The sequence below is a fragment of the Apodemus sylvaticus genome, chromosome 11 (assembly GCF_947179515.1).
Source record: "Apodemus sylvaticus chromosome 11, mApoSyl1.1, whole genome shotgun sequence".
NCBI classification, from domain to species: Eukaryota; Metazoa; Chordata; class Mammalia; order Rodentia; family Muridae; genus Apodemus; species Apodemus sylvaticus.
In genome coordinates, this window is record NC_067482.1 from 18,720,890 (window position 1) to 18,792,978 (window position 72,089).

Consider the following 72,089-nt stretch of genomic DNA (forward strand, 5'->3'; position numbering starts at 1 on the left):
AACACTACCCAATTCCTTCTACGAAGCCACAATTACGCTGATACCAAAGCCACACAAAGATCCAACAAAGAAAGAGAACTTCAGACCAATTTCCCTTATGAACATCGATGCAAAAATACTCAATAAAATTCTTGCCAACCGAATCCAAGAACACATCAAAACAATCATCCACCATGATCAAGTAGGCTTTATCCCGGGAATGCAGGGTTGGTTCAATATACGGAAATCCATCAATACAATCCACTACATAAACAAACTCAAAGAACAAAACCACATGGTCATTTCATTGGATGCTGAAAAAGCATTTGACAAAATTCAGCATCCTTTCATGCTTAAAGTCTTGGAGAGAACAGGAATTCAAGGCCCATACCTAAACATAGTAAAAGCAATATACAGCAAACCAGTAGCCAGCATCAAACTAAATGGAGAGAAACTTGAAGCAATCCCACTGAAATCAGGGACCAGACAAGGCTGCCCCCTTTCTCCTTATCTTTTCAATATTGTACTTGAGGTACTAGCTCGGGCAATTCGACAAGATAAAGAGGTCAAAGGGATACAAATTGGAAAGGAAGAAGTCAAACTATCATTATTTGCAGACGACATGATCGTCTACCTAAGTGACCCAAAAAACTCCACTAGTGAGCTCCTACAGCTGATAAACAACTTCAGCAAAGTGGCAGGTTATAAAATCAACTCAAGCAAATCAGTGGCCTTCCTATACTCAAAGGATAAGCAGGCTGAGAAAGAAATTAGGGAAATGACCCCCTTCACAATAGCCACAAACAGTATAAAGTATCTTGGGGTGACTCTTACCAAACATGTGAAAGATCTGTATGACAAGAACTTCAAGACGCTGAAGAAGGAAATGGAAGAAGACCTCAAAAAATGGGAAAACCTCCCATGCTCATGGATTGGTAGAATCAATATAGTTAAAATGGCCATTTTGCCAAAAGCAATATACAGATTCAATGCAATACCCATCAAAATCACAACTCAATTCTTCACAGAGTTAGAAAGAGCAATTTTTAAATTCATCTGGAACAACAAAAAACCCAGGATAGCTAAAACTATTCTCAGCAACAAAAGAAAATCTGGGGGAATCAGTATCCCTGACCTCAAGCAATACTACAGAGCAATAGTGTTAAAAAATGCATGGTATTGGTACAGTGACAGGCAGGAGGATCAATGGAACAGGATTGAAGATCCAGAAATGAACCCACACACCTATGGCCACTTGATCCTCGACAAAGAGGCTGAAAACATCTAACCTTTTGATAACACTACCACTACCACGTTGGATTCCATTTTTGGTTCCTTCCTTCTCCTCCTACGATCTATGAGACTCCCCAACTGCTAGCTCCACCTCCCCTTTCCTGACCAATCACAGGCCTTCCACTGCCCTAATGTGATTGGACCTGAAAAATCTTGCAACACTCCTCCAAAAATAAGCTGGCTGTCTACTAAGCAATGGCTTCCAAAGTTGACCTGCAACCGCCACAACTATCCACACATATGTGCATGCACACACACACACACACACACACAATGTATCTCTCATCTTAAGCATCTTAGTAAGTGTGCTGGTATAGTCATGGAACCAGCGACAACCACCACCACCCTCTGTCTCCAGCACTGTTCGCGATAGCTTCAGAATAAATTATTATTTTCTTCCCCTGACAAAGGAGACAATGCCTGAGGCTTCAGTTTCTCCCATCTTCAAACAGAGACCTCTTTACAAGCAGATATGATTACTTCAAGGGGCTATGCAATCCTTGTCAGGTTCTTAGCACGGTGACGAATTACTCTGCTCATTTTTGTTATCATTATAATTTCCTGAAATTCTGGCCACCGCTCCCTCCCGGGATCCTCTGTCATTACTCGCCACTATACGGAGTCCCCTCTCTCACTCTCAGATGCCTGACAAGTATGTCTTATGACCCCCACAGACTTCTTACAGTGTTGCTGTTCATTAAGTTTGGAGAGCATGTATTGACGCGTTAGATGGCAGAGAAATGGTTTGTAATAAAAGGGAGACCAAGAGCTAGTGTGGCGATCATGGAAAGGGATTTTTATCACCACTTCTTTCCAATGCATCTTTATAACCATATCGTCAAAGTCTGAGCCAGTGCCGAGGAGCCTAGCTTCTGATGGAGACCAGCAGTCAGACGCGAGCACAGTTTTGCCAGGAGAGTGTCTATCTAACATGGCAGACCTTACATATGACCTGTTGTTGATGGTTTTTAAGAAGATTCCAATTTTTATATTTGGTTGTGTAGAAGTATGTGTGCATGCATGTGTGTGTATGTGCATGCACGTGTTCACATGTGTACATGTAAGGATGTCTGTGGAGGGCAGAAGCAGTCGTCCAGTCTTCTGAAGCTATAGTTATAGGCAGTTGCAAGCTTTCCAATGTCGTTTCTAGAAACTGAACTCGGGTGCTGTGTGAGCGCAGTGTCAGCTCTTAACTGCCGAGTCATCTCCCAACCCACATGTCCAGTTCCTGTCAATGCAGTGGCCAAACCAGTGGTCAGGCAGCGGGCTCACAGCCCTCCTCCTCTGTCCAGCCTGCCCTGGAACCATACTGATTATATATATATTATTCCAATTTGTTTTCAGCTGTGACTCTCCATCCATGTCCCCCTCTCGTTTTTCCTTTACTTTTTTGCCCTTTTCATCCCTAACTTTGAATGTCTAATTAAAACATGAAGCGCTTTCGGTATAGGACATCAAGGAAATAACAAAACTGTAAGAAGGAAGTATTATCTGTGACCTCACCACCTAGAGAAACAGGTTGACATATTCTTTCCAGAAGAGTGTATTTAGTTTCCATATGGAGGCTAGGATATCAGACATTCAATGAGGTCTTTGGCCTACTGAATTTCTATTCTCAGCAGCATTTGCTATTATCCAATATTTCTATTTATAGTTTTTTAATTTCTGTGAGAATTAGTCATTTTTCATTATATCTCCTTAGCTGGGGGTCTTCACCTGCATAGCACCACTGTGCTAAAGCTGACCCTGTGTTCTCAAGGCTGACTGATCCAGACTCCAGCGCTTTCGCCCTCCTAGTCACTGCTCCTGTCAAAAGACCTTCTGGTGCTGCAGATCCAACTTTGTCTTCCCACAACTTTAGTCTTCAGTCTAATCATGGTCATGGTCTTTAGAACAATATTTCCGTTCCTTGCCCCATCAAGCGTCCTTCTCCACATAGAACGTTTTCATCTCCGCAGGCTCCTCCCTGCCCTCTTCCTCCCTACACCTTTTCAATGTGCGTGCACTCTTTCTGAGAGACACTCTTCCCATCTCTACTACTCAACACTGATTCGTTAAAAATGTCCAAGGCACTTGCCTTTCTCAACACTGCTTAACTTTCTCCACCTGGCTTGGGTATACTCAGGTCTGCAAACCATCCCTCGAGCCCAGTACTATCTAAGGCTCTGATGTGTCCATCAGAAGCAGCTGGCAGACGCATGGGACAAAGGTCAGTCACTGGGCTCTGCTCTTACAATCTGTTACAGAGGTCTAGAACCATCAGACCTTCTAGCAAGACTTTAAGTGACCTGACGTACAATGTTCTGGAACAGAGAGTCTTCTTTACCCCCATGTGCTCTTTCATAAACAATCTTTGGTGTCTCTCCCTGCCTTCTGGATAGCAATGTCTGTGTAGCAGTGTCTCTGTTCATTCCCAGTGTTCTCACACAAGGTAAGTGCACACAAGGCTCTTCCAGTGTCTGGGAGAGTAGTTTAGCTGGAGGGTGCTTGCATAAGATATCTGAGAGCTTGGGTTCTATGCCTGTTGTTGCAAAACATAAATAAATAAATACATGCATAAATAATAACTTTAAGTATCCTGAAGAGAAGGGCTCCCTCCTGAGTTCTCTCACCCAGAGACTATTGATGGTTAGCTTTCTTCCAAAGGCTCCAACCCGGCCTCAGATTCCTGCAGCATGAATCAGTATGAAGTCCTGTGAAATATCGTTTGCTGTCATGCCCCAAGAGTCACGGGGATGAACTCCTTGACCACAAGTGGAATTTCCCAAGGATTTGAGAAATCTCCCTTTAAGTCCCCTTTCCTTCAACTAATTTTCCATTGAAGATGTCTCAAGGAGAGCAATTAGAAGGCCTTGCTTGCCTAAAGGTAATTTCCACCTCCCTAAAGGTCTCTCATAAGCTGTCAGGAGTCACCAAGAAGAGTGGTGAACAAGAGAGAGGATAAAAGGAGAATTCTATGAGCTTTATCTCAACATTCTGATAAAGTATCTTTTAATGAAAATTATTTGTTTGGTAGAGCTGTAGAACACAAGACGGGCCCTATTTCCTTCATGTGGCCTGACTTCATCTTTACATGTTGACCTATTATGTATTAAAACAGACTTATAAATGTGCTAGTAATTGTATACTAAAGACCAGACAATGGGTTTTGTGGTTACACAGATGTCCTGCTCTTCCTGAGAATCCAAATTCGGTTCCCAGCACGCATGTCAGGTGGCTCACAACCACCTGAGACTCCAGCTCCAAGGAATCTGATACTGTCTTCTCAGTTCTGTGACCTATAATCACATGTGCATGTTCCCAGACAAACACACATGCATACAGAATTAAAAATAAAATATATCTTTTGAAACTACATAGTAGTTACGTCAATATGAATTTTTAGTAATTTTCACAGTATATGCAAATAAAAGGATTCATGCTGGCCCCGTCGTTTTAAAGACCCCTATTGAAGAAATTTCTAATGATTTAAGTGATCGTTCACATTACAAGCTAAATTTTCTTCCCAGTACCAAAAAAGAACTACACAACTACCGTTGCATACCTACCCATGGGTTTTAATGAGTATTACCTAATTTTATTGCAGCTGCCCGATTTTAATGTTTTTTACCCCTTGACTATTCAAGGCACAAATGACTTATAACTTGCAGATTACTTCAGAAGACGATCTAAAACGTGATGCTAGAGGGACTTGCCTTTGGATGACCAACAACTCAAAGATAATTTAAAAATACTCATGCCACAGAAGAACACAGTTAAGATGACAGACACATTAAGTTTAGTTTTTATCTATAAGCCATACCACCTACAAAGATAAGATGGTAAAGTTTTTCTTTTCCAGTTGAAATAGCAGGAGACGACTTACCTAGAATCACTCTGGTGGCTCTTTCTTAAATTCTAGCCCCTTACTAAACATGTGCCAGTCATCAAAAACAGCAAAGAGAATCTCAGGAGCAGTAGCCTATCTCTGTGGCAGAAAGTGGGCCAGCCTGGGCATCAGCCCCAAAGCACTCTCAATAGCATTGGCACTCTCGCACCCTGGGTGGAGCCAGAGACCAAGAAGAAGCTACATATAAACATACAAATATTTTATGTTGACAATTGGCCAAAATTATATAATATCAAAAAAATGAAGTTTGTCATTTCTCTGAAAAATGACAAAACTCTCTTTGAAGTTTTGATGATCTGATCATACAAGATTAGCTTCCCAAAATACAGAAACATAAAAGAAAGCCACAAATGTTTCTAGAATACAATCATATCAGGGGTTTTGTTCTTTGTATCCATAGAGGGCATTCTGACATTAGCTTGCCATTTGGCATTCATTCACTGAGCTAATATTTATTAAATATCAATTAATGCTGATATCAGCCTTACTTCAAATATACAGTTTCTATTTGTAATTTATAAATATCATTTCACCCAAAGCTCACAAAAAATTATACTTTCCTGTAGCAAAAGGGAAAATAACCTCAGTATGACTATAATACAAAACTCTAACATCTGATCATCCAGTGTACACTGTCGCCGCATGCCTTGTAGAATGAGAAAAAGACAGAGTAGACACAGTTTCATTTTTCAAGCATGACTAGTCTCTCACCCACAGCTTCACCTGATTCCCACCCCCATCTTCCCCTTCAAGCTTATTTTCCCCTCTTCTGTTTGGATGCAGAATGAGTTTGCCAACAAAGCAGACATCGCAGGGTAGACACTGAGTGTCTCATCTCGCCATCTCAGGTTTGACGTCACAGGCTGGCAATGATGTTCATGTGATAGTAACATCTTGGATTTTTCCCCTTTCTGTCATTCTCTCTTCTTTCCTTTATTCTTTTGTGGTTATTTGGTGTCTCTTATGTACCTAAGAGAGAAGACAAAGGTGGAGGGAAAGGAGGGTTTTTTTCTTACTGAAGTTTGGCATACTTGTTTCCAGAGTGTTGTAAACATGTTATATTTGCTATGCTGCAAATATCAGAAAAAAATAAACCTATGAATATTGGGTCTCAAATCCGGAAGACATGTCTTTTGAGGACACGTGAAAGAACTGGGGGTCCCTTACAAGGTTTTGTCACCAAGGAACTCCTACTTGGACTTAAAGTTTCCTAACCTACTCCCTTTTCTGTCAGCCATTGATCTCCGAGGTATTGGCTGCCAACAGGCTGCAGCTAGTATGTGGAGGAAGAACAGACCTTCCCTGCTTCCTCTCAGCTGTAAATCATGTCTTGTAATGGAATCCAAGGCGGTGGTGGATAAAGACACCCAGTATAACAACTGTATGTGTGTGCTTGCATTCTCCCATGTACCTCAGCTCCCGAGAGTGGCATTCTGACTTTTGTGGGTATAGAGCATTATATCAATGTATATAAGAATCTTTCCTGGTGCCTAAAAATAAATCGGGAAAACTTATCAAGTACAAAAAAAGTGTTTCTTGAACTTTTCAGTGACGACAAATGGTCTGGGAAGAATTTCACTCTGCTATGGGCCTGCAAGCGTGTAACCAGCAGCTCTCTGCCCGGCCTATTGGAGGAGCTCTGCCCAGAGGCAGAGAAGAAATAGCTAGCCATGATGGGCTCCCAGAGAACCCTCACTCCCCTCCGCTTGTTGCAATTAAACGGTGTTAATTCTCTGTCTTCCTATGAAGACAGAGCTGGGCTATTTCAGTATTCTGTCTTTCTCATTGGCTGCAGTGTATGGTTTTGTACCCTGTAGAAACAGCAAGATTTGTATATTCCATCACAGATCAAGAAGAACCTTGGTGGGAAGACCTAATGTGGATTTCTGCACACTGTCTCCCATGCTGTCCCTAGAGTGTCTGCCTAGGACCCAGAGCTTCTCTTCTTCCTCTTGTCTTTTAGAATGTGAATGGCCTTTTAAAGATAAAGAAAATATCCACTTTTCTCTTTAATACACAAACAAAACATGTTTTTCAACAGAAAATAAGAATTGCAGACATCAGTCCGGGGGTGGATAATTTAGTCATGGGGCCTTCCCAGTTCCGCTAACTGCACACCACACAGACATTACATATACATCTGGCTTCTAAAACTAGCCCTAAATTAACCCCAGATCATACGTCAGACTAAAAATCACATTTTTACGAAAAAATGCTCACTTTTTTTCCCCAAAGTCTAAAATAAGCTGTTGTTACCAGACAATATTACACACACTGAGGAATTCATTAACATTTACATGGACTTAAACCCATGCTAGAGAAAGTTCTGCTCTTCAAGCTGTAAAAAAAAAAAAAAAAAAAAAAAAAAAAAAAAAAAAAAAAAAAAAAATTCACTGAATCCTGAGAGGTGGTTTTATTTTTGTAGGCGATTAAATGAGAAGAATTTGGGTGGATTCTGGCAAAGCATATTTCTACCTTGCCCAAAATTATCCCTAGTGCTTTCCATGGTTTAAATCATTAAACTGTCACCTAGGGAGCCAGCACTGTTACCATCCCCACTTGCAAGCAGAGAGGTTACACCATTTCTCAACAGGTGCACAAGGAGTCAGAGGCAGAGCCTGAACTCAGAGATCTGTTTCCAGAAGCTGCCACCTGAGCTGCAGGCCATGCCCTGCAAGGCTCTCCTGAGACAAGAACCAGGTCTCTTATTCATCCACGCTGCCTGCCTAAGGTGACAGCAGCGTGGGTGCACAGAGCAGCTTCAGAAAGACACTGCACTGTGGGCCAAGCCCCACAGTGAGAAGAAAGTGCTAAAAAAGGTATGTGTGCATTGTTTGTCTTGAGGTCCCATAGTATGAACACTGAGAAATGTTTGTGAACCCTCTTTCTTTTAGATTATTTTTAAGTTCTATCACACTTAGATTCTGGAACACTAAGATAACTAATAAATACTCATCAATGTTGACCGTTTCTCTCTCTCATGAGCCCTAACAAAAGGTTCATCCTATTGAGTACAATTTAATTACACGTAAGCAGCAATTGCCTCTAAACCTCTCAGGGTCACGGCAAGGCTGAGAAATGTATCTTACATTATTGTGCTCTTTGGTTTTCCCTCGGGATGGGCTTTTGTGGTGTGCTCCAAGCATCTTTCAAGGACTCGGAAATATGTGTGGGATAAGGGGTTTCCACCTACAAAGTCACACAGTCTCTACATATGAAATGGGCATTGCTAGCACAAGAACTGAGCTTCGTGTCAGAGCTGTACATCAGGACCTCTGGAGGAATCCTTAGCCTGTAACGTGTTACAAGCTAGGCATGTTGTCTATGCACTACCTTCTATTTATAATCTGCCACTTGTCCATGACTGAGGTGTTAGGCACTGGTAAACTACTTAACTGTTAAAATACCTGTGCATGCCCAGAAGACCAAATAAATCCCAAATAATGAAGTCTGTTGGATAGTAAAAGTTGATAATGAAAATGATTTCATTCAACTGTTCTCCTCTAACGTAAACTAGCCACACCAGAGAGCACTGTCATGCTCAGCTGGCCCATGACTTTGCAAAAGCCACCCAATTCCCGCCTACTAAAGTAGATGATCTGTTCGTTATTAATTCTTACATGTTCCCAGTGATGAATTACAGGAGGAACCTCCAAACTACAATCTTATATGGAGAAATGGTGATGGTCAATGACTTCATCTGTAAAGTTCCTCAATCAAATCCTATGTGGAAAGTTGAGGTTTCTCAAAGTATTAGCCATAGTCTCATAATCTTCGAGTTATGTCTTCCCTTATAGATTAAAAAAAAGTTACATTTTGTATATTTACAGTCAAACTTTGTGTGTGTCCTTTAAAAATCACAGCCTTCGGTGAGCCAAGCTGAACATGTTGCTCTTGAGGACGGTGTCACATCACCAGTGAAGGCTGTAGTGATCTCTAACTGCCTTCAATGTGAGTGAACTTGGTGTTCACTTCAGCTGACATCTGCCTGCGGGACATCTGTCTGCTCATGTGTTATTCTCACATTTTGATTTTGCTTCGTGGGACCAAATAATTTGGCCAGTCCTAAGACAGATCAATAAATGTAAAAGTGCTGGGGGCGGGAGGCACGATAGGAACTAGGACCGTGTGCTCGCTGCTCTCTCACACCACCCAGCCCGCTACTGCTACAGCCTCCTCTGCAGCTGCTGCTGCTGCTGCTGCTGCTGCTACCGCGGGGGGGGGGGGGGGGGGGGGGGAAACGAAAAAAAACAAAACGCATGTAGAGCTCAGCTGTGGGCGTTGCCCCTCACCCTCCCCAGCCCCACCTACAAAGTTCTGCCAAGTTCCGCTTATCTTTTAAGGTATATGACAGAAAGCAACACATCCTGTCTTCTTGCAATACCAGCCGAGAAAAACAAGCAGGGGAGGGTCAGGGCGGGGCCAGAGACCTGCCAGTTAGAACTAAAAGCCACAGCCTCAGTATCCCAGGGCAGGCCCCTCCCCCACTCCACCCAGGCAAAAAGAGCCCCCACCCCCACCCCCAGGCAAGGAGGATAGATAAGATCTTGCTGCTTAGATTTTAGAAAAAAAACACACCTAAAACCTTAACCCCAAGGTTTTCAGACTTCTTCCTTCAACTGCTTATTCTTCTCCCTAAGGGGAATAGCTAGAACAGTGCCCATGCCTTTTAACCCCAGACCCGCATGCTTCTTTATGTAAATGTTGATTTTTTTTTCTCCCTAACAGAAATACTTGAAATGAAGTTCTTGCCTTCTAACCTAAAATTGTCCTAAAATATTTCAATTTGCTTAAAATTTCTTTTAAACGTCAAAAATCATATTTAATCTACCCCCACAGGTCAAACCAACTGTGTTAATGACCATTATTTAATCCTTAATTAACAACCAGTTTCCTTTTACAGACAAGCTGTTACTGCCTATCCGAGATACACAGTTAACATGGTATTTTCTTCCTCAGTCATCCAAAGCAGATACATCCTAAGGTCTTGCTCTGCTTTTCTTAATACAACACAGATAACTCCTGACTTAAAGGATTCCTTCCAGGACTAAACACCCTTGCCTTTTTTCCAGGACCATAACAACAGACCACCAATGTGCTCCCAAGGAAACTGTTACATGCATAACATTACCTACCCAGCACAGACAGGCCCTGATGGGGTTCTGCTCCCCTATTGTGATTTCCACAGGTTTATCTCCACAAAAGGAGAAAGGACAGCACAGGCCAGACAGAGACAGACCCACCATCTTCTTGAATCTGCCTGGGGCAGTAAGGCTGCCTTTGTCCAGATGCATCATCTGCTGAGACTTTCCAGACAAACAGAGCTGAAACTCTCAGATGACAGACCTGGGACCTTCCAATGACTGATGAATTCTCTTGCCTGAACCTAATGGCTACTGAAGTTGGGGAAACCTGCATGATTTCTATGTAGAACAGATGTTAACACCCTCACAAACAGTGCAATCCACTGAACAATGAATCGGGTCAATAACACCTTGTCTTCCTAGACTCCTCTCCACATTACCCCTCTGGCTTGTGTTGTATTTTATTTTGATGCTTACACTCCGCCCCACCCAAAATTTTTACTACAAATAACATAAGAGACAGTCACGCCAATGACACCTCTCCTTTAAAAAAAAAAAAGAAGAAGAAAGAAAGGAAGAAGGAAGGAAAGAGAGAAAGAAAGAAAGGAAGGAAGGAAGGAAGAAACAAAGAAACAAAGAAAACAAGTTGCGGGGCAGTGAATTGTGCCAGGTAAGGTTGTATGGGTCCAAGGCCCTGGCACCCAGGGGGCTCCTGAGAAGGCAGAGGACTCCCTGCTCCCGACTAGACTCCTGGTCCAGAACATGTGACCACACTCCCTTTGTCAGTAGCCCAGAAGAGAGTTCTCTGTGCTAATGAGGTATCTAGAGGCCCTGAGAGTTTGGCCAATAAGCTTCCCTTCCTGGATATTCCTTCCTGCAAAAGGTATTTAATCTCTGGTCCAGCCTAAGAGGGTAGTATGTGCTCACTTTCCACCATGAACAATCAATAGACAGTTCTGAACCAAGGGCTGCAGCCTCTTTCATTGAGAACTGTCTAGGTGAGCATGGAAAGGGCCTCCGACCACTGTCTAAGCCTCCCTCAGAACACCCCTCTGCTCTCCCAGACAGCTGCCACTAGGCTAAGGACTATCATGTCAGTGAGCTAATCCAGAGTTCCCAACCTCCTGACCCTGAGCTTGTCTTAGTCCTCAACCTGTGAGCCCCGCCCCCAACTCCATTCCCAGATCCCTGTGACCCAGTGGCACCTCTATAGCCAGGAGTTTGGGAGGCCCCGGTCCTGGGTTCCTCATCACAGGCCCGTGGACCCCCAACACTTCGTTACTAACTCCTCTGTGCCGATTTGCCAGTGGAGACCGGGTACCCAAGAGTCAGAGAAGCCCAGCTTTGACTTCCCACATCCTAGGTTGTGTTTTCCCACCCCCTGTGCAGTGTGGGACATTTCTCTGGAGCCCAGCACCCAACAGCTGCAACACAGGGTAGCCCACAGCCTAGCATCTCCACATTTCATCTCCCTAGTACCCTAACAGCCGGGGCAGAACGAGGACCCACATGATACTTTATCCAGCAGTGAGAGACTAGACACACTTAGAAAAATAAAACTGTGGTCCAATGTGTCTTTGGACATGCAACTAGAGTGTGCACTGGATGATTAGATCATTCTGGCTTTCAACTCTGAATGTGATACATTTATCAGCAGAGCAACCTTCGGTATTTATTCTTTTAATTACGGAGAGTCTGGATTCTTGTGTGGAAAGGTTCGGTGATGAAGGATGGACTTTTACAGTAAGTGTGTGTGGATATGTATGTGGTGTGAGCAGTATACGGTAAGCATTTGATAAATTATAATTATTTAGTTAGTATCATTTATTTAGCTATTTTTAAATGTTTTATATTATTATTGTTGTTGTTATTATTATTAATGCCCCAATCACAATTTCTCTCCTTCCTCTCCTCCCAGTCGCTCTCCCCTCTGCACTGACCTAACCATTCATCCTCCATTTCTATTCATAAAAGGCGGGCCTTCCAGGAAAAGCAACCAAACATGGTAAATTAAGTTGCAACAAAACTTAGGCGTGTCCCCTGGTTTTAAGGCTGGACAAGACAACCGAGTATGAGGAAAAGGGTCCCAAAAGCCTGCAAAAGAGTCAGAGACAGCCCCTGCTTCCACTGTTAGGAGTCCCACAAGAAGACCAAGCATTATAACTGTTATGCAGAGGGCCTAGGCCAGTCCCATGCAGGCTCCCTGGTTGTCAGTTCCACCTCCAAGAGCCCAGGTTAGCTGATGCTATGGGTTTTCTTGTGGTGTCCTTGACCCCTATGTCTCCTACAATCCTTCCTCCCCTTCTTCAGCAGAATTCCCCAAGTTCTGCCTAGTGTTGGGCTGTGGTTCTCTGCATCTGTTTCTGTCAGTTGCTGGGTGTCTCCTCTCTGAGGGCAACCAGGCTAGGCACCGCTCTATGAGCACAGCAGAATATCACTAGGAATCATTTTCTTCATTTTCTTAATTTTGCCAGTCATGTTTGGTTCTATTCTAGGTCTCTGGGCTATCTAGTTTCTGGGTACTGGCCCTCCAGGTGGCCTCCCTCTCATGGATGGGTCTCAAGCTGGACCAGTCATCGGTTGGCCATTCTCACAATTTCTGTTCACCTTTACCCCAACACATCTTGTAGAAAGGACAAATTGTAGGTCAAAGGTTTCACGGCTGGGTTGGTTTCCCAGTCCCTCAGCTGCAAGTGTTGCCTAGTTACAGAAGATGGCCTGTTCAGGCTCTGCATCCTCTATTGCTAGGACTAGTCTTAGTCTTAATACGAGTCACTCTCATCTACTACTGGGATTTTCCATTGCACTAGGCTTCTAACTTGTCCCCAAGATGACCCCAGAGAATTACTCCTAAGTCAGCTTAGCACAGGTTCAGAGTAGCAATGAGCCCTGTCATTTTAGCTATTTGTAAGTATGAATATTGGTAATTCTTCAGGAAGTTGCTACAGAGGAGAGAGCCAGGCAGGAAAACAGCATCCTCTTCTCTGGCACGCTCCGGGCACCATCGTGAGGCTGCATTTGTCGCGATGACTTAGAAGTTGGTTCTGCTTATGAAGACGTGAGCATTTTGAATTCTATGTGTCAACTGCTCTGCCAGGATTCTGTCCTAGAAAGTGCAAAAAGTGACAACTTCTCCTTTTGACATCATGCCTCTAACTGTAAAAGTTGACAAACAGCTAGGGTTTAGTTCCTTTTTAAAGTTTTCCTCCCTCTCAGAAGTCTGTGTGCTTTGTGATTGTTTAGGAGGATATGTATTTTCAAAGATAGAGTCATGGGTACTCAAACTTTATGCGGCCCTCGAATTCATAAGCCTGGTTCCAAAGGCCTACACCATCATACCTGTTTTTGCTTTTGTTTGTTTTTGTTTTGTTTTTTAATGAAGGGTCTAACAGTTGTAGAACATAACCAGGGTCAAACCCAGGACTTTGGGCCTGTCTGCCAAAGTCAACATTTTCTTTAGAACCATATATCTTATTTTATCTCCAAACTCTGTATGATAATTCAGCGGAAAAGACTCCTGCTTCCAAGCCTGATGACCTAAGCACAATCCCCAGGAATCAGATATTAGGATAGGAATGACTCCTGTAAGTTGCCCGCTGACCTCCACAAGGTCACTGTGGCTTGCAGGAATCTCCACCCCCACACACTCACAATAAACAAACAATAAATAAATAAATAAATAGAAAAAATAATAAAACGGAAGTGACCTCACAACCATGAAACGGGCTCCAGTAGGAGGGCATTAGTGACCTTGCAAGCTCAGCTCTTAGACAGGAGCCCATCCCCCTTGAGAAGCCACTGCAGTGTACCTTATCCTAATAAGCAATGTTTGGCACAGAGAGGATTCCCTCTGAGCAGGAGCAGCTCACTCTGCATTTTAAGTGTTTTGTAGTCTGGGCTGATCCTGATTGTGGATAAAGCAGGAATGATGGAAACCAGATCATCTGTCCCTATTTTCATGACCCAAGCTCCTGCTCTCCAGACCTTCTGCTGCACACCCAGCTCTTTCTTATTGCTGTCCAACCATTTCGTTTGCATCTTTGACTCCCTGCTTGGAAGTTGGAGCACAACAAACACTTATGTCAGGTATCCCTGGGCTGACAACTATCTTGCTTTTACAAACCTTGCCTTCAGTGCAGACCTGGGCAATGGCTTCCCCTTCCCACATCTTTGCCAGTCTGTGGAGTAGCTGTTCATACCTACCTCATAATATACTTAAGAAAAAAAAACCAGCTCTACAAACAATTAAGTTGCCAAGCATGGTGGCTCCTTCCTTTAATCCCAGCACTCAGGAGACAGAGGTAGGTGGATCTCTGTGAGTTCAAAACCACCCTAATCTACAAGGTGAGATCTAGAACAGCCAGGGTTGGCTGTTACACAGGAAAACCATGTCTTTAAAAAAGTTAAAGAAAGAAACAGAATTAAGTTGATATAAGTTAAGGTGTGCAATTTATGATAATCAGGAACTTTCATTGTGACCATGGATAAAGAAAACTAAGTGAAGAAGTGAAAGTTTTTATAATTCAGTTGTGTGTGTGTTTGTGTGTGTGTGTGTATGTGTGTGTGTGTGTGAGCCCCCCTTACATGCTACCCCCAGATCAAAACACAACAAAATAAGAAAGTTCTTTAAAAGTTTTCCAAATCTTAGGGTTGTTTTGATTTGCATTTCCCTAATGACTAATGAAGTGGAGCATTTTTTAAGATGCTTCTCCGCCATCCGAAGTTCTTCAGGTGAGAATTCTTTGTTTAACTCTGTACCCCATTTTTTAATAGGGTTGTTCGGTTTTCTGGAGTCTAACTTCTTGAGTTCTTTATATATATTGGATATTAGCCCTCTATCTGATGTAGGATTGGTGAAGATCTTTTCCCAATTTGTTGGTTGCCGATCTGTCCTCTTGATGGTGTCCTTTGCCTTACAGAAACTCTGTAACCTTATGAGGTCCCATTTGTCAATTCTTGCTCTTAGAGCATACGCTATTGGTGTTCTGTTCAGAAACTTTCTCCCTGTACCGATGTCCTCAAGGGTCTTCCCCAGTTTCTTTTCTATTAGCTTCAGAGTGTCTGGCTTTATGTGGAGGTCCTTGATCCATTTGGATTTGAGCTTAGTACAAGGAGACAAGGATGGATCAATTCGCATTCTTCTGCATGCTGACCTCCAGTTGAACCAGCACCATTTGTTGAAAAGGCTATCTTTTTTCCATTGGATGTTTTCAGCCTCTTTGTCGAGGATCAAGTGGCCATAGGTGTGTGGGTTCATTTCTGGATCTTCAATCCTGTTCCATTGATCCTCCTGCCTGTCACTGTACCAATACCATGCAGTTTTTAACACTATTGCTCTGTAGTATTGCTTGAGGTCAGGGATACTGATTCCCCCAGATTTTCTTTTGTTGCTGAGAATAGTTTTAGCTATCCTGGGTTTTTTGTTGTTCCAGATGAATTTGATAATTGCTCTTTCTAACTCTGTGAAGAATTGAGTTGGGATTTTGATGGGTATTGCATTGAATCTTGGCTAAGATTAAAAATTCAGGAGACAGCAGGTGTTGGAGAGGGTGCGGAGAAAGAGGAACACTCCTCCACTGCTGGTGGGGTTGCAAATTGGTACAACCACTCTGGAAAGCAGTCTGGCGGTTCCTCTGAAAACTGGGCACCTCACTTCCAGAAGATCCTGCTATACCACTCCTGGGCATATACCCAGAGGATTCCCCACCATGTAATAAGGATACATGCTCTACTATGTTCATAGCAGCCCTATTTATAATTGCCAGATGCTGGAAAGAACCCAGGTATCCCTCAACAGAAGAGTGGATACAAAAAATGTGGTATATCTACACAATGGAGTACTATTCAGCCATTAGAAACAATGAATTCATGAAATTCTTAGGCAAATGGATGGAGCTAGAGAACATCATACTAAGTGAGGTAACCCAGACTCAAAAGGTGAATCATGGTATGCACTCACTAATAAGTGGTTATTAACCTAGAAAACTGGAATACCCAAAACATAATCCACACATCAAATGAGATACAAGAAGAAAGCAGGAGTGGTCCCTGGTTCTGGAAAGACTCAGTGAAACAGTATTTGGCAAAACCAGAACGGGGAACTGGGAAGGGGTGGGAGGGAGGACAGGGGAAGAGAAGGGGGCTTACGGGACTTTCGGGGAGTGGGGGGGGGCTAGAAAAGGGGAAATCATTTGAAATGTAAATAAATTATATCAAATAAAAAAAAAAGACAAAAAAAAAAAAAAAAAAAAAGTTTTCCAAAGCTTCAAAGTGTTCAACCCACTTGGGAGCGCATCCCGCCCAGGGTGGTGCAACGAGTCAGCACACAGATCACGACTAGAAGTCAAGGATTCTTGGTAGTCTGGCAGGCTTGTTCCTCAAATGTAGTCAGAGACCTGTTTCCCTTTTCATTGTGACGCCAACAGCATTCAGTGTCCTGGCAAGAAGACAAAATGTTCTTCCCTCTGCCGCTAGACTCAGGATTATTCACCTAAGGTGAAGATGCAAATGTCGGAACAACTGAGTCAGATCTTATCAGGAAGGACATGATCTGGTGAAATCTTGCCTCGACTCTCCAAGGTTTTCATCAGATATTTGGTGAATACATTGCCATCCATCTGTGGACACAGCCTTCTCAGGTCTGAAACTGTCCCTCTGTGATCTTTTCAGTTTCTTTTTCTTCTTCTCTAAGATTCAGATTACTTCTGAGATTACATCTTTTTCTTTTTCTCTAAGATTCAGATTACTTCTAAGATTTCTTCTTTTCCAGATTCAGCGCAGAGCAGGAGAGACTGAGACCATTGGAAAACCCTGGCCCAATATCAATATGGATAGTTAACATCATGAGAGTTGGAGACGTTAGTCTCCTTCGTGAATAGATGGTCCTGCAGCTGGGCATAGTAGCACATACAACTCAGGAGGCTGAAGCAGGAGGATTGTCTCAACTTCAAGATTAGGCTGGGATGTATAGGAAGACAACAACAAAAAGAAAGGTTGCCAGTCAGGCTGAGGAGTTAATTCAGGAGTAGTGTGTGGAAGCTCTGAGTTTAATCAACCAATATTACAATCAACCAATCAATAAGTAAATAAATAAATATTTTTTTTGCTAAACAGTATTTTACATAAACACACTGTTTTAGCACAAACCCTTACATCTCCACTGCAGCTTTCTATTAGTTTCCTCTTTTTGAAGAGCACCAATTATTCTTGAAAATACGTTAGTTTTCTGTTTTCAAAAAGATTTGAAGTTAAAAGAACCTTGCTGAAGAAGAAGAAGAAGAAGAAGAAGAAGAAGAAGAAGAAGAAGAAGAAGAGGAGGAGGAGGAGGAGGAGGAGGAGGAGGAGGAGGAGGAGGAGGAGGAAGACGAGGGGGAGGAGGAGGAAGAGGAAAAGAAAGAAAGAAGAGAAAGGGGGAGAAATATGATGTTTATTTTCTGTGTATTTTTGTAGTTTTAAAATCTCTCCTGGTGGCCCAGTCTCTGGTAACTTATGATATACGGGCAGCCCCCGGTCCAGCTGATAGGCTGCAGTTATGACGTCAAGGAGTTCTGAATTGGACTCCAAATCCCTATAGATCTCTGTGGCAATACCTCTGGGGTCCAATCTATTTTCTATAAAGTATGTCTAAGACTCTCTCCTCTCAGCATCAGTGTGAAGTTACACTAATAATGATTCACCAAAAGGCAGCGTGTTGCCCCTCCCCAAGCAAGTCTTCCATGTATACTCACCCCTTTGCAATCTTTGCAAAATTCAACAATCCGGATGCTGTGCGAATCATTCGCACATCAGTGTGATGCTTTTCATCATTCGCACTTATTTTGCTGGAAACTAGAGTTCTGAGAATTTGTCATTTGCAGTGTGGCTAAGGAACAGAGATGACATAGGGAGCACACTTCAGGTCATGCATAGTTGCACCACATTATATACTCTTTGGGAAAGTTTGACTAAAATTGATGATGAAAGTAACTATTTGAGGTTTGCATCATTGTTTCTGAGTGTTGCTGGATGGAAAGGATACATAGTTCACTGTGTAACAATCACTGATAAGTTATAGGACCCACACACAGAGGAGAATATCCTCAAAGGATGGATAAAAACCACAGTAAAGTGTGATTGGCCTAAAGGAAGTCTGCCTGACTGACTCCCTTGTAAATGCCCGAATGGAACACCCAAGGCGAAGCAAGTAGCCTTCTTCCTACACAGCTCTTCTAGGACCAGCTTCCTAAATGTGATTCTTTACTATCACATAGAGAAGGAAACGAGCATTTCAAGAGAAAGTATTGAAGTGTTAATTTGCAAAAGAAAGTCTCTTGTGCTCTCCTGCCCCGGTCCTCTCTTTTCTCAGTGAGTCTCCTTCTAGTTCTGGCACCAAGTCCTTTGCTGTGGGCATCTTGCTTATCTAGAGTGTTGTTCAGCATCGCAGGAGGCAAGCCCTCTGAAGACTGTCAACACAGGTCTGTGCCATTGTTAAAATATAGCTTTTTTAAAGGAGGAATGCTGTCTGTTTTATTTACCGGTGAGTCCCAGGTGTTGACAAGAAAAGTTGTCACTGCTGGGTCTGTCCATCTGTCTAAACTAAGAATAGTGGACCAAGGGTTATCTGTCTCCCATTATCTTTTATCTGCACTGTGAAGAATCTACTACTGAGTCTGAGTCCTGGAAAACATAGCCAGCAGGGCACATGTGAAACGTGTGAATAACTTCTCTTTAAGAAATCGCTCTTCTCTAGGTCACTATTTCTCTAAGACACATCAAGCCATTATTAAGGGTAAAATGTGCTATCAGAAAGAATTTACACATCTTGCTACCCATAGAGGCATAAGTAATACCTTCCTTAAAAAACCCAGAATGCCACCAGTATCCTGACCTAAAATCTAGATAACAAAATGGTTTTTTAAAAAAATTACTAAACATAAAAGCAACCAAAGTGGAGGTTTTGCGGGCTGTTTATCAGAGGCAGGGAGTTATCTCTACAATAAAATCACCTTCAGGCTCCACAGCCATTGGGATATCTTCCCTGATTCTCCAAACTCCTTCCTTGTTTTCTATATAATGACTTTAATAAACATTCCTATACAAAACTCTAATTTCATGTAACTCCTAAGGGGGAAAAATATAAGGTCAAAAGTTTGTGAAGTTTTTAGTACTGACTTTAAGTAAATTTCCACTTTGGCTTTAGAGTACTGTTTTCCCAATGACTGCTTTTTTATCATGTCTCATCCAGCCCAGCCCAGTAACTATCATGATAGTTGTGACCACACCGGAAAACTGGAGTGCTTGGCTCCAAGTGCACATAATCCTTGAGGGTTTTAAGTAAGGAATGCTACAGATGACAAAGGAAATCATACTCACCGCATTTTTGAACAGCAAGTGGCGCATCACCCCTGAGAAATTTATCTGATTATTTCATGAGACAACTAAAAGTCTTCACCATAAGGCAAGTCATTTTTCTTGCAATCTATTCTGCAACAAAAAATTTAATTCTAGGAAAGCACAGATTCTGTGGAAACCCCAGGATTTAAGTTCATGTCTAACATATATAGTAAGCTACAAAAGAATCATCAACTATTTTTAGAACTGAATACATGTTAATAATGTTACTCTAACAATAATAAATCAGGTACAGTTAGGAGTGGCCCAAAGTGGAAATTAAGTACTAAACCAGTCCTGACAATATTTTGTGAATGAATAAACTCGAAGCTTCTTATTTCCCATTGGAAAATGAAAAGAGAGTTGAATGACGAGAGAGTTGATTGGTTTTAGGTGTTGTCTGCTTGGAAAGGGGTTTCCTTTCTCACTCAGGATCATTTAATAGCTCCAGTGTCACAGCATGCAGACTTTGACCATGGATTAGGGCTTAGTGCATCCAGCAAAAATGACATGGGAGCCGTAAAAGCCGTCTCCAAGCCAGTCACTGAGAACTGCTTTTTGGAAAGTGAATGCTACCCAATCCAGGACATCCAGAAAGGAATAGCCAGTTTCATGGAGAGTAAATTCTAGATCTGTCAAGCCTCATTTCTCACACCATGGCTTGTATTCAAAGAGTCCAGTCAAAACAATCTTTGGACAATGACTATCTACCAAGAAGCATCCCGGGTGGGGAAAAAAATGGTCTGACTGAACATTGACTGGGAAAATGGAGCTGCCCAGCCAGGAATGGTACAAATGGTAGGGTAGCTACCATTCCACTCCACGGATTTATACAGTGCACCTATGGGACTCAAGGTACCTGGTGGCCAGATATGGGATCCTGTATGACATCCTCTTGCAAAATACTTTTCTATGGATGTTTTATTTTAGTGAAACTTACTTCTAAAGTATGAATGGCTACCACCTTCTCACTTTAGTGATTTTATTGGTTGAAAAGCAAAGGTTTTTTGGTTTTGTTTTTTGGTTTGTTTGTTTGTTCATTCCTAATGGAAGCTTGGCTAAAGAAAATTGCCTCAAACAACAGATACTTTATTCTCAGGATTAGATGATCCTTGGATGAAACCTGGTCACTAGAGTCAGAGGATGCACAAGACTAACAGAGCATCACTGACAGTGTCTGGCATCCTCACCCTGGCTGTAAGCCCCAACTTCCTGCCTCATGTCTCAGACCTTGGCCTTCCCATGAAATGAATTCCCATTGGTACTGGTTCATATAACTTTTAGAAGCTAGACTACAACACAAATTAACACTATCCATGTGTTCGTCACAAAGGAAACCAGGAAACGTTTGGCACTAAGAAGCAGTTTCAAGGGTCATTTCCCGGGTTGCATTTGCACTAACTGAACATGACCTTGACTTTCCAGAGAAGAGAAAGAGCATGACTGGTCTCTGGTGGCATCCTGTTGACCTCTGCAGTCAGGGTCAGGCTGTTTGTCCTCTTACCCCACCTCTGCTTCTCTTAGCTGCCTGACTGCAGCAGAGCTGACCCACCCGTGATTGTGGTCAGCATTGTGTGTGCCACGTGTGAGCAGCCTGCATTGTGCAACCAAAACTCACTTAGCAAATATTTCAGTTTGTTGAGTCATGAGCCTGACAAGTAGCTACAACCCATGAAGGAGCATTTCCTGCGTCCGTGCATGCGAGAGGGAAGTGCAGCTAAGCCTTTGTTCAGCATGGTGCCCTCTGCATGAGACCTGAGACCACAGCTTCATACTGCAATGGTTGTCCTCTCTACTCCATTAACGCAATGCAAAGCTCGGACCTTCGGAACCACATCCCAAGAAACACAATGAACAGTAACCAGTGCCTTCTCCTGTTCTGTGAAAGTGGCCCACCAGGAAGTGACAAGAGCTCTTAGCCTGTTAGTTAATTCATGAGCAATTCGATGCCTCTTACATGGTAGTGCAAGCTGAGAAAAGAATTTCCTGCTATTGAAAGAACCAATACCTTGGGAATTTTTTCAGTGAAGAAATACAAGTTCACTCTTTGCCTTAGTAAGGCAAAAAATATTTCATAAAACTAATCAGCTGAAATGTGTTAAGGGGCAGGGCGGGGTGGGTTTCTGGACTATGACATCATGACTCAGCCCTGTGGTTAAGCTTTTTATCCATCAAAGAACCAAGACAAACATGATAATGTTCTTCATTTTCCCTGGCCATGCCTCATTTTCTATATTGTCACCATTTAGCCTTCTACACCGTATGATGAACCCCCGATAGAAGGAACGGATTCAAATGACCCCTCCCCCCCCCCGGAAACCCAGTGTGAGAACTGGGGACCGAACTTGGGTCTCCTGCAAGAGAAAAATGTGTTCTTCACCATTTCTCAGCCTCTAATTTTAATTAGCATTTTGGTTCACATACGAGGAACTGAGTTTCACTAGGACATTCTCATACACATATCTCTATTTTTTCTTACTTGCCCCTGTCCCTCTATTACCCTCTTCCTCCCATCTTTCTGTCTCTTTCCTCCCCCCACAAACAGTTCCTCCTTCTGCTTTCTGCAGACACAGAAATTCTTATCTGTTCTTTATTTCTAACTCTCTTCTGGCCAAGTCACATGTAGATGAAGAAATCCAGGGAGCCGAGCTGCTGGGAACTGGCTGCCTGCACTGTAAACAACTGTCTACCTAGACCAACAGTGTTACTGTGTTAAAACATGCCTGCCCCCTCCCGCCCCCCCTCAAGTTTTATGAAGTTAATCCTAAAAGGAAAAAGAAAGATCTTTAGCAGCGAATGCTCGGATGGATGAAGTTTGCTTCTGAATGTTGGTGCCAAGCTGCCTCGCTGCAGGAGGAAAGAAAGTAGCACTGGTCCCTTGAGATGGGCCAGGAAGCTCCTCAGAGGAGTTGTCCTTCAGAGCCTGGTCTTCATCCTCCACAATGAGAAAGAGCAGACTCAACTTTAGCCTCTTGTGGACAATAGAGCTACCTTTTCAAAGCTAGGCAATTTGGGAAGATTTCCAAAACAAACTATCATGGAGAATGGTTGCAGAGGAGAGAAAGACCTAATGTTGTTGGTCTGGCAACATCCTGTTGGTCCTGAGGCTCTCCTGCCTCGCATTCATTTTTTTCTGCTTTTGTTTTAAATTATGAGCTTCCATTCACATAAAAAGCAAAAGATATGTTTGCAAACTTTATTATAAGCACAAGCTGATGTGCAAACATGGCCAGACTAAGTAAGAAGTAACACATTACTGGAGTCTCTACAACCCTACCTCCCCCCCATGCCACTCATCTGGTAGACATGACTCTTTTTTTAGTAATCATTTCCTGTCTTTCTTTACATCTTTGCCTTTTATGTATGCATTCCTAAACAACAGAACTCATTTTGTCTGGCTTGGTGCTTCATGTAAGTGGAAAAGCAATGTTTTTGCATTGCTGGGCCCTTGGTTTGTTCACTCTGCTGTATATTTGTGTGATTCACCGGGACATTCATGCAGCCATGATTGATTTGTTTTCTTTTCCATTAGTGGCTAAGGGTGGGCACTGTAAAGCTGACCTGAATGCAAAAGAGATAGCATTGGATACCAATAGAGGAAAGTGCTGGGACAATCACGTACAACTCTGTGTACAGAAACCAAATTAAACTGCTCTAAATTTGTTTTAAGCTCTGGGTTTAAGTCACAGCTCTGTCACCACTCAGCTGTGAAGCCTTGTATGGATTATTCCATCTCTCTGTGCTTTAGTGGTTTCCATCTGGAGGTATTGTTGAGGCACGGTATGATTTAACATAGTTTTGCGTGGACCTCCTAGAGGCATGGTCTCTGAGCTTGTAGTCTCCACGCTTAGTGCTTAGAGAAAGTGGGTGCGGTAACAACAGCTACAAAGCACTGGGACCAAGAGGTGGGAGCAGAGGAAGACTGAAACTGGAGAAAACACACCCAGAGGAGGCCAAGGCAGACACCAAGAGGAGCGCTGGCTCTGAGAGAGCTGCCCCAGGTTGTCTCAAATTCCTGGAACTTAGACCCTTACAGCAGCTATTTGGGGGGTATGCACTGTCTCAGGAAGAGTGTGGAACGTCAAGAAAAGAAGCTTTTGTAGGCCAAGGGCAATTCCTGAAGACACGTGAAGATGTCAGCTGTAGACTGCTGACACCAATGCTTCAGCAAGATGAATTAGCGTCACTATTCTGAATGGGAAATATGGACCAGCTACCACAAATGTAGAGCAGTTTAATTTGTTTTTCTGTATATGGACTTGTACCTGATTGCCCCAGTGATTTTATCTACTGGTGTGTTATGCTATCTCTTTTGTTTTAACTATTAGTACACAATTCCTTCGGTAAGGCCCTTTTAAAATCCTGCTTTTCAGGTCAATTATTTAATTAAAGCAGATTTCTATTATGTTATGTTTAGATAATATTACGTTATGTTTAGAAGTCTTGACAGATTGTCAACAGTGTCTGTGACACTCCTTAGTCTTTCCCACTGGCTTTCCAGTGTCTGAAATGATCCCATGTGTCATACCCGTGGGAGACATTGTCAGCCGTGCAGCCCTCAAAACAAAATCAGTCTGTGATTGCCCCCAGAAGTCCTCACCAGCCTTGCAATATCTCAGAACTTCAAAACCTGCTTCATAACATGCTGTATGTTCACATCCTGAGCCAACTCGTACCTATGTGGTTCTTAGTTAACGATGTATTTATCCACATGCTTTAATATCCTTGTGACAATTTATCAAAGTTTAATTTAAAGTGCTTATTATATGTCAGGCCGTTCTGATGCGGCCAGTACACCTGTGGAGAGAGACCCAGCTGGGAGGGTCCTTTGTCCTTTCTGTCAGCTGAGAACACTGAGAGACCTGTTCCATTGCTTTAACATGGAGGGTTTAAAGCAGTGACAGCCCATGATTTTAAAGCTTTGTTGTAGAGAAATAAAGTGAAAGAGTGTGACCTCCCCCTGACCACTGCTCTCAAAAATAGCAGCCAGCAAGCTGACCACCGGCCTCCTGGAGAACAAGAAGAACCGGTTTCCAGCCTTCAGGGGAGGGGCTTGGTCTGCCTTTGGATCTTGGGAGAGGGGGATAAAAAATGGAGACTTGATCCATCCGGAAGCCATGTGTTTTTGTGTCTCTCCATGTGTTTTCTCTTGCCCCCATTCCTATACCCATCTCTCCTTCCAGAGAACCTACTGTTAGAATATATGAGCTGGACTCTACAAAAGAGGGAAAGAATATATATAAAGGGAAAGTAGAGAGGTAAAAGCCTGCCGTAACCACGTGGAAAGAGGGGGAAGAGAATAGAGAGAGAAAGACAAAAGAAAGGAAGAGAGAGGAGAAAGGAGAGGAGAGGACAGGGGAGGAAGAGGAGAGGAGAGAGGAGGGGAGGGGAGAGGAGAGAACAGGGGAGGGGAGAGGAGAGGAAAGGACAGGGGAGGGGAGAGGAGAGGGGAGGGGAGAGGACAGGAAAGGACAGGGGAGAGGAGAGGAGAGGGGAGGGGAGAGGAGAGGACAAAAAAGGACAGGGGAGGGGAGAGGAGAGGGGAGGGGAGAGGACAGGGGAGAGGAGGGGAGAAGACAGGGGAGGGGAGGGGAGAGGACAGGGGAGGGGAGGGGAGAGGACGGGAGGGGAGGGAAGAGGACAGGGGAGGGGAGGGGAGAAGACAGGGGAGGGGAGGGGAGAGGATGGGAGAGGAGAGGAGAGGAGAGGAGAGGAGAGGAGAGAGGAGAGGGGAGGGGAGGGGAGGGGAGGGGAGGGGAGGGGAGAGGATGGGAGGGGAGGGGAGGGGAGGGGAGAAGAGAAGAGAAGAGAAGAGAAGAGAAGAGAAGAGAAGAGAAGAGAAGAGAAGAGAAGAGAAGAGAAGAGAAGAGGGCAAGAGAGAAGGACAGGAGAGAGGGCAAGAGAGCGAGGAGGGGCCAAGCATGATTTTTTATAGTGGGCCAGGCTACTTGGCTGTTGCCTGGTAACCATGGGGGTGGAGTCCAGCCAGAAAACTAGGGGCCTGGGGCATGGCACTACGTGACTGATGGCCACGGGGTTATGTCCAACAATTATATTTTTATTTTATTTTCTATTCTAAAAAATAATTTCTCCAGTAGGGGTCCCCGGCTCACTTTTGCATTCCTACAGTCTAGGTCTATCTAGAATGTGGTTTCATCCTCTGAGTTCAAGGTAAATTCACAAGAGTAAGTTTCAAAGTTTAGAATGCAAACAGAATGTTGCCTTGTTGGTAAGAAGAGTCAAAACTGCTCACTGATGACTAAATCCAGTACTGAAAAATTCAACTCGCAAGCATTATGGTTTCCTAAATTCAACACCATCACTGCCCTACATAGAATCTTAGTTTTTCCTGTAAGATATAGGAAATAGATAAACTGTAAGAGGACGAAGAGGAGGAGGAGGGTAAGAAAGATCAAAGGAAGGAAGGAGGGAAGGAAAAAAGAAAGAGAGGGAGAGAGGAAAATAGGAAGGGGGAGGAGGAAGGGGAAATGAAAAAAGAGAAGGGGAAGGAAAAGGGAGAAAGAAAACAAAGATGGGAGATAAAAGGAGGATGGAGAGAAGGAAATGCCCTGTCTGAACACAGCACTGTACGCGCTCAAATCCTTAGAGTATTTCTCCTCCAAGGGCAAATAGCCATCAGCAATAAAGTCGACTGTCTAACATGAGCATTCTCCAGAATGACAAATGTGTATAATAAAGACAGAAATATGCTTTTTTATCCCAAGTCCAAAAAAGGGAGGGAGGGTTGATAATTTTAAAGTAATCGCTTGGTCCATTTCCAGGCACAATACATCCAGAAATACTGAGGTCTGCTTTTTGTTAAAATAAACATAACTGGATTTGTTTTGCTTTTGATTTTTTACATGCTAACCAACAAGAAATTCAAACCCTGGCTGTTGCAACAATGGGCATGTGTGACTATTGGCCTGTTGTGGCCCCAGAATGAGTTTTTGGTGAATAGCTGCATAGGAAGGCTTTAATCATCAAAGGAGACCGAATGACAGGGTCATTTCAGATCTAACTCAGTAAGAGAGCTTGTAGAGGAACAGGGCCCTTCCTGGTGCTGCCTTCCCTGTCTCAGGTGCTGTGTGGAGGGTGAGGCCACCACTGGACCCTTCCCTTCCCTAAGTTCTGAAGACGATGCTTTTATCATTTAATATATGACTTTATCGTGTCAAGCAACAGTCAAAAAAGTAGGCTCAACAAAAAGTAATTTATCATATAAAAGTGACACACATAAATCCCTTTCCTTTCAGTAAGATTCCTTTGGTATAAGAAAGATGGAAAATTGAGGGCAAAGTTGGATTCTAGAGCTTGCAGGCTGTGTGAAGAATGCAGAGAGACAGAACTGACTGGTGTGTCCTGGAGGTTGAGTCGAGTCAACTCGCCTGGACCCAAGCAGCTATCCAAGGTTATTTACAAGATCATAGAGAATGTCTGTTCCTGTTTCAAGGTTTATGGCTAGAGGATGCTGCGAATTAGCAGATTTTTCTTTCCCAGAACCTCCTTTGTTTGCCCTGAAAGCACCCTTGCATTGCGGTTCAGGGTTCAGCTCAGTGAAGTGGAAGTGCTTTCCTGTTGTGCAACTTAATCTCCCTCCTGAGTGACTGTTATTGAAGGTGATCATATGACAGCACTCAAGACCTGTGGGATTTTAGGTCAGTGGGGAATGGGGGAAGTAGGTCAACTTGGCTGCAGTCCTTAAAGAATAGGTCTGTAGACTTTTTCCTTCCACCAAGGCCAAGTGTGAGTGTGGCTATGTGTGACTAGTGTCAAAGTAAGTTTGGGTGGCAAAGCTCTGCCTCGCTGAGTATCACCCACTGAGGTGAACAGCCTAAAGGGCTGGGCATGGGAAACTCAGATGTACTCACTGCACCTTCTGCTCTCTGTCAGCACAGGTCTCTCCGAACCACAGAACACTCAAGGGAAAGACTCAAGTTCTCCTGTGGTTGTCTGCTGCAGGATATTTGATCACACTGTGAATCCCGAGATTGTATTATTTAATGGAAAAAAGTTGTTTCTAGTTGTATAGCTCAGCCTTAGCACACAATGAGAGTAAAGTTAGTTGTAAAAGAAATCAGCCATGTTTGAAATTGATGTCTACTTGGGTGCTAAAGTGACAGATCAGAGAACGATTTGGCAGAATAGGATATGCCCAACTCTCAGGAGAAGAGAGAGAAAAGGGAAGCTACTTATGAGCGCTGTGCAGAGAAGGAGAAACAGAGGCAGTTTTACTGGAAGAGTTGTACAGATACAGGATGAAGAGAGAACAAGGTAGACAAAGGTGAACACAGAATGAACCAGAGAATGGGAAGGAGCCAGAAGATTAGAACACAGTGCAAAACTTAGTATGAGGCCAAGCAGAGCAGTTCAGTCAAAAGTTGAGAGGAGTCAATTTGAATCAATCAGCTTGAAGAGGAGTTTGAGGAAGAACAGTTGAGTTGAATGAGCCTTCCAGAGTTTGGAAAGAAATAGAAAGGATGAAAGAACTAGAAAGAAAGTAAGTCTCAGAGGCTGAAAACATTCTAGTCTGGATTGGATTGCACAAGGCTAGAAGCTTATAGTCCTAGGTTAGCAGACAGAGGCAATAAGCCTCAGAGATGACAATTCAAAAGAGTAAAAAATACTTTTACAATTGTCGCATGTTTTTGCAAATATAATAACAGAAGCAAAAGAAAATGACCTGTAAGATTCTGAGACAGAAAATTCTTGGACCAAAAGACAAAGAAACAGACAGAATACAAATGTAGCAAAGTTCAGAGAAACCATTAAGTTTGCCATTTTCTAATATTTTAATCACTTGACAGAAATTTTCTGGGTTGGTTTTCATAATTGACTACATGCAATCCTGAGTTGGCAGTAAGGAAGGGAGTAGAAGAATCCCATGGGAATGTTACAGTAAGAAACCAGAACGTAGGAAGAAAAGTTATTGGATCATTGGGTGGTTGCTGTTAGCATGAAACCTCTAGAATTTCATCTTCGTAAACACCACTTGAGTCATCTGCGCTGTGAGATCTAAATATGCTGCAGTTCTCTGTCCGTTGTAGTTTAATTACCATTTCTTTCTCCATGTTCTTGCTTCGCTCCAGCCTCTCTTGGTCTCCATGGTCTATCAACTGAGTCTTTCCCTTAGCCCTTTCTCTGAATTAAACTTTCTGTCAGAGCCCAGCTCCAGGAAACTGAGCTGCACCTTAGCTCCCTAGATTCAGGAGATGTCTCCTGGCCATACTACACCCCCCTCACACTTAGACTCTCATGTCTCATATCTCCCCCATATCACACCTCATGCCAGTGTACTCACTCTGCCAACATTTCATTTCTTCCCAAATGAAGTAATAAAGCCAAAAAGATTAAGATAAATGTTTTACAACAACACCATAAATAAAGCTGTCAAAGAAATACATACATACTTACTGGGTTTGCTTCCAGCTTTTTGTCATGTGTAAACCAGCCTGACCTGTTATCACTCACCACAACTCTTTATTTGGAGTATCCAGACTCAGACTTCTTGTCATTTTGAACTTCCTCACTTGTGCACTCAGTTAAAAGTATCTAGCTGCTTCATTATATTTTCTAGTGTAGCTGTGCTGAAGTTCATGCCACAAGATGTATATTATTTAGCTGTAAGTTGTTTTCTTCCTCTTCAAAGTTGCATGGAACAAGGTATGCACAGTTCCTGTACAACAGGTAAGATATTATATTGACTTTCACAAATAAGCATACATACAGATTATACTGCTTCTGTATTTCATTCCTGAATATTAAAGAGTAATAAAAAATATTTGTAATATTAAGGAGGAACTTAGATCGAGTAATTGCAGAGGATAAATATAACCCAACTTCTCCATCAAATATAAAGGGGCAAATACTCTCTAAGATGACAATGCTGATGACAAGAACAGAATGGGACAAGGATGTCAAAAGACTTCCATTCATACCTCTTTATCCACAGTTGCTTACTGTAAAAGCATTCACATTCTTGAAGTATTAATAAAATTTGTTTAAAAAAAGAAAAAATCTTCATTGACCATGAGTTTTTGTTCTAAAGAAAAATGTCAATCATGGTTGGATTCTCTGAAATCACTCCCATTCTTTATATGTTCATGATGTCTACCACTTAAGTCTTAACCATTGTGAACATAGTATGTCAGCTCACAGTACAGTTGTATAACCGCATTGTTGAGGTGACAATATTAAGTTTTTGTTGGTTGTTCAATTAAGTCTCCCAGCAAGCTGTCGTGTAGTTCTGTATCAAATGGCTACAAAACACTCTGGCGGTGGGCATGTCTTCACTCTCTGTAGAAGAACCAAGTACCATGGATTTCGTACCAACAAGCATTATATAGGGAGAGCTGCAAAACAGTAGCATTTTAAATTTTAACATGTGAATGTGACAGTGTCCACTAAAAGGAAGTCACAAAGGAAGCCAGACTTTGAATGGAGATGTGTTTTCTTTATTAGAAACAAAATGTGTTGGTTGAGAGCCTGACACACAGATAAACATGGTAGCCACGTTAAAACAGCTTCAAACAGTGATTTATGTAAGGTGACCTCAGAGTGCCTTTGCATTCACCTCCCATGAACCTGTAATTGTGTTTGCTTACCCTCAAGTGGATTGTGTTGTGTCTATATTCAGATATGTGAGTGTTTCCCACAGATGCTGTCAGCAAAATTTGTGCCAGCATCGTAGCTTGAATCATGATGCTCTGTATTAAGTTACTTGGCTATCTGCCTGATGTGTTGCAACACATATCTCCACTAAGCAAGACAATTTAGTACCTTCTGAATATTAGGTGCTTGAAGTAAGGAGTAGATACAAGGCCCTTTGTCAATGTGCTGAAGAAATTCTCTGGGCTGCAGAGATGGCTCAGCTATTAAAGGCTAGGCTCATAACCATAAACTATAAGAAATTGTCTGATTTAAAAGAAAACTATATCCTTTTATCTATGGTCCACTAGATCCATGGTTCTCAGCCTTCCTAATGCTGTGACCTTTTAATACAGTTTCTCATGTTGTGGTGACCCCCAACCATAAAATTATTTTATTGCTACTTTATAAATATAAGTTTGACACTGCTATGGACCATAATGTAAACATCAGATATGCAGGATATCTGATATATATTCCCTATGAAAGGACAGTTCAACACCCCCAAAGGGGTAGCGACCCACAGGTTGAGAGCCACTGCTCTATTAGTGGCATGACTCTGAACAACACAGGATTGTGTTGTCTTTTGCATCTTAAAATTGCCTTCAGATAACAATCTAAGATTAATCTAGGAGTCTAAATGTTCCCCATAATAGTCTACGACATGGTCTACTACATGATGAGATCTAGCCACATGGAACTTCTAAAAGTATCAGTCTCTTCCAAGGCATCTGGATATATATGCAAGTTTGTTCCCCTTCGAATGTAAAAAGCCAGTTATTAAAATGCATACCTTTGTGCACCAGTGGAGTTTCAGTCTGCTATTGAAAGATACAATGAATTATAACTTTTGTCCTTTCTATTGGCTAAACACAAATATATTAGTGTGTACAATTAGCTGTACTTTTCTCTACTCTGTAATTATGAACAAGCAGGAAGTTTTTTTCCTAGTGTTGACAGGCTTGAGCCCTTAAATTCTAAAGGTTTACTGGTTAGGCTAACTGGTTCAGAAGTTTTTAGTTAAAAGCCCTGAGAACCAGAGGTTTAGGCTTGATGTTCCAGAGAGTGAAGACTGAGGTGCTCAGGTTAAGATCTTTTTGTTCTAGGTTTTGGTTGGGAGTAGCCCACACCTCTAAGCTAGCAATACGTGCCCACCATATAGTTAGTATCCTACTTGCCAAGACTTGGTTGTCAGAACCCACATTCCTTACAGAAGCTAGGTGGGGCCTTCATTAAGGCATCTTCTTTGGCCCATGGAGAACTGCCTCATGCTATTCCTCATCTTCACCTTGTCATGGGCTCTGTTTTGTGCATATGTCCACTATCTTCCATTGTCTCTTGTACCTCATGTCACCTACAGCACCTGCTCCTCATCATTACTGGAGCCCTTCAGCCACCTCCTCAGCCTTTTCAGCTTCTGTCACTGCTGCTAACTAGTGCTACTACTGCCAGTGCTGGGGGCGCCTCTTCATGTTACCCAACTCTTCCCATTCTCCTCAGGATAAATATCACAAGAAGGCAAGAAGAGATCATTCTTAGACAGGGTTACTCCAGATGGCCCTCCTCATCTTGTATGGTAGTTTTGTTTGGATGACTTGGTTTTTGGTGTTTTGTTTTGTTTTGTTATTTCATCTAATGCTGCAATACCCAGGGGAAGCAACACTTGAATCTATCTCCTTATTGACTCGATTACAGCCAGAAAAGATACATGGCATGAGCATGGTATGCAAATGTGGCATTGTAATTTATACCAATCACAGCACAGATCCCAAATCCACCAATCACGGACCTTGCCATAAGGACTGGTCACAAGCCTCCCGTTTCATAAATTAGGAGTTTTCTGTTGAGCTACCAAAGGAGGCCTACCACCTCCAGTTCCACCATGCAAGGCAATGAGGGTCATCCGGAGTAACCTTGTCTAAGAGTGATATCATCCAAGATAAATCCTTGTTATCTTAAGGAGTCATAAATGGGTCAAAGCCTTCTAAAACCAAAGTCACAGAGTCAGTTGTAGCAGTCCTTGCAGCTAAGGTTCCACAGGATGCTTGGGAAGGGTTTAAAACATACCGGTTGTCTTGGAGACAGGATAACTGCCTGTCCAGGGCTGCTCTGTCGACCATTCCCTCCTTAAGAAAGTTAAGCATGAGACTAACAACTTCTACTCAAAAGCTTAAACTGATGACTTATTCTAATAGTTCAAATTATTGGAAGGAAAAAACCCGAGTCACACATACATCAAAGAATTGGCATGAAACCAACATTCTTAGCATTTAGCAGAGCTTCATTCTTACTCTCTAGTCAGTAATAAACTTTGCTTAATCCCCTGCCAAAGGCTGAAAGGAATAATTGGGTTCCTTTATTCTGTCCTATTAGGATCTTTAAAATAATAATTATTCCCAGATGAATGTTACATTGGACCTCCCTGCGCTATCTCGGACAATTTTCCATGAATGCATGTCACTGTGCAGGATCAAGTCAGTGAATGTGTCAGCAGGGATGAGGCCTGGGCTCGCAAGCTCCTCAGGTAACTGACAGGTGATGTCTGTTGTGGATGGAGGGTGGGACTTCTGGTGGGTCTACCATGCCACAGTAGATGACCTCACACTCATAAATATAAGGACAACACAAAGTTTACTTTGTGTATATATGTGTGTATACATGTGTGTGCATGTGTGTGCATGTGTGTGTGCATGTATATTTGTGTGTGTGTATGTGTGTGTGTGTGTGTATGTGTGTGCATGTGCATGTAATAGGAAGCTGGAAGGGAATTAGAAGGGGATCTTAGAAGAATTTAGGGAACCAGTTGAGGGGAGGATGAATGTGATCAAATACATTGTATTCTTTTGTGAAATTATGAAATAATGAATAAAATATTGCGTTTAACAAAATGCTGACATAAATACTAACTAGTAACTTTAAGTAATATCACTCTGGAAATTGAAGTTCAGGTGACAACAGAGCATATGAAGCCAATGTTTCAATAATAAGATCTGTCTTCAGTGCTATGCTTTTACAGGAATCATTTGAGTTACCTTTATTAAAAGATAAACATTAAAGTTATAACAACTGGGCTGTTAGAGGAAACACTTTCCTTTCTTGGTACCTAGACTTAACAAAAACAGTTCACAGACCTTGGGGTGGCCGTTATGGTGATAATTCAGATATGATAATGTAAGGCAAGTGAGGATTTCATAAGAATAAATCAACCAATATATCAGTGCTTGTCCTACCCTTTCCAAACATTCTTTCCTTTCACCTAGAAAGTGCCTCATTTCAGGCCTCAGAAATATGTTTCAGAGAATGTTTAAGGGAGAGAGAGAGAGAGAGAGAGAGAGAGAGAGAGAGAGAGAGAGAGAGAGAACGAGAGAGAGAGGACTTCTCAGGGACACGTGGAATTGCTAAGGAGGTTCAATAACAAACATCAACCATATAAGAGGGTGTGTCCTTGGCCACGCGTCTGTGCCCCTTGTCACTTTGCTTGTGTCTTCTGATCTATACACGCGATAGGCATACCGGTCACACAGATAAAAAGCTAATTGTGTGTGGTAGGGTTTGGAAGTGAAAATTATCATTACCCATAAAGGCCCACTCACAAGTCTACAGCTTTCCAAGGATCTTTAGGCCCAAAGAGAGGTCTTATTGTTCCCTCTGCAAACTGCACACGCCCAAGGCTTCCTCCATTCAAAAAGTACCGTTGTCTTCTCAGGCAAAAGCCAACAACTCATACTAGCTTCTTTTCTTTCCCTACAACAAGGTGGCTTAAGTCACTGAGTCCTCTTACTTTTACATTCAAAATGTGCTTCAAACCTGTCTGCTTTTCTGAATCTTCACTCCATGAGCCCAAATATCTTCATTCCTTACCTGGATCACCACAGCAGCCCATCAATAATGTCTTCGCTTCTTTTCTATTCAGCAACCAGAATAATCTGAAAGAAAGAAAGAGAGAAAGAGAGAGGGAGGAAGCGAGGAAAGGAAGGAGGTAGGGAGGGAAAGAGGAAAGGAAGGAGGGAGGAAAGGAGGAAGGGAAGGAGAGAGGGAGGGAAAGAAGGAAGAAGGAAGGAAGGAAGGATGAAAGGAAGGAAGGAAGGATGAAAGGAAGGAAGGAAGGAAGGAAGGAAGGAAGGAAGGAAGGAAGGAAGGAAGGAAGGAAGGAAGGAAATCCCATTGTTTTTTACTTATAAATGTCAATACCTTCCCACTATATTTAAAGTGTCCCCTTGTCATAGCTGCTAGGACTTCTCACACCCTGACCTCTGTGTCTCAAATGTCACTGCCTCTGTTGCTCTGCTTCTGTCCCTTCCCCATCACAGTTCCATTCTGACTTGGGGTCTTATTTCTACCTGAATGCTCTGTTTCCAGAACAACTACAGCTTGAAGTCAGAGTTCAGTATCTTCACAACCAAAGTAAACTCTCCCTTCTGTGATGTAATTCCTGTGCTATTTTATTTTATTTTATTTTATTTTATTTTATTTTATTTTATTTTATTTTATGTTAGAAATGGTTTCTCTATATAGCCAAGGTTGGCTTAAACTTGCTCTGTAGTCCAACATGACTTCAAACTCAAATTCCTCCTGCCTCAGCCTCCTTGGTTATAAGACTAAAGGTGGAGATCTACCTCACCTGGATAATGTTCTCACTGATTTATTATATACTCTTCTTAATTTGTGTAAACTCTGAATGAGGACAATTCAGAACAGCATAGCATATAGTAGGTGGTTTATTTTGTTCAATTCTCCCATCTTTGTCTTTCATCAAGATGATTGAAATCTGACGGGGGAAAGGGTAAGAAAAGACATGCACAACCTCAGAGGTAGGATGGTTTTCGATCAACATAAAATGAGAGGTGAGGAAATGAAAGTCCCTGCTGAATGAGATGTCAACAAAGCTTGCTGAGGTAGACTGTAATGGAGATGCTTATAGATTCTCATTGTGATTTATATTGATGACCACTACTTTCTATTGACAGTAAAGCATAATAGCTGTCTTGCCACTTTATACTCACACTAAAACTAACATGGTCAAAATAAGGTCAACTGTCACACTGTCCAATGTCCTCCTGTTCCTTTACTTCCATCTAAGTTGTCAAAGTATCTTTTGGTTTTTTAAAAAAAGGCCTCTTTAGAAGGAGAGGCATATTTAAGTAAGCACCCATTGAACTTTGCATACACATAATAAATATACATTACAAGTAGATTGGTGACCCTGACCCACTTTGGGATTAGGGGTTTTCATGAATTGGTTTTGAGGTGTATATTTCCTTTTCATGAGTCAAATATGTTTAAAGGCTCCACTGTGTGCTCACAGGACTCCATCCAAACTGATGAGTCAAGGTAGTTTCCTTTTGTTTTTGAGCAAAGAGGTTTCTGTTGACCTAAGATGTGTCCTTTGTTCTGTAAACAGTTGCTCACAGAAGCTTTGTTACTTTGATACTTGAACTGTTACTTGAACAATTCAATGTGAGGATGGTGAATTCTACCTAAGATCATTCCAAGGTGAAAAAGAAAGAGAAACCATGGTAGTCATGGTTAAAACCCTCGAGCCCATGGAAGGGGCTAGACATGCTACTCTAGACATGCTACTGGAAATCAATTATACTGTTTAAAAAAGACGACCTAAAAAGCAAATTCAGTTTCACAGAGAGCAGCTGCCCTCTTTGACCAGAAACAACTACTTGTTTTAAACACCAAGCATGATCCTCATCCAGAATCAGCCTGGGGTAAATTCTGACCCCAAAGTCTAGCAGCAGCAACTCTGTTTCCTTGAAAGGCTCTTCTTTACTGGCTCAGTATTAACTCTTGTTGCTTCAGCAAAAAGAGAAGATGTACTGGGATATGAAGTAACATGGGGAAACATGGGGCAGAATGTTGTAGTGGAAAAAAAATCAGAAAACCTGATTTCTAACACTATAGCTTCTTTGAGCTTCATATTCCAGAATGTAAAATAAGAATAGAACTCTCTTAGGAACGAGAGAGAGGGAAAGAGAGAGATACAGAGATAGAAAGAGAGAGAGACAGAGACAGACAGAGATGGACAGACAGGCACACAGAAAGACACACAGGGTGGGGGAGTGGAGATTAACATCTTCCCTGAGCAGCAGATGATAAAGGGTCTATCTACACTAAATTATAAAGAGAAGAATAAAACATCATAAAATATAGTCTGGAGATGAGGAGATGATTCAGTGGGTAAAAACTTGCTGTGCAAACATGAAGACCTGAATTTTAATCCTGAAATGCTGATGTATAAAGCTGCCATGGCTGTGGGTAAAGGCATGCTGATGTTGAGAGCTCCCTGGCCAGTCTAGCCAAAATTACAACTTCAAATTCCCTGAAAATACCCTGTCTTAAAATCACAAGATGTAGATAATAGAGGAAGACCCCTAACATTTACATACATGTACATCACATACTTATATGCATGTCTCTAATACATGCATATACATACAGACATGGACACAGTCACATGCATGTAACACAGACATGCACACACACAGACATGGACACACACTCACATGCATGTAACACAGACATGCAACACACAGACATGGACACACTCACATGTATGTAACACATACATGCACACACACAGACATAGACACACACTCACATGCATGTAACACAGACATGTACATACACAGAGAAAATGTTTTAAAAATCTTAAAAAATAAATATTTTCAAAATGTCCCCTTCCCCGGGGAATTTATTTAAAATTCTATTAATAGAATATGATTACAACACAAAAATTAGGAAATCTGCCCCAAGATTCTTATGTAAGGTGTGTCTAACTCCTTTCAACTCTTTCAACCAGCTTTAGAAAGCTGTATGACCTTGGACAATACAGGACAACACCACAGATTTTGTAGATTCATTTCCATGGCTAGAAACTGCTCTCCCTCCATAGTCAGTAAACCTTGCTGTGGAACAAAGACAGCCTTGTTGTTAACTCATTCTAATCCATGGCTGTGGTGCCAGGACCTTTGATGCCATCTTGTCCCCATGGCAGCTCTCCTGCTCAGGATCCGTGTAGAAAGTGTAAGCTAAATAAACCCTTTCCTCCCCAACTTGCTTCTTGGTCATGATGTTTTTGCAGAAATACAAACGCTCACTAAGACACATACCTCAAATGTGGCACTGTCACAAAGGCCTTTTCCTATTTGTCACTGAGATGGACCTCACTTTGTTTCCCAGATTAGAATCAAATTCATGGGTTCAAAGGATGCTTCTGCTTCAGGTCTCTTGAGTAGCTGGGGCCAGAGGCTCCAGATACCTCACCTTGCTCTCATTTACTCTAATTAAAATGATACTGGACTAGAGAGATGGCCCAGGGGTTAAAAACACTGGTTGTCTTTTGTGGGGATTGTTTGAGTCTCAGTACCCATATGGCAGTTCATAGCCATCCATTACCACAGTTCCAGGGCCTCTGACAGCCTTTTCTAGACTCTGTGGGCATCAGGCACTCACATGGTGCACATGCATACATGCAGGCAAAAAAAATCATACACATAAAATAAAATACATAAATATTTAAAAATAAAAAATATTTAAACTGGTACCTCCCTATGGGTCTATTCCCTCAACTGCCTTATCTTTCCTTAGCACTGTTCACATCTGAAATATATATTCAGCCAAATATTCTCTCTATGTATGCGCTTGGATAGAGTACTCATGAAGTACATTTTAATACATTGATTAAATATATTCAATAAATTTGACTATCTTTTAGAACAAGGAAGGATAGTGACAAAATGTAGAAAGGGGATTCAACTCTATTGTGCCGCTGGTTGTTTCTCTCTTCTATATCTTCCAACATGTTGGCAATGGCTTCCTGTTAGGCAACAATTACAGCTCATAGGGGATGGGCACTCCACTTTCTACTCTTCATGAGATGACCACACTCTGTGATTTCCCCAGAGGTAACAACACATCTTCATAGATCTTATTGTCCTGAGAGCAAAGCTGTTGGGTAAAGCCTAGGAATAAGATCTTGATAAAGATGCACCGATATCAGCTTCCCTTCTCTCCCCTCTTCAAATCCAGACTCTCAAGCCTTGATTTTATTTGTCTGGCTGACAATGTCAAATTTGGAAAACCTGTTTAAATTCAAAAAGCACTAGTAGAATGTAGCAATTTACATGCTTTGCTCCTTCTCCATCTGGGTTGTTGGTCAGTATAATTTCCTAGCTCTAGAATTCCTGAAAATGATGTTCATTTTTTGCCTTTCCTCTTAGGCTTAGGGGAAGACACTACTACTCTAGGATTATCTATAAAAATTCGTTTCAGATGATTCTTAATAGATGCCATCCTTGGAGAGCATGGAAGACAATTTGCAGGGAGTAAGTATATGTTTCAATGTTTTTTAAGTTTGTCCTTGTCCGATGACTTAAAGCCACTATTTCCATGTTTGCTGCCAGTTTCTTCACAGTCTGATGGCTCTGTTTGCTTTAACGAACCATACACATCTTAGAAGTCTCTAGCTCCTGAACTATACTACAATGGTGCATAGGACTATGAATATCCCGTGTCTCTGTATTAAATACTGCTAATGTCATGCAAATTAGCTCAACTAATTGATCCGGATCAATCCTTTCCTTATAGTTAAGCCATTAAGCCCCCAACTCACTTATGAACCGTGTCTCACCCAGATGTACTTCAAGGTCTGTATCTTGCTTGTCCTGATGTTCCCCCCCTCCCTGCAAAATTTATCCTAAAATTGCTCATTTTAAGCTGTAAGCCATTCCAGGTTATTTTCCCAGTCTAGCATTCTTATTTATGACCAACACATGCAATATTCTAAAAAACAACATTCTTGCATCAAGAGGCTTCTCAGGTAGACTGCAGGGAATTGAGAACCAACAACCTAAGTCCAATTTGTTTTATTTTAAGAATTTCCTTTTTCTTTCCTTGGTCAACAGATAACAGTATAAGTAGAAATTGATCAAGTTATATGAGGATGAAGAAATTAACTGAACTATTTAGAAGCTAATGTATCAATCACTTCTCAACTCCAGCATACACAGAATGCTAATATCATGCAGGAAGTGTTAAGTAATAGATATTGTTTATTGTACTAATTTTGCTAATGAAGAATGTGAAAAGTAGCCTAGGTAACCTTCCCTAAGTCAAACACCTTGTAAGCAACAGAACCTAGATTTATTCCCAAGCCTATGTTAAACCATTCTTACTGGAATTTCCAAAAAAAATGGCTTCTATAGGGAACCAGCTCTACAATTCAACTATTTAAAATAATCAAGTGTCATTTTCATTCATTTAATTCATGGTAATTCACCACAAATATTGTCAAACATACGTTCTAAAGAGACCTATTAACCTTGGAATTACACAAACACACTACAGCATGCCATGGTTTTTGTCTTTGACTTTGTTTATGTTCTTTTTTTCTTTGTCCACACCCACCACTGACACCCAAGGAAACATTATTGCAGAAAATTTCCCCATGATGGCAAAGGACAGAACCTCAGACTCTCTTCCTAGTCTTCCTGGCTCCAGACTGCCCATTACAAAGAAGCTTGCTCTATATTTTCCAAGTGAGTCACACGACAGAAAACCTTTGTCACAGGTCTCTAAGCATCTATGGCCAATTTCAATGTGGTCTCTAGTGTGTCCTGGTTCTGAACTCCAGATGAATGTCCTCCTAAAGGTTCATGTGTTAAGGGTTTGATCCCCAGCATGGCACTACTGGGAGATGTTACAAAGTAGAGTCTAGTGGGAAAGCCTCAGGCACTGGTGCGTGGCCCCCAAAAGGAGATCTCAGATCCGGATCTCTCTAGTCCTCCTTCTGTTTCACTCCATGACTTTAGATGGGAGCAATTTGCTCTACCACGTGCTCCACTGTGGTGTGCAACACTCGCCAGGGGAACAAAGAAATTGATCCTCCTGCCCTTGGATTGGGACCTCTAAGGCTGTAAGCCAAAATAAATCTTTTCTACACATACTTTGTCTATGATATTTCATTATAATACTATGAAATTGGAAAATATATCATTTTAGGTGATTCTGTAGATAGGTCTCTCAAGCAAACAACCAATTTAAAATATGGGGCATGAAGCTTTTAAACAGAGAGTTCTCAAAAGATGAAATACAAATTATGGAGAAATAGCTTTTAATGTCCCACATCCAAAACCATAAGGTAAATTAAAATTACTTTGTTAATTTTATTTTATAACAGAGAAAATAGCCAATATCTTGTTAAAGGCACTAAATGCTAGTACAGATTTGGAAAAGGAGAACAGGGCTTTACTACAGGTAGGAGGACCTACTGGTGCAGTCACTATGGAAATCACTGAAGAAGTTCCTCAAAAAGGTAAAAATAGCTCTGCTATGTGATCCAACTATGCCACTTGTACTGACTGGTTTTGTGTGTCAACTTTACACAGGCTGGAGTTATCACAGAGAAAGGAGCTTCAGTTGAGGAAGTGCCTCCATGAGATCCATGTAAAGCATTGTCTCAGTTGGTGATCAAGGAAGGAGGGCCCCTTATGGGTGGAGCCCTGGGCTAGTAGTCCTGGGTTCTATAAGAAAGCAAGCTGAGCAAGCCAGGGGAAGCAAGCCAGTAAGGAACATCCCTCCATGGCCTCTGTATCAGCTCCTGCTTCCTGGACTGCTTGAGTCCCAGTCCTGACTTCCTTTAGTGATGAACAGCAATGTGGAAATGTAAGCTCAATAAACCCTTTCCTCCTCAACTTGCTTCTTGGTCTTAATGTTTGTGCAGGAATAGAAACCCTGACTAAGGCACCACTCTAAGACACATACCCAAAGGACTTCACATCCTACTCTAGAGATACACTCTCATCCATCTTCATTGTTGCTCTGTTCACAATAGCCAGGAAAGGAAAATAGCTTGGATATCCATCAACAGATGAATGGGTAATAAAATGTGATACACCTACATAATGGAATATTGTTCTTGTATTTTAAAAAAAATCAAAATTATTAAATTCACAGGAGCTATATGCAATTATTCTGAATGGTTTAACACACACCCAGAAAGGGAATGGTTTGGTATTGTATTATTTATTTTTTTATTGCTCTGAGAAAACACCATGGCCAAGGCAAGTTCTAAGGAGAAAAGTCCATTAGGGATTGTGGTCCCAATAGGGTAAGAGTTCATCACCATCACAGTGAGGAAGGGTGGCAGGAAGCTGGGAACACACATCCTAAACAGCAAGCACAGCACAGCGATGGGATTAGAAATGTCACAACTCTTTAAACTCTCAATTCCCACTCAGTCATGTACTTACTCAGCAAGGACACTCCTCCTAAGCCTCTCCAAACAGTGCCACCATCTGGGGACCAAGTATCCAAATGTCTGAGACTATGGGGAACATATCATTCAGATCATCATGCATTTTCTTTTATTTGTGGATGTTAGCTTGAATCTTTTGATGTGTGTTTCCTTGGAAATAGATGTAAAGGTCATAAAGTTAGTCAGAGACAAAGGATTCTGGGAGGATATTCAAAAGGAGGGGAGATAGCTATGCTACAAAACCTTGAAGGGGATTAATGGAACAGAACAAGAAGGGTTAAATTGGGATGGAGGATGGGAAGGCAGAGCAGAGGAGGGAACATAAGGAGGGATAAGTATTCAAAAATAGAAAGTGGAGGGCTGAGAGATGGCTCAGTGGTTAAGAGCACTAACTGTCTTTCCACAGGTCCTAAGTTCAATTCCCAGCAACCACATGGTGGCTCACAACCATATATAATGGGATCCAATGACCTCTTCTGGTGTGTCTGAAGATAGTGAAAGTGTACTCATATACATAAAGTAAATAAATAATTATTTTTTAAAAATAGAAAGTGTGTGTGTGAGAGAGAGATGAGAGGGAGAGGGAGGGAGGGAGGAAGGGAGGGAAGGAGGGAGGGAAGGAGGAAGAGAGAGAATATTTACCCTACAGTGCTACATTGGGACCTCATGCCCACTACTAGACACCACAAGCTAACAAATAAAAAGCCCAGTCAAGAAACAAATTTTCATTTTTGAAATTTTTGGCTAATGAGGTCCCTGAATCTAAACATTACAAACTATTATCAATGCTACTGGTTAGCCCCCAGAAACTTGACAGTAAGACCCTATTGTTGAAGACACCATAAACTTGCATGATAGAACTTGAAACTATTATGCTGTTACTTAATAGTATTCCTACAGGCTGGTTTTCATAGTGCTTGAAGGTACTATGCAAGCTACTGGAAAAGAAAAGCAGTCATCACCAGCTGTGAACACTGTCAGCTACAATATTGACTGTCCTGGCAAGAAATGGCCACTGGTGAACTAGTAGTGGTTCATGAGAATAACTAACCACTTCCTTTTTAAATTTCACTCATACCTCACAAGATGAAAAACATCGAGTCTGCAGTGTTGGGCCAGGAACCTGTGTCAAGACAGTTCATAGAAAAGTCCATAGGAAAGAACTTACTACCATTATTGCACTAAATGGACTCACTGTGACCTATTATTTCACCCTTAGTTTAATGCATCTCAAAATCTTCATCAGAGAATCTTCTATTTGCAGTGGATGGTGATTAATGTAGGGACCTACAACAATCCAGTAAACAGAAAACCGAAGACTGAGGAATGCTCATTCTGAGTGAGATGCTTACATCATAGCTCCTCCTCCAAATGTCCAGGGTTCATTACAGAAGAAGAGGAAAGTAGAAGAGCCAGAGGTGGTAAATGACTTAGAAACACCATCCTCTAGATAAAACAGGATCGTCAGCAGTTGTAACAATATGCAGAAGTCTCGTGCAAGCTCAAGCTAGACTGATACCCAGAATGGAGAGGGAAGTAGACATTAAGTCTAACCCCTAGCTGGGTGACTATCAGCAATTGATAGCTTTTTGGAGAGAGGAGAGGGAGGGAGGGAGGGACGGAGGAAGGAGGGAGAGAGAAATCAGTTTTCTGTTAGAGTGCTGCCACTAGTGGGTCAACCATGTTACAGTAGAAGCTCATACACTCATGAATATGTGAACAGCACAAACTGGACTTCATGATTTTTTTTTTAAAAAAGGACACAAAGTTAGAAGTGTTAGGAAGGTGGGCAGTTCTGGAAAAAGGAATTTGGGCAAGGGATAAATATGGTCAAGACACATTACATAGAATTCTCAAAGAACTAATAAAGAGAAGAGATAAGCAAACAATCACTGGCAAAGTGCTCTCCAAGGCTGAGAGTCGCCCTGTGGTTTCTGAAAGGTGAAAAAATAGAATTGCAGTGACCCAAGCCCTGCTGGCTGACCCTCAATTATCCAAAGTCTCTCAGGGCAGGCAGCACTGAACATTTGAACTAATGAGTCCATTGACTTGAATGTTGCCTCAAAGTACAAAAGAAGGGAAAATGAACACAGGTTAGTATTCTCATTTATATATTAGTACCTATAGGTCCTGAAAGGATAACAGTTTCCAGCTGTATGTTCTTGAATCTCTTATTATAGAGTTCAGAGAGCATCCTGACTTTCCTGATCTTTGTGGAAAGGTTTCTCCTTTCATGAGTTTTCCCACATAAAAGTGAGATAATAAAAGCTCTATTCTAAAGGGTAGCCAAATCTGCGCTAGCACATAGCCAATACTCAATAAAGATCGCCATTACTAAAGTTGAGCAGAGTTCAACATGGCCTTTGGCAAGTCATTTCTCCCTTCCAAGAGTTTATTCTCAAGCCTTGAGAGTTTCTAGTGGCCTAGTCTATCAAAAAAAAAAAAAAAATTGAAAGAAGTTGGACTCATTGAATAGATCATAATAAGGTCACAGCTTGTCTTGTTATGACTCACAAATTCAGTCAGAAAACAAGGTGGGTATCCAATTCCAGCACCTAGTAGTCTTACCAGTCCTAAAACCATTAATAGAAATGCAAAGTAGACTTCCCCGAACAAGTCTTGGTGCTAACCAGGAAAGGAATAGTCTCTATCAGTCTGCTACTTAACAAAGAAGAGTCAAGGATTGCCTCTGGGCAGAAGTGACTTAGGCTTTGAGTCCCAGCACTCAGGAGACAGAGGCAGGCAGGTCTCTGGTCTCTATAGACCATCCAGGTCTATGGAGTGAGTTCCAGGACAGCCAAGGCTGCATAAACAAATTCTGTCTTGAAAACCCAAAAACTAATTAATTAATTAATTAATTAGCTAATTTATTAATTGATTAAAAAGAAGTCCTCTCATCATGGGAGGCAGAAGGAGTTAGGGGCCTGAGTGGGTAACGGAAAGAAAGGTAACTCATCCTGTGGAAGAGTTAGAGAAGGACTGAAAGCCCTCGAGGAGATGGCAACCCCACAGGAAGACCAACAGCATCAAGTAGCCTGGACCCCTGAGGGCTCCCAGACTGAGCCACCAACCAAAGAGCATACAGGTGCTGGTCCAAGGCCCCTGATACATATGTAACAGAGAGCCGCCATGTCTGGCCTCAGGGGAAGAGGAGTCTCTTAATCCTACAGAGACTTGATGCACCAGAATGGGGGATACTGAAGGGGAGGGAGCTCAGAAGTGAAGGGGAAGGGAGATGGCAGAAGGAACTCTACCAGGGGGGACCAGAGGGAAGGGCAACATTTGGGATGTAAAGAAACAAACAAATTTTAAAAAAGAAAACCCAAAATGTAATTAATTAATTAGCTACTTAATTAAAAATAATTTCCCTCATTACTGAATTGTTTATAAAGGTATTATTTACACAGAGAGAACTAATCACTGAAATACGAGTGCTAACTACAGAGTGCCTGGGGAAAGAAAGTACTCGGTGTTTTAGCTGATGCTCACAGTCACCTAATGGTGTAGATCAACGTCTTCACAGCAGTTCTCTAGGCAAGAAAATAGATCCTTGGGTCAGAGAACCAGTGTAGTCACATGTCAGGTGTGTGTGTGTGTGTGTGTGTGTGTGTGTGTGTGTGTGTGTGATTCCGAAGAGTCCAAATCAGGAGCCACTGCTTCTAATCAGTTTCTGCAATACCAACAAGGGTCAATCCACAGCCCTGATGGAGAAGTCTGTTGAACGTGCCCACTGCATGGAGTGTAGAAATCTGTACATAGATTTGTTTTCTGGCTTGAATAGCCAGAAAGTTCTTTCAGACCAAGATAAATCGCTTTGTATAGCATTTGTTTGTAGAAGACATCAGAAACCATTGTGACTTCTGAGTACTTCCAACTGCATGTCATTGTGTAGAAAAAAGAAATCCTACCATCATATGACCTGTTCATGAGTCTTTCTGATCTCTAAAGCAGAATAATTCCTTGGAACCACAATCTCTACTTTCTTCTAAACCAGTAATAATCCCACCATTCAACCCTTCTTAAAACAAAGACAGTGAGGAAATTCAAGTGTCTCAGGATGTTGGGTGGGGAGATTATTTGTGATATCCTAACCAGATCACGAAACTGGGAGAGATTACATCAACCCTGGAATTCGGCTTTCCTGCAGTCGGGGGTCTTTGCAGGTAACTGGACTAATTGCCCCTTTGCCCTGGACTAATTGCCTCTTTTCCCTGGCACTGGAAATGGCCATCTTCTCATTCAAAATTGTTAATTATGAAAATAAACCATTTTATTTCACATAAACTGAATTTTTCATTTTAATTTGAGGGTAAGATATTTAAGAAAATTTAACAAACAAAAATAGTAATTCTGATCAGTGAGCCTCCAAGTAGCTATATAATATCCAGTACTCCTGTAGCTTAACTGTTCTCCAAGTTGATGCTAATTGTTTACAACATCCACTTAAGTTGTTGTTGTTGTTGTTGTTATTTGCTTTTTTATTTACATTTCAAACATTCTCCTCTTTCCAGGTCTCCCCTTTGGAAAACCCTCTATCCCATCCCCCCTCCCCCTGCCTCTACAAGGGTGCTCCCCCTCCCACCCACCCACTCCCGTCTTCCTGGGCTGGCATTCCCCTACACTGGGGCATGGAACAACCTCAGGCCCAAGGGCCGCTCCCCTTGATGTCCAACAAGGCCATCTTCTGTCACATACGTGGCTGGAGCCATGGGTCCCTCCAAGTGTACTCTTTGGTTGGTGGTCCAGTCCCCGAGAACCCCATGGGGTCTGGCCTGTTGACACTGTTGCTCCCTCCATGGGGCTGCAAACCCCTCAGCTCCTTCAGTCTCTTTTGCAAAACCTCCATTGGGGATCCCTGTGCTCAGTCCAATGGTTGGCTGGCTGTAAGCATCCACATCTGTATTTGTCAGGCTCTGGCACAGCCTCTCAGGAGACAGCCATATCAGGTTCCTGTCAGAAAGCACTTCCCAGCATCCACAACAGTGTCCGAGTTTGGTGACTGTATATGGGAAGTATCCTCAGGTGGGGCAGTCTCTGGATGGCCTTTCCTTCAGTTTCTGCTCCACACTTTGTCTCCATATTTCCTCCTGTGAGTAATGTATTCACCCTTCTAAGAAGCACTGAAGCATCCACATGTTGTTGGCCTGAGTGGTACGTGAGTGCTTTCTGTGCGGCACAGTTTGCATTTAATGTCCATCACAGCTCTAGGAGAGAGGCAAAGAGAATAAAAGAGTGAGGCAAAGTCAGGTGCTGCGTTGTGAACAGCAGAAGACACACTTGCACCCAGAACATGCGGCCCCAGTGTCTGATTTCTTTGTCACTACTCTCTGACTCACTGCTACTCCCAGCATGTCAGCCTCAAGCCCAGGGCGTCTTATAATCATGAAGAACTATCACTGAGGGAAGCCAGGCACTCTGCTTCCTTTCAGGAAAGATGACGAAGGCTCTCAAGACCAAGAATGACTGGAAAGACACCAGGTAACTACTGGTCTAGCCTGGGTCTGTCTGCATGACAGAGTCTCAGAGAGCTGCCCTTAGGAGTTCAAAGTCCAACCACCTACTGAGCTACCGTGCTGAAGTATGCACACCACTCTCTAACCCGAGGTCTCAGCTACATATGAACAGGGTTAAGTCTACAGAAAACATCTTCCACGTGATGTCTGAAGGTGCCAGAGAGTAAAGAATTATAGGCGTCTGCAATCCAGAAAATCACATTCTAACATCTATTATCCTCGGGTGCTCTCAATTTCTACCCCCACTAATGGTCTTTAAATACCTTTGAAATGTTTCATTTTTGAGAAACTTCTAGAATTACATGTTGCTTCTGTGTTTTCAAACCGAGATGAGCTGTTCATAATCACTCAGCCCACGAAAGCCAGCCAAACAAGATCTAGTGGCCGATGTCCACTCCCCATGCTCTGACTCAGACATGGCCTCACAAAGGTCTGTTTTGAAGACAACTTAGAAAGCTGGTTTATTAACAGCTTACTCTCTTAGTCTTAGGTTTTAAAAAGAATATGGGTATTTAGTGTTCTCCATTGTTAAAAAAAAAACTTCTAGAAAGTTTTTAATGGTGAACAAAGCAAGGAGACAAAATCTGTATGGCACAAACTAAAGTCAGTCTCATGTAAGTAGTCAGTTTGCAGGCAAATTGCTCCCAGTACTTTACCATGACCAATTAACTGTCTGCTTCTGAGATAATTTGGTTGGGAATAATCAGAACACTGGTGTAATAGAGGTTCTGATCCAGTGTTCCACCATCTTGCATTCTAGGAGGCTCTTGACTTGATCGTGTATCCCTCAGAGTGAAAAAGTAGAGTCCAAGCCCTCTACCTAAATTAGGGCTGGTCTACATTCCTATGGAAATCCCTCCCACTGACTTGGGGTTAACTACAAATCTTTTCCTGGCCTCTTAAATACCGAAATAACAAGAGTATTTACTATTTACAGGGAGGTACCAGAAAAGCCATCGTTCTCTGATAATATGATAAAGATGTGTTTGTTTACCTTGAAGGCAAGGCACTTGGAGCCACCTTGCTATCTCAGAACCATGCGTGACAAATGACATGTCTGGGCCAGCAAGATGGCTCAGCAGGTAAATCGTGGCTTGAGTAGTTTAGTGCCCAGGAGCTATGTATGGAAAGGAAAGCACCAACTTCCACAAATTGGCTTCTGATGATGCACATGCTATAGGTGGCATAGAAAGGCTTCTACCCAAATGTAGGCAGAAAATAATAAATGAATGAATGAATGAATGAATGAATGGATAGGTCTAATAAGGAAAAAGTGAAATGGCCTTGTCAATGCAACCGGCTTAGAAGAGGCTTTCCAGTGTGATCAAGTTCCCACGGAACATTTGACACCATCTCGGGGCTTCCTGTTACGTGAGACCGTAATAAGTATTGTTTTATGCAAATAAGCAAATTGCCTTGCCCAAAACGCTAAGAGAATAAAGAGAAGGGGCAGGATTTCAACCCCAATTATATCACATGCAGAAGCCACTGACTGAGTCCTTTATGCAGGGATTAAAGACTTAAAAACTAAGACAATAAGGAATGGATGTCCAACACATGGGTTACCTTCTTTGAACATGAATTGACCGTTTTGGCAAACCATGAGAGCGAGTAACTTGTCCTATATACTGGTGAGTCCCAGACAATCCTGGCTTTCCCCAGGAGACTATATCCATGCCTAAGTCCGGTTCATCACAGCTTGGTCGCAAGACGCCTTAGGAATCCAAATCTAAATAGCAGAAACGTTAAGGGTTCTCATACTTGAATGAATATTGCTTATTTTTGTGGTATAAAATTATTGTCTTTAAAACTCAAGATTGGAATAAGGAAGATGACTCATTGAGTAGAGAACTTGCTGCCCAGCAGGGAACCAGAGCACAGATTCCCAGGGACCGAACACACAAATGCAAGCACATACAAACACAAGCACATTTTTTAAAGTTTTTTCACCTTACATCCCAATATCTGCCCCCCTTCTCCTCCCAGTACTTCCTCACACAGGTCCCCCCACTCCCCCCTCCCCTCCTCCTTTGAGAAGGAGGAACACCCCTCTGGATATCTATTCCCTCCACTACCCATCCCCCCCCCCACCCAGCCCATCAAGTGACTGCAGGACTAGGTACATCCTCTCCCACTGAGGCCAGACAAGGTGGTCAGGTTAGCGGAATGGGAGCCCCAGGCAGGCGACAAAGTCTCAGGGGCAGGTCCTCTCCAGTTGTCAAGGGACACACATGAAGACCAAGCTGCACATCTGCTACAAGTGTGTGGGGGGCGGGGGGAGGAAAGGGGGTATGTGGTAGGTAGGTCCAGCCCCTGCTTGCTCTTCCATTGGTGCTTCAGTCTCTGAGAGACCCCAGGAGTCCAGGTTAGTTGACCCTGTTATTCTTTCTGTGGAGTCACTATCCTTTTCGTGTTCCTCAATCCCTCCCCCAACTTCCTGGACTCTGTCTACTGTTTGGCTGTGGGTCTCAGAATGTCTTTCCACTGGCTGCTGGGTAGAACCTCTCAGAGGACAGTTATGTTATGCATACTTGTTTTTACAAAGGTAAAACATTACCTTTGCATGTGAGTCAAATTTCTGAAGGTGTCTATGCGTTTATGTTACATCAAACACCTCATGGCTACTTTTTATTGGTTAAAGGATAATTATCTTCTGCTGAGAGAAGAGTGGTCCATTTCTTATGCGGAGTCCGAATTACTCTGAGACTTATAAACAGAGCTGAGGATGTGACTTAGTGGGTGAGCATGTTCTTGGCCCTGTATGAAGCCATCCATTGAAATCTAGCTTGGGGGAGGGGATCATTTGAAACTAGAAGGTAACACTCTCTCTAAGCATAGATTAAGATGACTGTGGCTCAAGAAGGAAGGTAGTCATTGGATTGGGGGGGGGGAGTCTTTTACAAAATGTTTGGTTTGGGGCTCTCAGAATTTCAGTTTAGGTGTTTTTACACAATTGGGTGGTGATGGAGGAAGAAAGGAGGCAAAACAGCCCTAAAGATCATTTAGAGTCTCGTCAAAAGTCTGGCTTACTCGGAGCATGGCCCAAGAACCAGAAACTTGGGGATCTAAAGCCTAATGCTAAAAGTGCAGGGCCTCAGGCTCCAGCCCAGAGCTGCAGGGAAATGATTCCAGGACAGGAGGACAGGTGACTGCCAGACAGACAGCACAGCTGCCCTCCTGTCCTGCTGGAGTTTCAGAAGAGTTGAGTAAAGCGATTGGTCTCTGCCTTGGCTGCACTTGGGATTTTTTTTTTAAAGTTTTAAAAAGTCCCAGTGTGCAGTTCAAGTCCAGACATTGGAATTGTTTAGCTGAAGATGGAGCATTGAGGTTCTTGAAAGTTTCGCAAATGGTCAGAGTAGTTTGCCCAGGCTGAGACTCCATAATGAGAATTCTGTTATGACAGGTATAGGGCATTTGACAGAGTACTGAGCAAGGAGTACTCTGAACTCTGTAGAGGACATTTCCTTGTGTGTGTGTGTGTGTGTGTGTGTGTGTGTGTGTGTGTGTGTGTGTGTAAAACCCTTTCATTTTGTGCCCTGAATATTTATCATGCACTGTACAAGACAATCATACCCATTACATCTAAACATCCCACATGCTCTACAAAGCATGAGGGATATTTTATCCCTCAACGATAGGGCCCCACAGCTTGTTCCTGGGCATTCTTCTTGGAACTTTATTTGGAAACTGGAACTGAGAAATGTTAACAACATTTTTCAAGGTAGCACATCGGATGGACAGGATCGCCAGGATATAAGTCTCATCCTCAGCTCTGATTTATAAGTCTTAAGGTGATTTGGACTTGCCTAAGAAATGGACCACTTCCCACTCAGCAGAAGGTGATTAGTCTTTAACCAGTAAAAAGAAGCCATGAGGTGTTTGATGTTACATAAACACATCTGTTGTCTCCAAAACTAAAATGTCTCTCCTTGACCTAACTACTCCAGTATAAGGACAAATCATTTTTCATATTCACCTAGTTTATTGCTCCAGTAAGCATGGAGGAGCAGTTCTCTCATAAGGCAGGGACGCATGCCTGACGCGGTCACCCCGTATTTACTGACTTCACACATTACTAGGCTTCTTCGGTTGTTCTTGAAGAAAATACTATGCAAGCCCCAATTTCAGCCCTCACGTGGATGAATCCAAAGACAAACAACTCAAGTAGCTGCATCCTCCAGTTGCTCCAGACTCTCCTCACCCTGAAGTGTTTTCCAGTGTGAAATTCAATTAAAATGGGGTGAAAGTTTGGGTGGCCTAAACGAAGATCGTCTGATTGTTGCCTTCTGAATAAATCTAGTTCTCTAATTGCCAGAGCTAACAGAAATAATCAAAACGCTATTCTTCTGCATGAATTTACCAGGCCTTGCATGGTAATTCTCACAGAGAAGAATGCCCAGTAACAAGCTTTTCCATCCTTAGACCACTTCAGAATGGCATCCCCTTTGTGAGCAGTGTGACTTCTTTTTGAGCAAGTATCACAAGATGGGCCACAATGTCTGCTTCTGGTACTGCAGTGTGGTACTTTGCAACTTCAGCCTGCCCCATACTCCTCAGGTCAACGAGAAGCGTCTGCCCATGTTGAGTGCAACAGCTAATAAAAAAACGAGAAGGAAAGAAGGGAATATCAGCCGCCTCCAGACAAACGCCCAAACCGCTAAGAGACCTGCAACAACCCTATTCATTCTTCAGCCCTTGTCATAACTCTACACGGACCATTTTACTGATTTCATTTTACAAATGAGGAAGCTGAGACCGTTTAAGCTACGTGCATTAATTTACTGTTAGTAATTGGTGAACTAAGGATTCTGGAGCCTTGGCCAAATCTAGCCCGACACTGTCACCTATAGGTAAAATGAAATATTACACTTTACTAAACTTCACAGGGATACAGACCATTCAAATGGAAAAGTCCTGACTGGAATCTGATTCTCTGCATTCTCCTCCACAACACAACATTGATGTTCCATTTAAAGAAATACCTGTGGTTAGTAACCGTGAAGTTGGAGGATTCTGACCTGTTCTAGTTTCAGGAGGTCAGTGGTCACATTCTCATGCGTTTTTCCAATAATGGTTAATTTACTCTGCTCAACCTGAGTCAAGATTTGCAAATATGATTGGAGATGATGAGGAAGGATACTAGCTTGGATATGTGTGAGGAATTCTGTAAGCCGGACTGCTGCGAGGGAAGCATCTTCCAACTGTGATGTCACAATTAGGATTACGACAGAGCCAGAATGAAGGTAGACAGAGCCAAGGCCTTGACCAAACTGGTCTGATGTTGGGTCTTCCTTTGGTTTTCAGCCTAGGTTCCCCCAATTTGTTGTTTAACTCCCATTGGGTTTTAAGAAACCAAACTCTCTTAGCCTGGGTGTCTTTTCCTGTTGCACTTTAAGTCATTTCAAGTGAAGAATTTCTTTTTCAAGCCACAGTCAGTGAAGGTCTCATTGCAGAGCTCTTCCTGCAGAGGAAGAGGCAGGGTTGTCTCTAGGTGAGCACAGTGTTCAGATAACCCTTCCACAGAGCATCCGGATGCCACCATCAGGAGAGGGGAGTGAGGGAAGATGCCCGTGCTGAGTCAGCAGAGTGTCTTTTCGCCCATTTGCGTAATTGCATGAAATCTAGTTTATGTCAAATTCAAGGAAAGCCAGCTCCGCCTCCCGCATGTTTGGTGGAAGTGGAGTCATGGGTAGTACTAAGAAAAGGAAATCACATTGAGAAACAAAACACGAGCAAACCGATTGTTCTTACTTTGTGTGAAACAATTCCTCCCATGACTCTTCACAAGAACTCAGGAAATTAACCTGGGCATGGTGGTACAGGCATGCCTGCAATCCCTCTACTTCTGAGGGTAAGAATTTGACACCAGCCTCAGCTAGATGGGAAAGCTTGTGTTTGTAAAATATAAGATACAAGATAAGATATAAAGTATAAAGTGACTCAGGAAATCCTGTGTGGTGTGACTCAGTCCTCCACACTGACCTCCACTTACCAAGAGTGGCAGACTCTGGCTCCCTAGATGTTGGAGTGGCACATTCCCCAGAGACGACCATCATGGGACCCCTTTTAGGTTCCATCCATATCTCGGCATGTTTCCTTTTATGTCCACCGATCCTTCTGCTCACGCCAACATGCTTGGCTCAAGTCTACTCATTAGTAGGAAACCTGCAACTGTCAAGTGTCCTTCCATAGGAGGGAAAGATAACTCCGTGAGTCAACACTTTGCCCCACAAATGTGTGGACTGTAGTGCAGGTGCACATCTTCAGCACCAAGGCAAGTGTTGTTTTCATGTGGTTGCGTGCCTGTACTCCCAGGAGACAGACACGCAATCCTCTAGCTAGACAGGCACGCAAAATCTGTCTGCCCTGGGTTCAGGAAGAGAGCCCACTCCAGGATATAAGGTGAAGAGCAACTGATAACGACATCTGGCATCAACCTCTGGCTCTCACATGTGTGTGCATGCAGCACACGTGAGTTCACACTCCTGCACGCACACGCCTGAGAGTGCCAGCTCAGCTCAGCAGATTAGAGTGGCAGCCACCAGGCCTGACAGCCTGAGTGGGATCCATGTGGTGAAAGGAGAGACTGGCTCTTTCAAGTTGTCCTCAGACCACCACAGGTACTGTGCATGCGCACACCCCTTCAAGGCACACACAAAAATAGTTAAAAGAAAATATAAGAGTATGATAGATAAACAGGAACTGGATTATCATATACTTCATGATCAATTCTATTGTAATATCACTTAACATGAGAGCAAATTTATCTATTTAAATATGTATTTAGTTATATATATTTAGGGAAGAAAAAGGTTATCAAGTACTTATCAAAATTCTTGTTACACTGTTGATTTCTAAAATATACTGGAAATTAAGAAAAGATATCATTTAATTTAAAAGTTAAATTAAACTGGAAGAAATAGATTATTTTAGACTACAATTTTCCCTTGATTCTTATTTGAAGAAATCGTTTTGTTCTCCAATCCATTTATTTGTATCAAGTTGAAATCAATAGTAGACAAGTGGCCAAGGCCCTCAGGGAGGGTCACACCTCAGACTGAATGCAGAGTATGGAGGACTCATTGCAGAAAGAGCATTAAGAACATCCCAGAGGTGGGGGGAAGGGCGTTGGGGTGGAGTACTCAGCAGGAACATGGGGGGGGAGGGGGGAGGGGCATAGAGGGAAGCTTAGGAAGCAGGATTGGTCCAGATTGGATTCTGTCAGGATGGTGAACTTGTGTTAATGGGTTTCTCAACTCTTATCTGAATAAAAGAAGAAGAAAGTTTGATGAAAACTATCATCAGAGTCAAGGGAGGTGGACTCATCTCTGTAGCTGAGCCTACAGGCTTTGTGGGTTCAGACACGGCTGTGGGTCCTTCCTTGTTCTGGTTCTGTCGGATATGAGTGTTTTATGAAATATCTGTTCCAGAGGGGAATATGAGAAGCAGCTATCTCTTTCTCAAAACTGCATCTTTAGGTGTCCAAACACATAAAGCAAATGTACTCACTAGGCAAAGAAAAGCTCTCTACATAAATAAATAAATAAATAAATAAATAAATAAATAAGCTATTAGACATAAATGAGTGAATGAGGAATTGTTTTTTACCAAGTCAACAGTGGTTTTCAGTGTGCGAGTTGATAAAGTTTCTCAATTTCTTCATTTAAATTTGGAAAAATATTTTAGATGTTTCTCAACAGAGGTTTTAAAAATAAGATGACCATTTTTTTTCCTGCTTTTTCAAAAGCTCTCAGGCATGTTGGTAGATGCCTGTGATCCCAGTTTTCAGAAACCAGAAACTGAAAGGATTCCTCTAAGTTCAGAGCCAGCTAGAGCTACCTAAGGAGACTCTGTCTCAACAAACTAACAACACATTTACTATTTTTTTTTCATATACTGAATCAGAAATGCTCACAGAGTTTGAGAACATGGAAGCCCGTGTTCTGGATTAAGCCACGGCAGATCTGCGTGGCCCTTTCCAAAAGCGAGCACAGGAGCTGACTGAAGCGCCCACACCTGCGATCCCACAGCGTGGAAGACATGGAGGAAACTCAGTCCTCCTTGGGCATGTAGGCAACATGAGGAGCTTGAGACCAGCCTGGGCTACACGAGATCTTCCTATCTCAAAACAAGACAAAGCACAAGTTCAAAGGTCTGGACGCTGAATACCAGAAGCTGGCCCTGCTGAATCAGCTGGGCATTGAATGCGACTCTGGCGGCCCAACTCCCAGGGTGCACCGCTCTCCGCTCACATCCCCACTGGGGTCCACCTCACACAGGGAGAGAGGCCCTCAACGGGTTCTAGGACTCTTTCTCCCCGGAGGAAACTTAGGACAGAAGAATAAATAAGAAGAAACCCCGCCGCCGCCTGCCACCACCACCACCACCACCACCGCAGCAGCAGCTCATAGAACGGCAGATAGTACCTCTGTCCTTCGGTGGCCTCTGCGGATGTCCGTTTTCTGTGGCTGGCACCTCCGCTTCTCTAAGAGGCCTTTCTGGTATGGTGAACCAGAAGCGTGTCCACATACGGCTGTGAGACCCACTCGGGCATCACCAGCCTGACAGAGTATTCGAAAACACCACTACCACTTAGAGGTAACACTGAGGATGCAGAGCCATCATCAGGTACGGAGATAACTTGAACCCTGGGCCTTAGTATGAAGCAATGTCCACATCTGGATGTATACACAAGTTGGGAAGCAGACAAAGGATGATGCAGAAACGGACCTGGTTAAAACTGTTCCTGAAGGACACATTTGAAAATGGTGCATTCTCTCCCGCGAACTCTGGACTCTTCATGGTTAGAAATTTGTTTCTAGAGACTGGAAAGATGGCTCAGCAGTTAAGAGCACTGACTGTTCTCCCAGAGGTCCTGAGTTCAATTCCCAGCAACCACATGGTGACTCCCAACCATCCACAATGGGATCCGATGCCCCCCTTCTGGTGTGTCTGAAAAGAATGAAGGTGTGTTTGCATACATAAAATAAGTAAATAAATCATTATAAAAAGAAATTTGTTCTATAACAAAGAAAACAGGGTTGCCAGGTGGAATCAGTTTTTTTTTAATCTATTGATTTATAAGCCATGGCTTCTAAGAGTACTTCCACCTCTATCCCCCCATGGCCTAGCCAGCAAAAACAAGTCACCATCATAGCAAAGTGACCCAGACTACCAGAGGAAAGAGGAAGCAGAGATACAGGGTGTTCAGTAGGGAATGTGTTGGCACGGCTGAGGTATCCATATAATTCAACCCCGACCCTGCGAAGCACGTGCGTCATGACACTCCAATGTGCCTGATAATTCTTGCCCAAGTAACTTAGACTGAAGTCACTGACAAAGAAGATCAATGTGACATTGTCATCAGTTTAGGTTTTATTACCCCCGAAGTCAGAGGAGACTCCTGAAAAAGTCATGACTGTATGTAAATTGCTCAATCCACATGAGAGAGAATTCTTCTTTGATGAGACAGGGAATGAGCACTCTCACCAAATCAGTGGTTGTAAGTCGGTGAATTAAGGTCAGGCTTATTTTTTCAAGCACAGTGCTTACAATGGGTGAGATTATCCCCTGCTGCGTTTGTGAAATGCGACCATCCACCCAGCCCTGAAATACGAGCAGCACCATTTTTGTATTCTCTTAGATCTGCGAGACGGGTACCAATTGTCGCAGCCTAACCATCAGGACGCCCTGTGTTTTAGTAGAGTATTTGAGCCGAGGTAGTTGACTGGTGAGGATATGTATCCAGTCATAGGCTCCACCAGCACAACTGCTACTCGATGCCAGAGAAAGTCATTTGTGACAGCCTCGGGTACATGGATTCCAGTTATAAACCTGGAAACAGAGAAGTGACTTCAAGGAGGCTCAGCCCGTGGGTTCACCAAACCAGGAAACGTACCAAGACTTCCCATGGGACGCGTTCACCTGGCAAGGATTTCAGTCCCACAGCGGTGTGTGCTCAGCGTTCCTACTTTCACGACTTCCTTTAAAAAACGTCAGAGAAGCTGAAGGGCAATTCACACATGACAAAATCATCAACGCTGTGAATGCCAATTGACAATCTTTGACAAATAGTCACCGGAAGTGCCGTTTGTGCCTTTCGTTCCCAGAGTTCTCCGGTGCTCTGGTCAGTCAGTCCCCCCCACCTCCCCACCCCCACCCCCACCATCCTGAGCCTCTAGGAAGCATTTTTCTAAATCCCATTGCTACAGTTTATGAATGTAAGAATTCTTTGTGATTGAAATCGCGCGTCATCAGTTGTCCCCTGGCTGGCTTCTTGAGCACAGGGTGACGTTTGAAATTCATTCATGTTGACGCATAAATGAGTCTTCTCATAGTGCCCCACTGCGTTCCAGAGTATCGTCAGACACCACAGTTTACTTGGGTCTTCAGAGATGTCTGTGCATTTGAATTGTTTCCATCTGGGCTCGTGTATTATGAATGAAGCTGTGAGTGTTTTCGCTGAAGTGCTTAAACGAGTTTGCACTTCCCTTCTTATAAGAAGAAGACTCAGCAGATCGGAATCTGAAATCCCCCTAGATTCCCCGGAAGTTCCTCGGACCCTTGAGGCCAAAGAGCTACTTTTTCATTCATTCATTCATTCATTCATTCACTCATTTTTTGTTTGTCTGTTTGCTGCCCCCCCCCCGCCCCGCCTCCCAGGACAGGATTTCTCTGTGTTGCCCTGGATGCCCTGGAACTCACCATATAGATCAGGCTGGCTTCAAACCCAGAGATCCACCTGCCTCTGCCTCCTGAGTGGAATGCTGGGATCAAAGGCTTGTGCCACTATCACCCAGCTCAGAGCTACGCTTCCCGAGCCCCCTACAAAGGTCATATTCGGGTAACCAGGTATACGGTTCGTTCTGTACAGCTCCTGTTTATACTGTGGGGTAGTAAAATCATTGCCACTTCCCTTCAGCTGTCAACTGTGGAGGAAGATGGAGACATGGGAGGACTTTATAACTTCATAGTCGTTTGGAAGAGCCTGTTCTGTATGGCTGTGGCTTGAGAAGTCCTGGTGTGTTATTTCTCTTGCCCAAAAGAAGCTCTCTCCTTCCATTGTCTTCTCTCTCTCTCTCCCTTCTAGTTGTCACGGGGCAGTCAGCCATCTTGGTCCCTGAGTCTTGGGGGTCTTGGCAAGCCTGGACACTCCTTGTCTAGAAGCTCTACGTACACCTCTGCCTTGCTATCAGGGAACCACCCAGGGTGCTGTCAGGGAAGGAGGCTCAGGGATTCGGGGTTCATTGACATTCCCCTTCCAGTGTAGACAGATGTCCTCTCTCTTAACACACCCGAAGCTCTGCTTTTGTTTTCTCCCCTCCCACCTAATTCTTTTCAATACATTTATCGTCAGGGAAGTAGAACTCCAAATGGCTGTACCTCTAATGACTTCTTTCTTGACTTCCTGGGACAAAGGAGCACAAGAAATAGGAACCAAAGAAGGGGAAATCCAAGAGAGGCCTAAGTACTTGATAAATTAGCCCATTGTCTTTGCACCCGAGAGACTGCTTAGCATAGCCAGTTCATTCTGTGAGGACTGGAAGGAAGGGAGTGGGGTGGGGGGAGTTTGGCAGAGGGAAAGAGGAAGGGCTGATCACATTGGCTGATTCTCAGGGTAAGGCCGCAATGGTAAAGACTCCTCTGATTTAGGAATCCTTTGGGGATTTGTAACAATCCCCAGAGGTTGGTAGATTAGAATCAAATTTGCTCCCTACCTGTCTCTGACCTTCAACCTCTAAGTGACTCTCCTCATTTCCTACAACAGCAACAATGCCTCTGAACCTCTGAACAGTGAAGCACACACAGTGGCAAAATGATACCACCTACCTCAGAGGGAACTGAGTCCTTTCTTTCTTTCTTTCTTTCTTCCTTCCTTTCTTTCTTTCTTTCTTTGGTTTTGGTTTTGGTTTTGGTTTTGGGTTTTTTTTTTTTTTTTGGTTTTTTGTTTTTTTCATGGCAGGGTTTCTCTGTATAGCCCCGGCTGTCCTGGAACTCACTCTGTAGACCAGGCTGGCTTCAAACTCAGAAATCCTCCTGCCTCGGCCTCCCAGAGTGCTGGGATCACAGGCCTGTGCCACCACTGCCCAGTGAGTCTTCTGTTTCTAGTAAACTCGATGTGTCCCAGGTTTCCATCTATAATTTTACTCTTCTGTATTGTTCCTTACACCCGTGTCTGCTTCCCCAGTCTCCGGCAAACAGGACGTGCAATCAGCCTGATCCCTCCTTTATGTGTCACAGACAACCCGTGTGCAGTGAAACCTTTCTGAAGCACAGCCACACTGATTTCCACAGGGGTGGGGGTGGGAGGAGCTGTCCCGTTTGCACTGCCCCCTACCTCCTCACCACCACCACCACCACCACCACCACCACCACCACCACCACCACCACGAGCGGCCATTTGTTTTGCTGACCTTGGCCATTCTGACTGAGTTAAGATGAAGTCCCTGTAGCTCTGAAGTACGGCTTGACTCTGTGGTGGCCAGAGCTCCAGAGGTGTCTTTCTTTCCTACACAGCATTTCTTTTTTAGATATCCTGAAATTTCTGTGTTTCTGTATGAAATTGAAAATTGGGTTTTCTTTTGTTTCTTTTTACTTTTTCCTATTTCTGGGACGAATGGGGCTGGAATTGTGGTAGGGATTATGGGGGATCCGTCAATCACTTTTGATGGGATGATCATGTTTAAAGTAATAATCCTAGAGATCTCCAAGCCATCTCACCTTCTGGTATCGTCCTCAATTTCTTCAGTGTCTTAAAGCTTTTAGCACACACATCTTCACCATCAGTGGTGTGAGCAGCAGTATTAACTGTGTCACTGCAGCCTCATGTGGGTCTCTTAGGCCAGGACCTCAGCCTTGCTATACTGAGCTCCTTTCCCTTCTGAGAGAGCACAGTTCTCAGGCAGGCAGAGGGAGCCTGAAAAAGAAAAGGGAGAAAAGGAAATTGGTTTGTCACTAGAGGGAGCTACAGTCTAAGCCCTAAAATGCGGCTGCCTGAGGCTGTGGTGAAAAAAAAAAAAAAGCAGTCTCTTCCCCTGGGCTGATTTCGCTGTATTGCACTAATGAACTGTATTATGCTACTTTGTATCACATGGTATGAACTTATGTGGTGATGCTTGTATTTCCTTAGAAAAATATTTTATTAACTATTCCATTTTAATATATGTCTATATATTTAGCAATAATGCCTATAATTAAGTGTATCAATTAAATAGTCAACAAATGCTGCAATAACATCAGTAAAAGAAATGACAGTGCGTGCTGAAGTAACAAGAAGAGAAATTGAAGCAAAACCAAGCCTAACTCACCTCAAGAAGAGCGCAGGCTCATTTTCAGTGACAGGCATAGTTAAAACATCGCGGCGACCCATCCATCTTGTCTCCTCAGAGCCTAGAACCTTGCTTATGCATGACAGTCACCAAGGAAAGCTGAAAGGACGGACGGGAACCCGATTCTTTTGCAGATATGCTCTTATCTGGTTGAACAAGCCAATTCATCAAATATCCCTAATGTGAAACTCCAGGAACTTTGATTTCCCACAGCTCTTAGGTGTTTCCTAAATGGGCAACTTGAAAACTGGAATTCTGTGGTACAATGGTGGGAACAGCACCTTAGATTTTTTACTTTTAGTTATGTGTATACATGCATATGTCCACTTTTCTGTACACCCATCAAACACAGACCCCTGGAACTAGGGTTGCAGTGGCTGTGAGGCAGCAAGCTGCTCTTAGGAACGAGACCAGGGTCCTCTGGGAGAACAGCAAGTGCTATTAACAGCCAGGCTGGCTGCCTCGCCAGCTACAGACCTGCATTTGTTGTAAGCACCCTGGGTGTAGATCTAAGTCCCAGGAATTCACGGTTCCTCTCATGCCCCGTCTCAGTCTTCTTCATTCTGTCATATAGGAATTACTAAATTAGCAAAAATCACTTCATTAGTGCAAATGTTTCTTTGTCGTTACCACTTGCAGAAGATTGATGTTGCAGAAGCAAGGGCCTGGGATGGTGAGACCCTCTCCTATTCATGACTGTCTAGTGGTTCACCCCTTTCCTGATGCTTCAGCACTTTAATATAGTTCCTCGTGTTCTGGTGACCCCACCCCCATTTATAACACTATTTTTGTTGCTACTTCATAATATAATTTTGATATTATGAGTCCTAATGTAAATGTTGTACTGTTTTAAAAGATATGGGAGAGAAGCAATATGTTTGGTGGATGTGCAGTCAGGTATGGGGGAAGGGGGCGCCCCTGTGGGCCCATGCTGCGGCCTCCCTTCCCCCTGAGGGGCCAGCCACACGATGGTATAATATAGAGTTTATTCGGAGCATGGGGAGGGGAGTTAAGAGGGTAGTAGAGGCAGAGAAAGGCAGAGAGAGAGAGAGAGAGAGAAGAGAGAGAGAGAGAGAGAGAGAGAGAAGGGAGAGAGGGAAGAAGGAAGGGAAGGAGAGGGAGGGAGGGAAGGAGAGAGAGAAAGAGAGAGGGAGGAGGGAGAGAGGGAGGGGGAAGGGAAGGAGAGGGAGGGAGGAAGAGAGAAAGAGAGAGAGAGCGAGAGCGAGAGAGAAAGAGAGAGAGAGAGAGAGAGAGAGAGAGAGAGAGAGAGAAGTAGAGAAGTAGAAACTGGTCGTGAGTACATGGAGAGAGAAGGGGAGGAGGGAGAGGACAGAACAAAAGCAAGAAGCCAAGAGGAAGAGCGAGCAGAGGGGGTGAGCAGCCCCTTTTACAGTGAGTCAGGCATACCTGGCTGTTGCCAGGCAACTGTGGGGCGGAGCTTAGACAAAATGCTAACAGTCAATATCTGTGCTTTTGGATGCTCTTAAGAGACCCTGTGGAAGGGTCGTTCAACCTCCCAAGGGGGTCTCTTCTTGAGAGAACAGCTGGTAGTCTTTAGGTTGGCCAGTAGTGGGGTCCCTGGATATGAGGACCAGCACCTGGACAAGGGCTGGCAATGAGGGTGAGGAGGGGTTTGGGCCAAGATATAGAAAAGAGATGAGAGCATAAGAAATCAGCCCTCGTTCCAAATTCTAGTCCTAGTTGAGTGGGGACACCAGGGAATGTGTCAGCAGTGCAGCTCTCTGGTTCCCTGTGGGCTTTCTACATCAGACACTCTACACTCGAATCCCGGTTCTCCGTGTTTTAGGACATCCTTGCCCCACTGGGCATCTCCAAGTTTGAGAACCAGCCCTGTGTGCAGTGCCCAGGGCCAGCTGAACCGGGAGAACTTGAAATTCCTGACCCTAATTTCCTTTGTAGGTTACTAGTTGTACAGTCTCCATAAAGGTAGACCTCTCTTTCACAAATCAAGCAGGATCTTTGGCAAGAAGTCCCTCTTGAGAAATCCCAGGGACCATTTAACAGTCATTTAAATACTTTCTTGATTGCTTAACAAGTCTCTTTTCTGCTCAGAAAAAAAAAATATCTAAGGCATCACAAGTTAGACATTGGAACTCTCCTATGGCAGAATAGTGACTATTTAACTTCCTAAGTGAGGGGCCTGTATAGCAAAGTGCTATGCATTATAACAGGGATGGGGTAATGGGTTCACACACAGGACCAAACGGGGAGGGGCACGTTACAGGAGCAGCCTGTTGGAGAAGGTGGGGGCTCATTCTGAGTATTTATGTTGAGTATTTTTCCTTTCTCGTTCGTGGCTCCTGTCCTCCATTGCACCTTCCCTCGCTGTACAGTAAAAGCTATAAATTCCACCCTGCTGTCCTTCACCTATAAAACACCACCCAATGTTAGTAGTCAGGAACAACAGAATACAGAATTTGTGATTGTCACAACCAGACAGTGGAATGAGTTGTAAAACATCAAGTATATGCTGACTCTAAAGCCAACTAAGAACTTCCTGTGTAAGGCAAAGGCAAATTAAAAATATCCAATAGAAGCCATTTTTAAAGTAGAATTCAAGCTTAGTTTTATATGGAGAATAAGCTTTAAATTTCCAAAATGCAAAATAGGAACACTTTTCACACTGAATTTTTAAAAACCACCTCATCAAATAGCAATAGTAGCAACCACAAACAAATAAAACTTCCAGATTTAATAAGTATAATATAAAATCTGGGTGTCTAGCATGGTTTCTATATTATCAATAGGCAGCCCACCTTAATTGTTCTCTCAGTAAACTTCAATCTGAAACAAGAAACAAATACTACAGTCAATACAGCCGTGACACTGTGCCTGCCACCCCATTTAAAATGTAACCCATAGCAAATTAAAAATTTAAAAATGACAAACACCACACTCACGGCAGAAGTTTAGAGGACACCATGAACCTAACCAACAGCATCTTATTGGTTGTATAATCTCAAAAGTATGGGAAATTCTTACCCTACCTTTAAAAATAACAGAATTATCACTCAAATATGCACTTCATTACATTACAGGAAATATGTTTATTGTTCATGTAGCAAACTGGAGCTGCAGGGAACCGGTTTGGGGTTTCATCTTTCCTTGGGTTATTTTGGATAAAACTCCTGCAGGTTTGGCTTTGGAAAAAATGGGTTCTCTTGATATCAGGCCTTTAAAGGATACCAGAACAAGCTGGTCTCCTTTCTTTCTTCCTTCCTTCCTTTCTTCCTTCCTTTCTTCCTTCCTTCTTTCCTTCCTTCCTTTCTATCTTCCTCTCTTTCTTTCCTTCTTTTCTTCTTTCTTTCTTTCTTTCTTTCCTTCCTACACTCCTTATTTTGTTTTCCCCCACCCCTGTCCACCCTCTGACAGGATGGTTTATTTCTTTGCTTTCCCCTCCTTCTGCCTGGAGTATGAGAAGATCACACACACACACACACACACACACACGTTTACTATAACAACATAGCAGAACCCCGTAGGCAAACTCACAAAGGTTTAGGGGTTCCCTATGACTGGGCCCCTCTGCTGGCTTTCGCCCTCTGCTTGCCCACTCTAAGCCTTCAGCGGTTTATCAGTGGGGGGCAGCGCTGGCCTTCCTCCCCCAGCACCCGCTCTGGTTTTTGTCCTTGTGTTTCGACCCAGTTAAGTTGTGCTGTTCTGACACAAAGTCACAAATGGAGGGGACAACGGTCTTCCTTGTGACCTCTCTTCTGTTGGTGAGGTTGACTTTTCTGTTTGTTCAGCTAAGTGTCAGTCCGTGATTGTGTACCCAAGGGAAAGCGTGTGCCGAAACCGGAAGCCCGGGAACCAGTCTTGAGTTCCGGTCTAGGAAGGCTCAGAGGTCCACAAGGCAGGTTAGCTGCAGGGCGGTACCCAGGACACCGGCTTCTTCACCTACCCTAAGCCTTGCTCTCCCGGAGGTGGGCACCCAGAGGCCGGAGCAATTGATGAGGTACAGTAAATCACTGTTCACACTTGAAATCCAGAAAGAAGAGCTGCTTCAGAAGTCATCTTCCCCTTGCGCTTTGAATCTTACGCACCACCATAAAGCAGCATGAGCCCTCTTTGAAGACACTGGAGAAAGTAAGGTAGTATTTTTTTTGACCGTTGGCCCTTAATAACTACAATATTTGAGAACTTGCTGAATCCAAACTCCTTTAATGGAATGCAACATCCAAAGAATATTCACATCCGGATAGCACCGTGATAAAAATATGTGTTGTGTGTGCATGAGCGTGAGGGTAAGTGGCTGGCTGTTCTCACTCTTTTTCTAGCTAACATACACTTCCTCTGTGTGATGACTGGTTTTACGTCAACTTGACACAGTTGGAGTCATTTTGGGAGGTGGGAGTCTCAATTGAGAAAGTCCCTCCAAAAGTCTGTAGGGTATTTTCTTAATTAGTGATTGATGAGGGAGGGCTCAGCGCACTGACAGTAGTTCCACCGCAAGAAAGTAGGCTCAGAAGGCGCAAGCCAGTAAGAAGGACCTCTCTGTGGCCTCTGCATCAGTTTCGGTCTCCAGGTTCCTGTCCTCTTTGAGCTCCTGCCCTGACTTCTCTCGGTGACAGACTGTAAAGTTGAAACTGTACTGTATGTTAAAATAAGCCCCCTCCTGCCCGCCTTGCTTTTGACCACAATGTTTCATCGCAGCGGTAGAAACTCTATGACACTCTGTGAAGTGTCTCAGAGCCATGTGAACTCATTCGGTCCTCACACAGTCTTATGAAGTAGAGATTACTGTTGTCGACTTTCTTCCCCAGACCGGAAAATGAAGAAAGACACTGAGAACTCAGGCTGCTGATGGGATTTCTGTTGAGGAGACGTGCGGCTTGATCCCTGGGCCGCTGGGTGCTCCCTGGAGTCCATTTAGAAGGCACCAGAGAGGCGAGGCTATCTGGAGGAGCCATTCAGTTCACTGATGCCACTGAGACTCTTCTAGAGTCGCCTCCTTGTTCAGCTTTCCATTTGCAGCAAAGCAGAGGGCAGTAGGAACTTCTGCCTCCAGGGTACAAATGACAGGCCAGGGGGAAGGAATGCAGCATTCCCAGACATGTCTCCAGAAGACTTCGAACATCGAGTTTCTTCTTCCCCGACCCCACTACACCTATCCTACAAACGGTTTTTCGGTTTTTCTCTGAGCTTGTGTGTAACCAAGAGCAACAAAACCACGCCCCCTTCCCGCCTCCCCTCCCCCCCCCCGCCCTAAACAGCAGGGCTTATGTAGGGCGCCTGGACCATGCCACCAGAAGAACTGGCATGGAACTGGCAAGATAAAGCAAGTTCAAACCCGGGAAATCTAAGGAATTGAGACTGGCAGGAGTGGAGCTGGCTCCTTCCCTGTTTCCCTGCCTCAGGGACCGTGCCCAGATTGAACCCCAACCAGGTGGCCAAGGGCAGTCAGCCATGCACCCAGCACCTGGACCACCTCTCCATGCTAATGAGACATCTCAGTAGCCATAACCTTCAGCCAATGACCTTCCCTCCCTGGATGTTCTCACGCTCTGCCACAAAAACTGTATAAGCCTTGGTTCACCCAGAATAAAGCGTTTGCGTCTCCCAATAAAGAAACACGAACAAGCTAAGGTCCTCTCAGAGAGCTGCTTCCTTAAAGATCGTCGGAGAAGACCCACCCCCCATCCCCACCCGCAACCCTCAGACTCTGCCTCACCTGCTCCTGGCCTAGTGGGCAATGGCATCTGATGGGGAGCGGGGGTGGGGTGGGGAGGGAAGAGGTCAACTGTGCACCTGACCGGAACTAGAACCATTCAGTTCTGTCTTCTCCAAGCCTGTGTACGGGAGGTGCCCCGACACCCCAAGAAGAGAGGAGGAACCAGAACAACAGCGGTATACTTGAAATATAAAGAGAATGTAGAGCTGACATCATGTAGCTCAATAAACCGTCTTTAAGGCTGTAGTAATTGCCTAATACCAACTGTAGTCACCATTTAATGAGCAGTCACTGTTGTTGGAGCAGGCTGGGTTATGGCCTCTTGTAACCCATAAATAACCAGGGGTAGTATTAGCTTCATTCTACACCCAGCAGAGAGTTCTGCACTCCCCTTTTGCTGTCTTCCCCCACAGCTACACTTGCTATATCTCAGTCTTTGGGTTTTCTGTCCCTTCCTGCCAAAACTGTTTGTATATCCCGATTCATGCCACTTTACCTGGAAGACAGTTTAGAACCTGTTCAGGGTGTTACTGTACATCGATTGGAATCATTTTCAAATAACATCTGCCTCCAGACCAACATACTTAAGTTTCATAAGTACAAGGTCTATAAATGTCCTTTGCTGACTCCTGTATCATGAAGAGCTAGTGCAACACCAAGGATGGGGTAAGAAATCAATAATATAGAGTCCACATATTGGCAGACCTGAGAGCCAAACTCAATTCTGTCTAAGTCCAAAGACTTTTTATGCTGTGGCTTGCTGCCTCCAACACAGCCATATTAATTTAGGAAATGAAATCTTAAAAAGCCATAAAACTATGCAAAACATATGGAGCCTGGCAGGTAATAGCACAGGGCTGGATGACATTTCAAGGTCCTTAGCAGTTGGGACTTGGGACTTGTAGGAAGTCTCCTCTCTCTCTCTCTCTCTCTCTCTCTCTCTCTCTCTCTCTCTCTCTCTCTCTCTGTCTCTCTCTCTGTTCACTGAAGAATATTTGTGCCAAGTATTATGTCTCCTTAACAGTCTAGCACAGACTAACTTCTCAGTCCATGAGTTTCCTCCTGGCACACACATACTTGGAAAACATTCTATCGTAAAAATAAGAAGCTATGTGTCACTTTCAAAATGGAAGTCACTTACTTCATACTCCTCAGTACAATGGCTTTCTGTTGTTGAAGCAGCAGAGGCGGCTGGGTAGTACTTACTCTCCAAGGTGATCATTTAGCTCTAAGGTGGTGTAGCTGGGACAGGACAAGCCACTAAAATATTCAGCTACCTGGAAGTTCACAAGGACTTGCACATCAATAAAAGCATTGCCTTAATTAAAGCTGTGGGGGATTGTAAAAAGAACTCTCTCCTCCTTTATCTCATTGGGTTTTCCCACAAAGACTTTTTGGAATCAAAGTTCTAAAATCTGTTTCCACAGCAAAGCTGTTTCATGGTCCTTAAAAGAAACAGGAAGTGATGTTTACTCTTCAAGTTTTGCATAAATGTCCAGAATTTTCCCATGGAAATTAATCTGTTGTAGTTATTGTGATTTATTATAATATTATGGCAATATTTCCCAATTATAAGCTGTATTTGTTTTAAATTTTAACATTGGTAAAATAACATCTGTTGGTTCTTTGTAAAGACAGCTTCCTAAGCAAGGTGGTTTCCAGTTGGGATTTTATGGAAGTCCCCTCCTTATCAAAGACTTTCCTGCTTCTGCTGAAACTCTAGTTAGCTAGCCTCAGGTAGGAAATGAAAGTGTAAGGCCATGATCCCAACAGGCAGGTCAACCCTGTTCTCTGGTTCACATAATTGAAACAGACAATCATATTCTAGATATTCTCTCCATATCATAGTGACTTCTAAATATTTTTCAGAAGTCATTTCATCATGGCTTAGGGAAATTACTCAGTCTAATGATAACCAAATCTCCTTTCACTTTCTTTTCTGCCTCTGCTTTATATGTGGCCAAAATGCATTGCAACCCAAGTATATCTTTTTACTTTCTAATTACTAATATATTGATGAGTACGCAGATACATGCGTGAAAAGCACATCCCGAATTTAGTGGATTAAAGTATCAGTTTTGATGTGGCTCAAATTTCTGATTGATTCACAATGTATCAGAGGGACAATTTTAGTGTATATGTAGTCATTTGTGAGTTTTTAATCAGCTGTGGGTTGGTTCAGGGCTCTGGGTTTAGGCTGTGATTGGGGGCAACTGGGCAACTGAAGCAAGAGTCCCTGTCATCCACATGCTAACCCAGGTTTGTTTGCATCACCATTGTGAGTTTTAAGACCAAAGGAAGGAAGTCAGGGCGAAAAAATAAAATTATTCAAGCCGTGTTTGGCACTGATCCATATACCAAAACAAGTATCAAGACCACACCCAGAGTTAGCCTAAGTAAATCCATTCAAAGGAGACAAGGTGGAGGTGAGGATAATGAAATCAGATCCATCAGAATCATTAGTCAATAGTCATATTAAATTCATATTCTAGCACATCAATAACCTAAGTTAAAAAAAAACTCAACGACCAAGGAAACCTTTCTGATTTTAACCTGAAATTATCGATTGCTAATATTCATACACTAGGCCTAGAAGATTTTGATAAAGCTTCATAATGAATAGAGTAAAGAAGTAGCTAGCTCTTAGTATTCTGTAGGAATAATATATTATTCATAATATTACAAGTCAAAAATAATCAAGGAATGTTTAGCAGTGACAGTCAGGTTAAGTTGTTCTACAGAGCCAATGGTATGGACTAGTGATACTGCAGAGAGACAGGCCATAAAAGCAGATGTAAATTCTAGTTCCACCTTATATTTGTTTATTGTAGAAAGTGCCATTTCAAATGAGGAAACATTACTATGTGCATTTTTGCCTATTCCAAAATATATTTACCATCACCACTCTTTCTGATACAAGGCTTCTTGAGCCTCCGGCTTGGGTCAGGCATTACGGTGGACACCAAAGACAGTCAATCCTCTGTGTCTCTGATAAAGCACCATGATAAAGGCAAGTTATAGAAGGAAGGGTTTCTTTGGGCTTATGGTTCCAGAGATCAGAGTCCATCACAGTTGGGGACCACGGCGGCAAGCAGCAAACATGGCGGCAGGAGAGGGTGCCGTGAGCTCGCATCCTTGACCAAAAGCACAAAGCAAAGGGAGCAAATTATAAGTGGCGGGAAGGTTTTAGTAACAAATCCCACCCCCGCTGACTCATTTCTCCATCAGGGCTATTCCACCTAAGCCTCCTCAAACAGCACTGCCCTGGGACCAAGTGTTTAAATGCTTGAGACTCTGGGGACCTATCGCACCGCCACAGTATCAGACCTCTCTCGGAGCTTCTGTTTTAATGAGAAAATATACAAGATAAAGAAATTACCTGAAATGTAAGATGCGTTTAGACAATGAGAACCGCCATGCACACAACCAAAAAAAAAAGATGCTGTGGTAGAGAAAGAATGGCCCCTTTCTTCAAAATGGTGTCATCGGGAAGGCCTCCCTGAGAAGGTAGCATTTGGGGGGAAAAAGAACAGTGAGAAGACGCTCTGACCAGAACAAAGATTTCTTGGCAGTCACAGTACCAAGTACAGAGGCAGGAAAGCAGGAACAAGGTTGGTCTGTTCCAGGAGAAAAGCTAACCCTGGAGAACACTGTACAGGAAGCACCGGGAAAGCAGAGAATCAACAAAGCCGAAAGGGGTGAGCGAGATCTTTTAGGTCTCAGTAAGGAGGCCAGATTTAGAGTTCATTCCACGTGTATGCGGCAACCACCAGAAAGGCTCTTAGCAAAGGGAGTTAGTGTGCCGTGATGGGAATCGTTTATAAAAGATCCTGCTGGCTGGGGTGGAGCATGAGTTACCGTAAGGCAGAGTGAAGACAGAGAGAACAATCAGGAGGCCATTGTAGTGTCCAGTCCAGGCCCATGCAGGCCTGATGTAGGGTGAGAGCAGAGGAGACAGGATATATCCGGACTCACCAATTTGCTGGGCATGGGAGGAGAAAAAGAAGGCCCCAGGGCAGACCAAGACTCCTCTGCAGAGCTCTGTGCTAGGCTGGGGGGAGGGGTGAAATTGAGACATACGGGATCCCCATATAGGACCCCCAACTTCATGTGGAACCAACACTTTGTATGATTTGATAAGTAAGACTGATTTAAAAGTTGAGGATTTTAAAAAAAAATGAAGTAAGATTTAAATTTTATCGTTTTTAATGTAAGATATCCAGATGGGTAGAATCTAATGAGTGAATAATATCTGAAGAAAAACCTAGAAGAAAATGGACACATGTATGAACAGAAACGCTTTTTAGGAAACTCAGTTACAAAATAACGAAGAAAATAGATTTGGCTATTTGTTTGTGAAACTTTCATACATCAAGAATGTCCCAAGCAAGACCAGGCTGTAAAGGAAAGGCTTGGGAAATCCGGCCACAGCGTATCCAACGAAGAGTGGTATGCCTCCCCTGTAAAGACACATTTCAAGGAAGAAGAAGATGAGGGAAGAGCAAATTTTGACAAAAAACGTGGCTATGCAAGGTTAATGTAAGGAAGACTCCGATTTTACTAGTAACTAATTCTGTACACGTTTACAACAGGTATCAGCTGAGGATGGCATGAACCTGCATCCCAGCGCTCAGAAAAAGAACCGAAAAGCAGAGACGTGGAGACTGGTATAGGTTACCAAGTGAGCCCTGTCTCAAAATAAAATAAAATAAAATAAAATAAATAAAATAAAATAAAATAATAAAATATGAATTTTAAACTTTCAAACTGATAATGATTGGAAAAAAGTACACCTACTCGTGAAAGCGTATTGCCCTAGGGTTATAAAATTAAGAAATTATTCTTTGGATTGGAAAACGTTTAGAGTCTAGAGGCATGGCTAGGGACTTAGCACTTGTAGCTCTTGCAGAGAACCCAGGTTCAGTTCCCAGCACCCACATGGTGACTAGTTCCTATCTGTAACTCCAGTGCCAGGGGACACAACACCCTGTTTTCACCCCATCAGGCATGGAAAGCAGACAATGTCCACACCACAGGCAAAACACCCATGCTCACAAGATAAAAGTAAAATAAATTTTAATATAATTTAAATTATACAGTCCTTTTCATCCTGCTATCTCACTTTGAAGGTTGTAAGTTCACAGCCACGGTTTGGTGCAATTATATGAAAACATTCACTGTAGTGTTGTTTAGAAGTAAAACTTTCTCTCAATAAGGAACTGCTTAAATAAATAATGGTCTATGCATATGGCATATTACAGCGCCGCTAGTTAAAACACATTGTAAGAAAAAAAAATAACCCAACCCGACATATGGTAAATTGTTCACAGTATCTTTTATGAGATAAAGGTAAGGTATAAAACAGCAAATTATGCAGCCACCTTTAGATATGTTCACAGAGTAATTACATCAGCCATGACAGTCATCCCATTGCTTACAATAATTTTATTTCAGAGATAGATTTGTCAATATTTTTGTTGCAATTCTGTGTTGTCTAAATCACATTGTACATGTTATGTGGCTTTACATTATACGGAAAAACTATACCTCTCCTTGGAAGGCTAAGGAGAAAGTCAGAAACACAGGTTGCCCAGACACTGAAAACAAACAGGAGATCCCTTGGAGCACAGGTGACTGGGTGCAGACAGGATCTGAGCTGTAAACACTGCAGGTCCTGTTCCTTATCATCCAAAGGTCAGCCCACACTAGCAACCACACACCAGGATATCGTGGGCCAACGTGGCCAAACTAGTAGAAGTAATACCCGGACCCGGCCTTACTCAGGACTCTAACACTCAATGCCTGTTAAATCTCAAAGCCCTTCAGCTTTTTCATTGGCCACAGGCTAACTCAACTGTCTGACCCTTTCCGCGTGAGTTTAGAATCCTATGGAAGGCACCACATCCTATGGATAGACACATCAAACAAACACTGTGACTCTAGCGTCACTGTCAAACATTCCGTTCATTTAAGAATCCACCTCAGAGGACACAAGTCAACCCTGCCTCACCTTCTCTTGAAATAATAATAAA